At 43.1% G+C, this 69,088-nt stretch overlaps 7 protein-coding genes across 7 annotated transcripts in view; 3 read left to right on the forward strand and 4 right to left on the reverse strand.

The window, feature by feature from the left end:
- The window catches only part of LOC139172301 (ATP synthase subunit f, mitochondrial-like), a 5,744-nt gene extending 1,317 nt beyond the window's left edge, over positions 1–4,427 (forward strand). The window contains exons 2-4 of the mRNA XM_070761265.1: positions 403–510; positions 2,197–2,313; positions 4,273–4,427. Of these exons, the coding sequence (XP_070617366.1) occupies positions 403–510; positions 2,197–2,313; positions 4,273–4,301 (254 nt within the window). The 3' untranslated portion in view covers positions 4,302–4,427. The remainder of the gene's footprint in view (positions 1–402; positions 511–2,196; positions 2,314–4,272) is intronic.
- Positions 4,428–5,997: 1,570 nt separating this feature from the next.
- Positions 5,998–14,893, reverse strand: LOC139172302 (cleavage and polyadenylation specificity factor subunit 4). Its single transcript, XM_070761266.1, has 8 exons — positions 14,603–14,893; positions 13,493–13,543; positions 11,742–11,894; positions 11,106–11,201; positions 10,731–10,824; positions 9,500–9,572; positions 8,115–8,285; positions 5,998–6,438 (listed from the first exon to the last, which is right to left on the reverse strand). Exons 1-8 carry the CDS (start codon positions 14,703–14,705, stop codon positions 6,370–6,372), a joined length of 810 nt encoding a protein of 269 aa, XP_070617367.1. The 5' UTR covers positions 14,706–14,893; the 3' UTR covers positions 5,998–6,369.
- A 283-nt stretch (positions 14,894–15,176) lies between these two features.
- Positions 15,177–25,032, forward strand: LOC139172303 (pentatricopeptide repeat-containing protein 1, mitochondrial-like). Its single transcript, XM_070761267.1, has 9 exons — positions 15,177–15,475; positions 16,448–17,075; positions 17,710–17,850; positions 18,315–18,533; positions 19,312–19,413; positions 20,026–20,769; positions 22,469–22,585; positions 22,771–22,953; positions 24,828–25,032. The coding sequence occupies exons 2-9, from the start codon at positions 16,590–16,592 to the stop codon at positions 25,011–25,013; spliced, it is 2,178 nt and encodes a 725-aa protein (XP_070617368.1). The 5' UTR covers positions 15,177–15,475; positions 16,448–16,589; the 3' UTR covers positions 25,014–25,032.
- A 719-nt stretch (positions 25,033–25,751) lies between these two features.
- LOC139172305 (protein BUD31 homolog) lies at positions 25,752–28,984 on the reverse strand. The gene is made up of 5 exons (XM_070761269.1): positions 28,833–28,984; positions 28,370–28,484; positions 28,131–28,253; positions 26,615–26,781; positions 25,752–26,020 (listed from the first exon to the last, which is right to left on the reverse strand). Exons 2-5 carry the CDS (start codon positions 28,461–28,463, stop codon positions 25,970–25,972), a joined length of 435 nt encoding a protein of 144 aa, XP_070617370.1. The 5' UTR covers positions 28,464–28,484; positions 28,833–28,984; the 3' UTR covers positions 25,752–25,969.
- On the forward strand, positions 28,965–38,024 carry LOC139172304 (28 kDa heat- and acid-stable phosphoprotein). The gene is made up of 6 exons (XM_070761268.1): positions 28,965–29,347; positions 31,964–32,055; positions 32,734–32,847; positions 34,223–34,344; positions 35,944–36,095; positions 37,014–38,024. The coding sequence occupies exons 1-6, from the start codon at positions 29,335–29,337 to the stop codon at positions 37,070–37,072; spliced, it is 552 nt and encodes a 183-aa protein (XP_070617369.1). The 5' UTR covers positions 28,965–29,334; the 3' UTR covers positions 37,073–38,024.
- A 2,212-nt stretch (positions 38,025–40,236) lies between these two features.
- Positions 40,237–59,248, reverse strand: LOC139172317 (actin-related protein 2/3 complex subunit 1B-A-like). The gene is made up of 10 exons (XM_070761294.1): positions 58,990–59,248; positions 53,366–53,440; positions 51,087–51,191; positions 49,527–49,749; positions 48,567–48,674; positions 48,176–48,382; positions 46,912–46,987; positions 45,692–45,888; positions 43,837–43,927; positions 40,237–40,502 (listed from the first exon to the last, which is right to left on the reverse strand). Exons 2-10 carry the CDS (start codon positions 53,427–53,429, stop codon positions 40,464–40,466), a joined length of 1,110 nt encoding a protein of 369 aa, XP_070617395.1. The 5' UTR covers positions 53,430–53,440; positions 58,990–59,248; the 3' UTR covers positions 40,237–40,463.
- A 4,264-nt stretch (positions 59,249–63,512) lies between these two features.
- Positions 63,513–69,088, reverse strand: part of LOC139172307 (actin-related protein 2/3 complex subunit 1A) — a 23,755-nt gene continuing 18,179 nt past the window's right edge. Inside the window, exons 8-10 of the mRNA XM_070761270.1 lie at positions 67,819–68,012; positions 66,479–66,569; positions 63,513–63,980 (exon numbers count right to left, since the gene is read on the reverse strand). Coding sequence (XP_070617371.1) covers positions 63,942–63,980; positions 66,479–66,569; positions 67,819–68,012 — 324 coding nt within the window. The 3' untranslated portion in view covers positions 63,513–63,941. The remainder of the gene's footprint in view (positions 63,981–66,478; positions 66,570–67,818; positions 68,013–69,088) is intronic.

Genomic DNA, 69,088 nt, shown 5'->3' on the forward strand with positions numbered 1-69,088 from the left:
CATGCTCTCAGTGTAAATAAAAGATAGGTTCTTCACGAATCATAAGGTACTATGCTTAATGATAGTCTGTATTTATTAAACATTAATAAATACTTAAATAATACATATTTAAGTAAAGTATGCTACTTTTACATGGTGCAAACAGGACTTGATTAAATTTATTATTATTATTATATGTCTATGCCTCCCATGTCCTCTGCAAGGCTATACATAACAGGCTGATTTTACTGACTTTAATTTCCATCTCCTTATAATGTAACAGAGAGATTAGTTATTAAAAAAGGGAGTGTTTTGATCCGCTGATGAGTGACTTAAATAAGGATAACTTGGATCTTTTGGGGGTGATAATTCTTTAAATGCTGCATTCTTTCCCATCATGTTTTTCTGTCCTTTTTTAAAAAGTACCTATTAAAAATTTGAGGCTCCTGGATGTGAAACTGGGTCAGTTGCCTACTTGGTTGTCATCACTCAATTACACCCCGAGAGCTTTTCTGGAATCGTGCAAAAGAGGTTAGTATTTTAGGGGGGGGGAGGGGGAAGCAATATTCCTTACGGATTTACAAGATGCATATTGGAATTTCCATGATAGCAGCATTTCAGAATTGCATTATTTACATTTGCATCCATAATACTGTGGCTTGAATATATGCAGGTAGTCAAGACTACTAAATTCATGGAAGTATTGTAGCTTGTCAATAAAAACGATAGGGAAAGATGGGAATTGTCTGCAGGTATTGATCAAAATATGGACTCGCTGTTTAAAATTTCAGTTGAAATTCAGGTTGAGCTGCAAGCCTGCTTCAACTTGGGGTGGTTTTTTTTTCATAACTCTGGATTTGAACTTCTCTTCTAAATTGGTATTTGAATGTGGCCTGTACATTCTATCAGTTATTTGTGGCTGAATGGTTGAGAAAGATTTAAGTCATAAAACTTTCTGGTTATTGGTAAAAAATAAATAAATTAAGTTGTCAAGTTACAGCCCCAGACACTTGGCAAAGAATTCCACTTAGCCTGGGTAAAAAATGTTCCCTAATTATGGCTTCAGGCTGGCTTTTTTTGTCCATTACAGACAGTTCTTGACTTACAAATTACAATTGAGCCCAACATTTCTGTTAAGTGAGAGTTTTGCCCCATTTTATTACCTTTTCTTACCACCGTAGCCGAGTGAATCACTGCATTTAAGTTAGTGGCAAGAAGCGGGGTGCACGAAAGGGTAATTGAAGGGCAGACTGCTATTGTTTAATAATTTTTTAAAAATAAATAGGGGTCTATGAATAAAGGGTAAAAATGTATAATTATGAACTCTGATGTACACAATATTGGAAGGTATATACATGTTGAATCTGCATTTGTGAAGGTGGAGAAAAATTAAGCAAAATGTTTAAAAAGTTAGAAACATAGAAGATTGACGGCAGAAAAAGACCTCATGGTCCATCTAGTCTGCCCTTATAATATTTCCTGTATTTTATTTTAGAATGGATATATGTTTATCCCAGGCATGTTTAAATTCAGTTCCTGTGGATTTACCAACCACGTCCGCTGGAAGTTTGTTCCAAGGATCTACTACTATTTCAGTCAAATATTTTCTCACATTGCTTCTGATCTTTCCCCGAACTAACCTCAGATTGTGCCCCCATTGTTCTTGGGCTCACTTTCCTATGAAAAACACTTCCCTCCTGAACCTTATTTAACCCTTTCACATATTGAAACGTTTCGATCCTGTGCCCCCTTATTGAGTTCATGAAGTCTTTCCTGATAGGTTTTATGCTTCAGACCTTCCACCATTTTTGTAGCCCATCTTTGGACCCCTTCAATTTTATCAATCTCTTAGTGGCAAGTTAAATGGACCTGGCTTCCCCATCGGATTTGCTTGCCAGGTCATAAATGGGGATCACATGACCCCAGGAGCATGCAATCGTCATAAATATGAACCGGTTACAAAGCTTCATTTTGATCACACGACCAGATGTTACAATGGTTATGTGAAAAATGGTCGTAAATCACTTTTTCAGTCCTGTTGTAATTCTGAACGGTCACTGAACCAACTGTTGTAAGTCAAGACTGCCTCTATTTTCATTGCCACCAGATGTTTTATCTTCTTCCTCTTCTCTCTCCCCCCCCCCCCCCAAAAGTTTTTATTATGAATGACCTCTGCCCATTACTCTAACTTCTAAGGCGGATTTCCACTTTGATTAGGTCACAACAGGTTCTACGCAAAATACTGGGAACCAAAGAGATGTGGCATCGCCGGTCCTGGCATATTAATAACCGCTTATGTGGTTTTCAGCTACTACTTAGTGTACGATCACCTCAGTAAGTACTTTAAAAAAAAAAAATTACACTACGTTCACACAATGTGCCAAGATTCTGTAACAGGTTGACGTTTTGGGGCTGTGTTCAAGGCCTCCCTGTCACATTTGGTTAGCGCAGAACAAACTTACCCCATGCAAAACCAGCTTTAAGTTCTGGTTCCTGCAAGTGGACGGGGTGAGACGTTCATGGGACACAAAACTCGAGAAACTGCTTCAGATAAAATAGCCCAAACTTGCAGCCCTGCATGGGAGTTAAGCCACATTAAATTGTGTTTTTATTGTTGAATGGATGTGAGGTACTGTGGCAGCCTAAGACATGGTTCTTGTTGAGCATTGCATGAGTTTTTGAGGTTGGTAGACATTGATCCAGAGGAATTTGTTTACCATATTTTGCGGAGTATAAGACGCACCTCAGTTTTGGGGGAGGAAAATAAGAGAAAAAATGATCTGCCTACCAGGGATTCATCTGGCTAGTCTTTAGTCTGGTCAGCTTCAGCACATTAATTTGCTGGTTTTGAGCCTATGTGCTTGCTTTTTATTCCCTGGTTAGGGATAAAAATCAGTTTCTAAAACATTTCTCTCTCTTCAGAGAGAAAAACAATGAGAAAATCGGGCTAAGTGACAACACTTGGTTAGCAAAGCACAGAACTTCATTCATTAGCACTCTATTAGGGCTGGAAAAAAAGTGGAAAATCACTTGCTAGCAAAGCTCGAAGTATAAAACACACCCAACTTTTCAGCCTCTTTTAGGGGGGAAAAGGTGCATCTTTTAATCCAAAAAATATGGTAGTGCTGTCCACTATAAATTAAAACTCATTGGCCAAAATCAGTTTCTAGGACTTGTGCGCTTTGCTTCCCCCGACTTCAGACCAGCCTTGTAAATGTAATAGAAGAGGCTGCACGGAGGGCTTTCTCTGTGGTTGTACAGGTAGTCCTTGACCTATAGCCACAATCCAGGCCAAAAGTTCTGTACTTGACGGAGACATTTGTTAAGGTGAGTTTTGCTCCATTTTACAACTTTTCTCGCCCTTTATTAAATGAATCACTGCGGTTGTTAAATTAGCAACTCGATTGCTATGTCAGTATGGCTTCGCCCCTCGGCTTGTCAGAAGGTCGCAAAAGGGGATCGCATTTCCCTGCAACTATGAGTCAGTGGACAAGCGTCTGAATTTTGATCGCGCGGCCACTGGGATGCTGCAACGGCCATGGGTCACTTTCCAGTGTCACTCTAACTGATTGGTCAATATATAAACCGTTATACGTCAAGGACTACCTGTAGCTATCCCAGCGGCCGATAAGGTCCCACAGAGTTGGCCTTCTCCGGGTCCCGTTGATTAAACAATGTCGTCTGGCGGGCCCCAGGGGAAGAGCCTTCTCTGTGGTGGCCCCGGCCCTCTGGAATCAACTCCCCCCCAGAGATTAGAACTGCCCCCACCCTCCTTGTCCTTTGTAAATTGCTTAAGACCCACCTATATCGCCAGGCTTATAGTTTTTGTACGGTATGCTTGTGTTGCATGTTTTTTAAATGTTTGGTTTTTAATGTGTTTTCTTTTAAACATTAGATTTGTCACATTGTACATTGTTTTATCATTGTTGTGAGCCGCCCCCAGTCTGCGGAGAGTGGCGGCATACAAATCTAATAAATTATTAATTATTATTATTATTATTATCATCATTATTATTAAGTACCTTCTGCCAGGTACTCGGTAAAATCTATTTTCCCAGAAATCTGGTAACTGCAAACAAGAACAGGAATTGGTAATATAAGGTTGTCCTCGGTTTTACTTCCATCTTTTTTCCCCAACTCAGCGGATTAGCAGGAATATTTAGCATTCAGTTATGATATCTTATTCATAAATTTTACTGGCCATGTGTACAAATGTTTTAAATAAAAGCTAGTTTCTGTTTAAGGATTTTAAAGAAAACTGCAATCTAACCAAAACTGGTTCTGATTATTTAGAGGAAGAACGCATGAGAAAATACCACTAAGATTCCACCAACAAGAAATCATGTTTCTCTTGCTGTGACCAGTCAACCACAGGAAACTGACTTCTGCTATTTTTCCTTCAAACTGTCAAATGTACGCTGAGACCAATAATAAAATAATTCAACCTGTGTCTGGTAGAACTTATTTCAAACAAGAAATAAGACAAATGAGATAAAAAAGGCCTTTCTTTAAAATTATATATAGAAATGACCTTTCTTTAAAATTATAAAAAGTACAGTGATACCTCGTCTTACAAATGCCTCGTCATACAAACTTTTTGAGATACAAACCCGGGGTTTAAGATTTTTTTGCCTCTTCTTACAAACTATTTTCACCTTACAAACCCACCGCCGCCGCTGGGATGCCCCACCTCCGGACTTCCGTTGCCAGCGATGTACCCGTTTTTGCACTGCTGGAATTCCAGAGGCTCCCCTCCATGGGAAACCCCACCACCGGACTTCCGTGTTTTTGTGATGCTGCAGGGGAATCCCAGCAGTGCAAAAACGTGCGCTTCGCTGACAACGGAAGTCGGAGGTGGGGCTTCCCAGAGAGGGGAGCCTCAGTGAAATCTCAGCATCACAAAAACACAGAGGTCCGGAGGTGGGGTTTCAAGGACTTCGGTGTTTTTGCAATGCTGCAATTTCACTGATGCTCCCTTCACTGGGAAACCCCACCTCCAGACTTCCCTAGCCAGCGAAGCGCTTGTTTTTGCAATTCCCCTGCTGGGATTCCCCTACAGTATTGCAAAAACACAGAAGTCCAGAGGTGGGATTTCCCATGGAGGGGAACCTCAGGGGCATCCCAGCAGCGCAAAAACGGGCACTTCGGCTGGTAAAAAGGGTGAATTTTGGGCTTGCACGCATTAATCGCTTTTCCATTGATTCCTATGGGAAACATTGTTTCATCTTACAAACTTTTCACCTTAAGAACCTCGTCCCAGAACCAATTAAGTTTGTAAGACAAGATATCACTGTATAGGAAGATACTAATACTAGCTTCACCAAGATCTGAAACGTTAATCACATTTTTTTTTAATGGCGGGTTTTTTTACTCCGTAAAAAAAGCTAAGCTTTGTTTCTGGAATGCCTAGAAAATATACACCAATTCAGATTCTCAGAATAATTCAGTTTTGTGACTGAAATTAGTCTTAAGTCTAGAGCAACTTAACGACATGACAAAATATTCTGCAGTGAGGATCTTTTTTAAAAAACGGGTTTTTGTCAAGAACTGCAGCTTACTTCTAAACAGGATTCTTTTTCCTTGTTTTCTTTTTTAAGCTTTCAGTTGATTTAAAGATTTTGGATGTCAGAATATTATATTCCTAGGGAACCTTGGATCATTTTTAGTATGCTTTTTTTTTTGTGAGCCGCCCTGAGTCTCCGGAGAGGGGCGGCATACAAGTCTAATAAATCATAATCATAAATCATGCTCCGCAAATGAAAGTTGCATTGCAATGGCACGTAATTTAGATCGCTTCCAAAATGAAGGGAAGATTTGATTTTTCTTCCCCATAAACCTGCTTTTCATAATTTGCCTGCATTTGTTCAGCCACCAACTATCTTAAAATACAAACTGTAGATGTAGACAAATACAAGTGCACCCACTCTTCTGAAGATCAAGATGAATTCCCTCTTGAATTAGCCTTCGTCCCAGACTAGACAAGGAACACAAAGATGGAGAACAAAGCAGAACGGGGCAGTCGCTCACACACACATATTTATCATCTTCTGCCAAGGACTGTTGCAAGAACAGGCTAAACATTTTCGAAGGAGAAAGCTTTCACCCTTTTGAACCAAAAATCCCTATCTCAAATGTTCTTCTTTTAGAAGGCTTGTGTAATTACATTTGCTTCTTCGGGCTGTGAACAAGGAGGCACTACGTTGTAGCCTTAAAAATTAAAACAAGGAAATGCCAAAACAAAAAAGAGGAGTTGCGCATCAAGTGATCCTTTCACTCGGCCAATCCTTTGGTGCAGGTATAAAAAAAAGGTGGTTCGGTCATTCAAGATGATGCTAGAGATAATTCGGCTCGTAAAGATATATATATAAAAAGGCTGGAAAGTCCGTTGGTTCATTGTCCACTAAGGAAAGCCAAGTGTCCTTTGGTACATCTGTTGGCGTAATGTCCTTTTTCACCACACTAAGATAATTGCAAAAAAAAAAAAGTACATATATAACAAGAGATTTTAATGAATCGTTTAATCTGAATATTCACAATTGAAAAAAACTTGCTTTTTCTGAAAGTCCGGAGTTAGAAACATGAACACTTAATTTCAAAATAATCTTAAGTGAAAATCAATTGGAATGTTGCTGTTTTATTTCATGTTTCTATTTGGACAGCATACATGCAGTGGGCATGAAAACATCATATCCATGTGGCTAAATTTGACACTGCCGTAATTACTGAAGAAAAAGCTATGGCATACCACACACTTCCACCTAAATATGTTGATGTTTTCAAGCTAACATTTTCCAGCCCATTCTACTATTAACCTTCATTCTCCATTGTCTATTCCCATGATGGCAAACCTCTGGCATGTGTGCCACAGGTGGCATGTGGAGCCATGTTAGAGGATGTGAGGAATTGCCATATGTCAACTCAGCTGATTTTCGGCTTTGGGAAAGGCTGTTTTTGCTCTCTGGAGGCTTTAGGAGGCTTCCCTGAAGCCTCAGGAAGGCAAAACACAGCCCAACGTGCAAACCAGAAGTTCAGAAAAATGGACTTCGGTTTACCTGTCTGCCCATTTTTCGCCCTCCGGAGGCTTTGGGAAAGCTTCCTGAACCCTCCAAAGGGTTAAAAACGGCTCAACTGGCAAATAGAATTCAGTTTTTCTGAATTACAGTGTTCCCTCGATTTTTGCAGGTTGGAACTTCGCAAAAAGTCTATACCACAGTTTTTCAAAAATATTAATTAAAAAATACTTCACGTTTTGCCCCCCATACTACGGTTTTTCGCACCCGATGACGTCATATCTCATCGCCAAACTTTCATCCGCCTTTAATAAATATTTTTTAATAAACTTTCATAAATAAACATGGTGAGTAATAATGTAAATGGTTGCTAAGGGAATGGGAAATTGTAATTTAGGGGTTTAAAGTGTTAAGGGAAGGCTTGTGATACTATCCATAGCCAAAAATAGTGTATTTACTTCCGCATCTCTACTTTCGACTTTCGCGGGTGGTCTCGGAACGCATCCCCCGCGAAAATTGAGGGAACACTGTACTGCTTTTCCCATAGGGCTGTGTTTGACACTTCGGAGGCTTCAAGGAAGCTTGAAGCCTGGGGATGGCGAAAAACAGCCCGATTTTGTAAATTTGTTTCTGAACAAAAACATTTTGCCATTTTTCATCATCTCTAGGCTTCAGTATGCATTGGAGGGGGGGCAGTGTGAGTTGTGTGCATGCATGTGGGGGGGCGGTGCAGGGATTGTGCACTTGCGCGGGGGAGGGAATGGGTGTGGACATGCATGCGGTAGTGCGTGCGTGAACACCCTTTTGGCACATGAGCAAAAAAAAGGATCAACGTCACTAGTCTGTTCCGTTACAATCCTACACATTTCTTAAAAAGATTCATGGGGGTGGGAGGAATCTTATGCTTGTGTCGCTTTTCACAAAGCCGACAAGTGTGTCATTTCTCAAATTCCACATTCCAGAATCAGATGGGAACATCCCATATTCAGAGAGTGATAACTATGCGCAATTATCGTGTCAGCTCCGGAATTCTTGGTTGGCAAGTGGAAGTGCCCCGATCAGCCTCCCCCTCTCCCTGCACAGCTCATTCCCTCATAAAACTCAGCCTAAGGCAGCCTACCTTACCTTATAACAGGTGACTTGTTCCAGGGGGCGAGGGCCTCTGTTCCCTATGCTGTTGTTTTGGGACTGCATGACCCCAATGACCTGTGGGGTCCTCTGTTGGTTGGGGGAAGACTTCTGACTTGTCAGCTGGATAAGAGAGGATGACCTTTGCAATGGCACGTTGTTGTTTTGCTGGAAAGGAAAAGCAGCCCACATAAATATGTATTACACGCCTTAGCAGCAGTTTTCTCTCCTCGGAGAAGAATCACAAGTGTTGCCCGAGACTTGTGCCTAGGTCGCCAAAAGCAATCCACACCCCACAAAGGTGCCTCATTATAAGCTTACAGTGTAAGTGGAAACTGTCACGCTGTGGGTTGACAGCCTCCAAAGACATCCAGAAACATCCAGTAGTTAAATAGTTAACTCTTGTTTGTTAATGTAGCTCCTCCCTTTCTATGATGTATCCCTGCTTTCCTCACTTCCTTTTCTGTACAGGAAGAGAAGGCAGACACTTTCTTTCTATTCTAGTCTTTACAATGTGAAGACATGCTTTTTGCCTGCTCAAGGCATTATAATCATTTTTTACTTTTCTAATAAAAATAACTTCGTTCAGAAGGTCTCCTCGCAGCTCATTTCCATCGACTCTGTGGTTAGTCTCATTTCAGCTCACGCGGGCTGATCCTACATGAGCTCTTTCCACGACAGAAACATTGTGAATCCTCCCTGTAAATGTGTGGTCCTGGGGCTTATCATGTGGTCAGACTGCCCCCCCCCCCAAAAATCCTTTCAATCTCTACCTCAAAAGCTATTAATCAGAATCGAGCTGGAAGGGACCTTAGAAGTCTTCTAATCCAACCCCCTGCTCAACCTCCTGTTGTAGATGTCATACCAAATGGCTAAGCCATGGAGAAATATCGGAAGCTGAGGAAGCAAGTTGTTGCCACATTTATGCTCATTTTTGCTTGACTCTGCGGCAGCGTAATCAGGTTTTGTTTTTTTTTTTACAAGATTTTTTCCCTGACTTTTAAACATTTTAATAGTTTGGGTTTTTCCCCTGATTTATTCCATTTTTTTCACGAATTCTCTACTAATTCCCCGATATTTCCCAAACTGCCGATATCCTTGATAATTCCCTGAATTGGAATCATCTGTGGTTTTGGCCTATGCTTGCAGTGCCCTTAATTAAAAGCATTACTACCACTACTCCTCTCTGAATGTCAATGGCCCATCTCTTCCCCCTCTGCAAATCAAGTGCCACTATAACAGGAGAAGCCTTTCTAGCATCAACAAATGCACACAGTTGAACTATTCAAACAGACCCGGTTCTCTTTAAGTTAAATTCAAAGGAGAGGAATCTTCAAGCTCGAACGGCCCATCAAAGCAGCTGAAAAAACAGGATGGCTTACTTTTTGTTGTGGCTGCGTTGGAGGCGGCAGTGGCGGCTGCTCTGTCGTTCCCATGGGAAGTTCAAACCGAGGACTGTTTTTTTTCAAAAGAAAAAGGACATATGCGTATGGAAAGATAGGAAGACCAAACTGATAAAAAAAGAAATCCACTATTAGAATCTAATTCTCCCAGGAATACTTTTAAGCTTAAGCCTCAGGAATAAAACCATCTTGAAAATGTGACTTTTTTTTTTTCATGTTATGAAGCAAAGTTCTAGTAATGTGATGGGAATGATGATGTTGTATTACTAATTGTGAAAGCCACGGGAAATCATCGAAACCATCAAAAAGCCAAAGAGTACAGTGGTACCCCTACTTAATAATAACAATAGTAATAATTTAATAGATTTGCATGCCGCCCCTCTCTGAGTTCTTAAGCCTCTACTTAAGAACTTTTCTAGATAAGAACCGGGTGTTCAAGATTTTTTTGCCTCTTCTTAAGAACCATTTTCTACTTAAGAACCCGTGCCTGGAAAAATTTCCCAGGAAATGTGAGAGGGGCACAAAGGCCTGGTCAGTTTCCTGCCATTCCCCCTATAATCCTGGCCATTTTGGGCTTTTCTGGGCTGCCAGAGGAGACTTTCGGTGGCGTTTAAGGAGGCTTTGGCAGCCCAGAGTGAAAGAAGCATTTTCCTTTCTCTGGGCGTTGGAAAGGGAATAAACCTCGGCCAGCACCCAGAGAAAAGAAACACTCCCTTCACTGTTGCCAGCGACTCTCCTCCTCTTCTTCCTCCTCCTCCTTCTCCCACCCAAATTCCGAGCTTTTATTTCTTTCCTAATGGGTTTGCACGCATTATTTGCTTTTACATCGATTCCTATGGGAAAAATTGCTTCTACTTACAAACTTTTCTACTTAAGAACCTGGTCACGGAACGAATTAAGTTCTTAAGTAGCGGTACCACTATATTTTGGATGCAACATCCAGCAAAATACGGCACCCCCCTTCACTTAATCCTCCAAAGAAAAATTGAAGGCAAACGAGGTCCAAGCAGAAAAAGAACATTGTGGCTCCAAAATTTAAGGGACCGGCTTGGACAAAACTCAACAGCACATTTTCACGTGGCTGTTGATGAAAATAGAATCACATGAGACTTAAGCTTAACATTTTGGGAAGAGTTTGAAAGGGGCTCACTCCTATGTGGCTCAATAACATCAGGTGAAGAATTTTAAGACAGGTCTGGGAAATACTCACTGCATGAATTTGCACGCAGGGCCTTCTGGACAGAAGCCTACCAGGTAATTCACACAAATAACACGCCTTGTGTGTCTGTGTCTGCAGAGAGGACCTACAACACAAAAGGCAGGGAATGAAGAAGGACTGGGCAAGACACACAAACCTTTCCCCCCTAATATTAACCTCCCCAAAGGCAAACTGAGATTTCCTAAGTTTTCAAAACAGCAAGAGTGGCCCAAATTCAGACAATTCTCTTTAACTACAATTAAATTCTTCTTCAAAAGGGAAGATAAGTTTTCAAGGAGCCAAATGACAATTCAGAGGTTCTTACAAGCTTGGCCCATCTATATCCAAGACAGCACAGCTATCAACCGTCACAAGTTGAATACCTACCGTGTTTACAGAAACCTCGGTCATACCAAGGGCAGTCTTTGATTTTAGATTCTGGGTCGATGTGCAAGAATGGACACTCCTTGTTGCTGCATTCCCCTGCAACAGACAGTCACCAGATTCAGCCCACCAAGCCGTCAATGCAATTTCACAAACAGTTGCAAAGTGTCGTGACCATCACCTACACCTTTCACCATCAACAGCCTTTTGAAATATAACAATTAATGTGCTAAACCTGCACATATACACATTCCAGAACAAGAGTGTAAAGAAACTAGTGATTTAAACATTAAGAATCATAACAAAAAGTGAAGGCAAGCGCACTATCAGTGCACGACTGACTGCGCACCAATTTGCTCTATTAACATTCATAATATCGACTCAAAATGTCACCAAGGGGCACCACAGAATAATAGCTAGTAGACCAACTTGCAAACCAATGCACCTCTGGTCAAACTCTTATTTCTTCCATCAACATCTCAAATCACTGAAACTTGAGATGGTAAAACTCGTCGTAAAGTTTCCCAGAACAATGGATGAAATGGATTCCACTCTGGTACACTACACAATACACACTCACACCAACACTGCAAAAGTCAGGATTAAATAGCAGCCGTTCATCATTACATTTGCTCTTACCATATTTTGAATAGAAGTAACATTCTGGCATCTTGGTCATGTCATACTCATGCAAGAATTCACACTGGTCCCCTTTTTTGCACAGACCTCGTAACCAGTGTTTACAAACCACTGTCTTTTCACCACTGATGTGCCGGAATGGACACATCCCCCCTGCCAGAGGAAAAAAGAAAGAGATATAAAATCTGGCAAGGAATCAATTCAAAATGCCTGTACGCTACGTTGCTTTAATTTGCAGACTTAAAACACAAGCAAATAACTATAGGTATTTTTAAAAATTATAAGATATTCATTTGGTAAATGCAGCCTCTCTACAATAGAGCCCCTTAGGCTAATATAATGACCAAGAGTTACCATGTTTTAAGACTAATTTGTGCTATGACATCTTGACATATGATTTCTATTCTGACAGCTCAATGTGTACACCAAGGTTTTAAAAATGAGGCTTGGAATCATGGACAATTTCTCCTCCCTTCTCATAAAACATGGTTAATGCACATAACTTGAAAAACTGCCTTATATAAGCATATTATTGTGTCAATTTATGTGACAGAGGTCCTTCTTATATGCATCTTGGAAGAGGGGTCTGCCTTTTATCTACTTTATTGATACTGACTAATTGTTTCATTCTTCCCCTCTGTCCCAAAGATGTCCTTTAACAAGACAACTGGACTTTCTTCTCTTTTTCTTTTGAAGACGTTTCGCTTCTCAGCGAAGAAGCTTCAGCTCTGACTTGGATGGTGTGGAATGGTTATTTGCAAGTTATTAAGGTCATTAAGGAGGTTTATCTGTGTCATCAGGTAAACCTCCTATGAGAAACGAAATATCTTCAAAGAAAAAGTTCCGTTGTCTCTTGAAAAAAGCACCTTTAGGATAACAATGACCTGGATGACTGAAAGTCTCCATAGACCTTGAACAAGTTCTGAAGAAGCTTCTTGGACAATAAAGAAAATCTCTTCAAAGACAAACGAGTTATCTCTTGGGAAATAAAAAAACACCTTTGGCAAAATCATGACCTTGGATGACTGAGAATCTTTACATACACTTAGCTAGATGGCCTCAACAGCTCTCTATTTTTTTTAAAAAAAATATTTTTTATTAAATATAAACATTAAAAAACATTAAAATAAAAACAAACAAAGACAAAACAACACATACATAAATATACATTCCACAACTATAACCTTTCTACGATAAATTGTTCAACGTTAAATGTTCATCTATATGTCATTCACATAAACTGTATTTCCTTTACGGTTTTTATTCATCTGTTAATCACTGTATCTATCCTTTACAATCAAACTTATAAACTCCTATTTTCATTCTTTAACTATACATCAATATATACACCATCATTAACTCCAGTCACCTCTTGAAAAAAGCTGAAAAAAAGTCTTGAATGAGAAGTTAAATGTCTTCAAAAGAAGAGGAAAAAAAGCACCTTTGGGACAACCATGACCTGGATGACTGAGAACCTCCATAGACACTTAACTAGGTGGCCTCAGTGACTCTATAAAAAGGATGCAAATGTCCAGCTCTGTCTGGAAGGAGTATCAATCCTTCCATTCCCCACCACCCAGTCAGAGCTGGATGAGAAGTGAAATGTCCTCAAAAGAAAAAAACAGAAAATCCAGTTGCCTCTTGGGAAAAAAAGCACCTTTGGGACAACCAAGATCTTGGATGACTGAGAATCTCCACAGACCTTCCTCCCCTTTCTTTTTCAGTCTTCCAATAGACGTGCAACTGCTTACCTTTCCCACAGGCTGCCTTTAAAAAGAAATCGCAGACGGCGGCACCCGACTCTGTGGAGAAAGAAGCACAAGGAAGGGCTAAATAATATCGCAGTCACAGGTTAATTTTCCAATGTTTATATTTATATTTAATTGGATTTGTATGCCGCCCCTCTCCGAGGACTCGGGGCCATAGTTCCCTCTAAGCTGAGCAGTGAGCAATGGCTCACTTAAAAATCATCATCAACTCAGAGTTTTTCAATCCTGCCCAGAAGCCGAGAGGGAAAGAGTGAGAGGGAAAGAGTGCCGCCCAGTCCCGAAGGGACTGCCGCTCAGACACTATACTTTTCCGCCCACCCCCCAAAAAAATTAGAGGGAACACTGCTCGGGGCGGCTCGCAGCATGTGCAGAAAAACAAGAATAATAGCAATCCAATTAATACATTAAAAAACAGTCTTTAAAATTCTAATTAAAAAGAAAAATTTTAGATTTTTAATGTTTAGATTTTTAATGATTTTTTAGATATTTGACCATTTTTAATGATTTTTAGATTACAAACATAGAAGATTGACAGCAGAAAACAACCTCCTGGTCCATCTAGTCTCCCCTTATACTATTTCTTGTATTTTATCTTAGGATGGATCTATGTTTATTCCAGGCATGTTTCATTTCAGTTCCTAGGGATTTACCAACTAAGTCTATGGGAGGTTTGTTCCAAGCATTTACGACTCTTTCATTCAAATAATATTTTCTCACGTTACTTCTGATCTTTCCCCCAACTAACCTCAGATTGTGTCCCCTTGTTCTTGTGTTCACTTTCCTATTAAAAACACTTCCCTCCTGAACCTTATTTAACCCTTTCACATATTTAAATGTTTCGATCCTGTCCCCCCTTTTCCTACTGTCCTCCAGACTATACAGATTGAGTTCATTAAGTCTTTCCTGATGATATTTAGATTTTTAATGATTTTTAAATGTTTAATGATTTTTAGATTTTTAGTAATTTTTTAAATTTTAATAATTTTTAGATTTTTGATGATTTTTAGATTTTTGATGATTTTTAGATTTTTGATGATTTTAATGGTGGGGAGGTTGTAAGGAAGCCTCTGGACGAGCCCCCTCCTCACGTACTGTCCATGCCCGGGAAGGGCAGCGGCTGGGCGCCCAGCTGTTGCTCCACCGCGATCTCCAAGTCGAACTTGATGTGGTCCACGTTGGCGATCAGCTCCTGCATGGCGGCGGCGGGGCGGTGAAGGGAGGCCGGCCGAAATACAGGAGCGAAAAAGCGGCCTCGACTCCGTTCGCCGACGGGCGCTGAGGAGAATAATTAAATAAAAAAAAAAAAAGCAGCCCGAGCGCGGCGTGGGGGGCGGGGAAGGAGGGAGAAAGGAGGCACGCGCGCGCAGCCCGGCCGGGCGGGCCAATCAGAAGGCGGCCTTTTCGAGCGCAAGGCAGGCTGGGAGTCGCGCCGAGCGTCGCGTTGGGGCCTGGCCAGGGGTAAGCAAAGTTGGCTCTCCTATGACGTATGGACTTCAACTCCCAGAATTCCTGAGCCAATCATTCTAGCTCAGGAATTCTGGGAGTTGAAGTCCATATATCATAGAGCCAACTTTGCTCAACCCTTGCGTTGGGCCAATGGAGGAGCGACCTCCTCCCCTTTAGGCTGCGGACCAATCCAAAAGAGGCCGGTTCTGATTGGCCGAATGGAGGAAAGGGAGGGGAAGCGGGCCTATCCAGGCGCCGGAGGTCCCTTCCTGAGGAGAAGCTCCGCCTTCTTAGTGGGCGGGGAGAGCAGATGGACAGTAGCGCGCGAGGTGGGGGGTGGGGAGGACGGTTGGAGGCCTGAGTGGACCGCTCTGAGGGGATTTTTTTCCAAAATATAATATTCTAATTATCCCCTCTGTCTATTAATCTGATTTCTCTCCCGCTTTTACTTCAGGAGCTCCTTGCCTGAGCGCTTCTCTATCCGTTTTGTGTGCCTCCCCTCAACAACAGCCCTGCAAGGTAGGCTGCTAGGTCAGGGATAAGAGAGAAAGAAAGCCCGAAGGACAGGTCTCCAGATGTTTGTTGGTTTAGTTAGTTAGTTAGTTAGTTAGTTAGTTAGTTAGTTAGTCAGTCAAGTACGTATTGCTATTATACAAAGATATAACAATGTTTATATGCATGATACTTAAGCATAAAACGAGTCCAAAGACAGGCTACAAAAATGGTGGAAGGTCTTAAGCATAAAATTTATCAGGAAAGACCTAAAGGGGGGGACATGATTGAAACATTTAAATATGTTAAAGGGTTCAATAAGGTTCAGGAGGGAGGTATTTTTAATAGGAAAGTGAACACAAGAACAAGGGGGCACAATCTGAGTAGTAGATGCTTGGAACAAACTTCCAGCAGACGTGGTTGGTAAATCCACAGGAACTGAATTGAAACATACCTGGGATAAACATAGATCCATCCTAAAATAAAATGGACTTCTATGTTTCTAAAATACAGGAAATAATATAAGGGCAGACTAGATGGACCATGAGGTCTTTTTCTGCCGTCAATCTTCTGTGTTTTTATGTTGTGGTGCTCCAACATCGGTGGCTTTATAAGAAAGAGAATAGACAGCCATTTTTCTGAAATCTTATAGTAGGGTATCCTTCTTGAACTAGGGGGCTGAACTAGATGACCATCAAGGTCCCTTCCAGCTCTAATCTGTTTGATTGATTGGTTAGTCAGCGGAATGGGTCACCTTCAGAAGTTGTGGATGCTCCCTCAACTCTTAGCTTTTAAAGAAGAGACTGGACAGCTGTTTTTCTGAAATGGTATAGGGTCCCCTCCTTGAGCCTGAGGCTGGACTAGATGACCTTCAAGGTTCCTTCCAGCTCGATTCTGATTCTTTTCCCTCAGGAGTTTAGAAGAAGTGTGATTTTTTTAAAAACCTGATTCAAATGCCTGTAAAGATTTTCATTCCACCATTAATGTTTTTATTTGTAGGATGGCTCCTGCAAAATGTATCCTTGCTACTTCGGATGATTTTCCCAGGGCAAACAGATGATGCTTTTAAGATGCAATCTTAATTCCCTGGATCTGGATTTCAGTCCCCTCGTCTGGAGTTAAGAGAGAGAAAGGCGAAATTATGACGGTTTCTCAGCGGATGTGCCGGGGCTTCTCTGCAATATTTACCCAGAAAGGGTCTGTCTGTCCTTGGATTTGTTCTATTCGCCGTTTCAGAGACATTCCTGGAAGAAAAAAATGGATATGGCCACCAAGCCTACAATCCACAGCTTTTCTGGACCGGAGGCTGATTAGCACCTCGCTGCCAGTCTATAAATTACACAACAGAGATCTGGAGGAGATGGCCCAATCGTCAGAAGCGCTTTCTAAAGATGAGGAAGAAGAGGAGAAATTTGATGCTGATGAAAGCTTTGGGTTGTTAACTCAGAAATATCCTCCCAAGCCCTTTTCTCAGAAGGCTTCGACTGATTCTCACAACTTACGACTCCAAGCCAAAAAAGAGGAGGAAGAAGAGGAGGAGGAGCTAGAAATAAAACCCAGATGGGGTCCAAGAAATACTCCATACTGGTATTTTTTGCAGTGCAAAGCATTGATAAAGGAAAATAAGGTAATTACCGTGGCTATGTTGTGCCTTTTAAAAAAAGATGGGGATGGAGGGTGTAATGGACAAGGAAAGATCTCTTTGTTTATTGATTTATCGCTATGCTTTTAAAATAATGAAGATTTTCTGCATTATTTTAAAAGCAGCTTAAGGTGACAAAGCGTTCCTAATATTCATTCCTCCTATTTTGTGCCCAAAATGTAGTCACGTGACCCCAGATGGTGCGGTGGCCTAGAAGTGGAGCTCCTGCCTCATGATCAGGAGGCTGTGAGTTCAATCCTAGGTAGAGGCAGATATTTCTCTCTGGGCACACTAAGATTATCTGCTGATCAAAACTTCCCATTGGTGACAGAAAGGGCATTGGCTAGTAAAACACTACGCTAGCTACATTCACTTGCTCAGACTCCACCACACAATGGATTATTATAAAATGAAGATGATGTGTGCGGGGAAATGGATTATTAAGTTTTTCAGCTGCTCCTTCATAACTTTTAAGCGGTTGCTAAGCAATCCATTGTTAAGCGAGGATTACCTGTATTTACCCCAAATTTGTGTGGTTTTGGTAGTTCGGACTTCCTGACCTTGTTGAGCTTTGTGGAGTTTTGCAGTTAACCCTCTTCCTTAACCCTCTTCTCTGCAGCTTGCTGAGGCTCTCGAGCTCTTTGAGGTACAGATGCTGAAGGAAGAACGTCTCTGGCCCGAAGAGTTCAACTACACGGTGCTGATTGGTGGATGTGGCAGGGTTGGGTACCTGAAGAAGGCCTTAAAGCTCTACAATGATGTAAATATCCCAGGTTTCTTTCAAAGGGATTTTTAGTCGGGGGGTGGGGGGTGGAGGGGCTTGATTAAAATGAATAAGAAACAAAATGGCTGATTTAAATCCGTGATTGGAGGGATCCAGTTCAATTGGGAACCTTCATTGATGTGTCGTTTCGCACTGAAGCTCCCGCCTATATTTCCTAAACAACACTGCAACACTTTGCAGTGCCAACACTGCATTTCTGTTATTCCTTCAGTTTGACATCCATTTTTTTGTGTTATGCTCTTTTTTCTTATCTGTTGAGGAAGTTTTTACAATATTCCCCCACAGCAACCCTTTCTAAGTTTGTGGACGTAAATGATGCCCAGCTTTACAAATAACTACAAAAAGCCCCCATGCTAAATGATGTGTTGAAGCAAAGATGATGGATTTCCTTAGTTGTTTTTTTGCTGAAACTTTGGTCTTGTTACGTTATGGGGAGACAGATGAAAAAGCGAGACCTGACGCCTACGATTGCCACGTACACGGCCCTCTTCAACGCCTGCGCAGAGACGCCCTGGAAAGACAGTGGTCTGCAGAGCGCCCTTAAGTTACGACAGGAACTGATCCAAAAAGGCATAGAGTTGAATCCACCTGCGTATCGCGCTTTATTGAAATGCTGTGCTTTGTGTTCGGATCTCCACATGTGCTTTGATATATTAAAGGTAAAAAGGGGGGAAAGGGGATTATTGGTATAAATTTATAATTCTTCACAAAATTGTACCTATCAGCTGCCTTAGAAACCTCATACTCAAAATATGACATAAATCATCATAATAATAATTTATATGCTGTTTGACTCTAGATATAAATAAACCATGTAATGTTCCTCAGAAGCTTAACAAGGAGAAATTCTGAGGTTGCAGTTGGAACAATGGTTGTTAAGAAATATATCCTTGGGAATTCATTGTTTCTTCATCAACTTTGGAATAGTCTGTATAAAGTAGAACAGAGACTTTTGGTTGTTGCAAACAATTGGTTGGTGGGTTCCTAGAAATGGGCTGATTTTTTTCCACCTAGTCATCACAAGATTAAAATTATGGCAGGATTTACATGTTGAAGTATAGCCACCTATCAGGTTTATAAAATATCCCTGCTTCACAAAACATACTAAGCTAAAACCAAATACTGTAAATGTGGTAGTTTAGTAGAGTTGGTGGAAACAGTCAAGATGGTATTTTGTTGTCTAAGGCAGTGTTTTCACTGGCTGGGGAATTCTGGGAGTTGAAGTCCAAATATCTTCAAGTTGCCAAGGTTGGGAAACACTGGTCTAAGGCACAACAGTTTCAGATCTACAGGTGACCATAGCCTTAATTTTTATCCTTTAATTATGTATGACAAATTTCTGTTTCCTTGGAATGCTATATTTGCATTACAGAGCAACTGATCTTTTGGTACCTGTTTATATTGAAGACTAATTACAGAATCCTTAACTTTCCTCAGGAAATGGTGGCAAAAGGCCATCAAATCACCATGGATACTTTCAACATCCTGCTCATGGGATGCATAAACGACAAGGAGAACGGGTTCCGCTATGCTTTACAGGTCTGTTCCGCCCTTTCCCGGTGCATGCTGACTGGGGAATTCTGGGAGCTGAAGTCCATCCCTCCTAAACACTAACTCAGATGGATGTGTATAAGTTAATGACCTATAAAGTCCTTCATGGCACCGGACCAGAATATCTCCGGGACCGCCTTCTGCCGCACAAATCCCAGCGACCAGTTAGGTCCCACAGAGTTGGCCTTCTCCGGGTCCCGTCAACTAAACAATGTCGTTTGGCGGGACCCAGGGGAAGAGCCTTCTCTGTGGCGGCCCCGACCCTTTGGAACCAACTCCCCCCAGATATCAGAGTTGCCCCCACCCTCCTCGCCTTTCGTAAGCTCCTTAAAACCCACCTCTGTCGTCAGGCATGGGGGAATTGACATTTTCCCTCCCCCTAGGCTTATAAAATTTATGTATGGTATGCTAGTATGTATGATTGGTTTTTAAATTGGGGTTTTTTAAATTAACTTAAATATTAGATTTGTTTACATTGTGTTATTATTGCTGTGAGCCGCCCCGAGTCTGCGGAGAGGGGCGGCATACAAATCTGATTAATAAATAATAAATAAATAAATAAATAATAATGATCGGTACTGTCGTTGTTTTTTAAAACAGGTTTGGCAGCAGATGGCCAAGCTGAACCTCAAACCTGACCTGTACACTTACAATTTGATGCTGTCAGCTGCCAAATACTGTGGCATCGGTGACCCCGAGTTGGCTTCTAAATTGCTACTAAGACCCTCAGAGAAACGTCCGACTCACCTGAGGCTGAATGCTGGCAGGGAGCAAGGCACAAAAGGTCAGAGAAAGAAAAGAGCCATCGTTCTGGCTTCCATGTTATCGGATGTCGAAGCCCTGGAACAAAACATGTTCCTAGGAGACGGTCCTAAAACGGAGAAGCCTGATAGAAACCGAGCAGATGCCAAGCCGGAGTCAAGCGATCACTCCGATTTATCAGACTGCGATAGAGACAGGAGTTTGGTGATCTCTTATCAGAACCAGCTGGTTCCGGAACCAAGAGCAGGAAACTCCTCCTCGGAGCCTGCCATCCCCTCCCCTAACTTGCTGGATTTGCAGAGCCTGGCCCCACACGTGGTTTCCTTGGGGACGGTGGCTACGCCTTCCGACCGACTGGCTCTGATGGGGAACATGGAAGGCTTCTTAAAAAAAATGAAGGACGACAAGGTGGCCGTGAACATCCGGACGTTCGTATTGCTGGCCGAAAACGTGGAAGTCAACAGCCCATCAGAATCGTCCTTGCTGGCCGTCATGAAGGAGAACGACGTGAAACCAGACGTGGCTTTTTTTAATACGTTGATCAGGAAAAAGAGCAAGAAAGCCAATCTGGAGGCGGCAAAGGTGAGATCGCCCCTTTCTGGGTGTGGATCACTATTACGGGAGCATTTGCATCAGCCAAATTCAGCTTTTTGGAGCTTTTAAAATGAATTAATTTGATTTTTTTTTAAAAAAAATCTCACATGTATTACTTTGTAAATAACTAAAAGCGACCAGATTATCTCAGGGACCGCCTTCTGCCGCACGAATCCCAGCGGCCAGTTAGGTCCCACAGAGTGGGTCTTCTCCGGGTCCCGTCAACTAAACAATGCCGCTTGGCGGGACCCAGGGGAAGAGCCTTCTCTGTGGCCGCCCCGGCCCTCTGGAACCAACTCCCCCCAAAGATTAGAATTGCCCCCACCCTCCTTGCCTTTCGTAAGCTACTTAAAACCCACCTCTGCCACCAGGCATGTGGGAATTAAGACTTCTTTTCCCCCTAGGCCGTTACAACTATATACATGGTATGTTGGTATGTATGTTTGGTTTTTATATGTTAAGGGGTTTTAATTTGCTTTTAGTATTGGATTTTATTGTATATTGTTCATGATTGTTGTTAGCCGCCCCGAGTTTTCGGAGAGGGGCAGCATATAAATCCAATAAAACTTGAAACTTGAAACTTGAAAAATGCGCAATATTCCATTGGCCTCTTATTTTCTCCACGAGAACAATCCTGTGGAGGTGGCTGGGCTCAAAGAAAAGTGGCCGGCCACCCAGCTTGAAAGCCTAATGCAGGATTAGAACTCACAGCTTTTCCTGGTTTCTGATGCCCTGATGCTTTAACCACTAGGTCAAACTGCCTATCTTTCTAAGACTTTCATCCCTGATTTCTTTTTAGGCCAACGCTACAACGATATGTTAGAAAGGTCAGCTTCACCTGGAGTTCTCACATATTTTTGAGAACGTATCACATTTTTCGGAATTATTATTTTTATTATTTATTAGATTTGTATGCCGCCCCTCTCCGTAGACTCGGGGCGGCTCACAGCAATAATAAAGACGATTTAGTGTTGAAAAAACACTAAAAACCCCATTATTAAGAGCAAACATACACACAAACATACCATGTATAAACTGTATAGGCCCGGGGGAGATGTCTCAATTCCCCCATGCCTGACGGCAGAGGTGGGTTTTAAGGAGTTTGCGAAAGGCAAGGAGGGTGGGGGCAATTCTAATCTCCGTGGGGAGCTGGTTCCAGAGGGTTGGGGCCACCACAGAGAAGGCTCTTCCCCTGGGTCCCGCCAGACGACATTGTTTAGTCGAAGGGACCCGGAGAAGGCCAACTCTGTGGGACCTAACCGGTCGCTGGGATTCGTGCGGCAGAAGGTGGTCCCGGAGGTATTCTGGTCCGATGCACCGGAGTATAAGACATATCTTAGTTTTGGGGAGGAAAATAGGGGGGGGGGAATCTACCTACCAGGTATTCACCTGGCTAGCATCCTTAATCTGGTCACCTTCAGCACATTATTTTATCCCCTGGTTAGGGCTGAAAAAAATCTTCAGAGGGAGTAGAATGAATACAAGCCTGTAAAAACTTGCGGTTGGAAAAAAACGTTGGAGAGTAGCAATGAAAAAATCCTGCAAGCCAGGAAGATTGTTAGCACTTTGTTAGGCTGGGGAAAAAAGGTTTTTAAAACTTTCCACCCTCTCGTGGGGGGAAGCTGCGTCTTATACTCCAAGGAATATGGTATATACAGCCCTGCTTAACATCTTTTTTAATTTACAGACCTTGCTGCCTTTAATGCTGCAAAACGGACTTTCGCCAGACCTGTACACATTTTGTAACTTAGCCATTGCCTGCCGCAAATATAAAGAAGGGATGCAGCTCCTGTCAGACATGAAGGTACAAAACAATCCACCTCTGAGTAAGTTAAATTCAAAATTTTGAGGCGCTAATATTTTCTGCCTTGAAATATTTGCTGTAGCTTCAATCTTTGTCTAGATTCGAACCAAGACAGAGAGATGTTCTTTTTTTCACAACTGCCTTGGTTTCAAATGTTTTGAAGTCTTTTTCTGCATCCGTTTCAGCTGTCTGGAATAAAACCCAACGTGCAAATCTACGGCGCATTGATAAACGCAGCGGTGAGGCGACTGAATTACACTTACCTCGTAGAGATCCTTAAAGACATGAGCAGGAATCAGGTGGCTCCAAATGAATTTATTGTTAACATGCTGGAGTTTGCAGCCCAGTATCCTCCTAATTATGATAAGGTAAGATTATCCTCTGCCTTTTGTGTTGGTGTAAATTTGAGCTTCAGTGGATTTAAGTCACTAAAACGTTAGAAACTTAAAACTTCTTAGATAAAATGTTTGGAAGGTGTTACATTGCTATGGGTGTTAAAACTGAGTTAGGCATATTTGATTGAAAAGTTAAATGCTCACTTTAAGCTTCCCTTCCAAAGAAAACCCCACTCATAGAAACATAGAAGACTGACGGCAGAAAAAGACCTCATGGTCCATCTAGTCTGCCCTTATACTATTTCCTGTATTTTATCTTAGCATGGATATATGTTTATCCCAGGCATGTTTAAATTCAGTTACTGTGGATTTACCAACCACGTCTGCTGGAAGTTTGTTCCAAGAATCTACTACTCTTTTAGTAAAATAATATTTTCTCATGTTGCTTTTGATCTTTCCCCCAACTAACTTCAGATTGTGTCCCCTTGTTCTTGTGTTCACTTTCCTATTAAAAACACTTCCCTCCTGAACCTTATTTAACCCTTTAACATATTTAAATGTTTCAATCATGTCCCCCCTTTTCCTTCTGTCCTCCAGACTATACAGATTGAGTTCATGAAGTCTTTCCTGATACGTTTTATGCTTAAGACCTTCCACCCTTTTTGTAGCCCGTCTTTGGACCCGTTCAATTTTGTCAATATCTTTTTGTAGGTGAGGTCTCCAGAACTGGACATAGTATTCCAAATGTGGTCTCACCAGCGCTCTATATAAGGGAATCACAATCTCTCTCTTCCTGCTTGTTATACCTCTAGCTATGCAGCCAAGCATCCTACTTGCTTTTCCTACCGCCCGACCACACTGCTCACCCATTTGGAGACTGTCAGAAATCATGACCCGTAAATCCTTCTCAAGTTTTTGCTAACACAGAACTACCAATTCAATACTCAGATTGAGGATTCCTTTTCCTCAAGTGCATTATTTTACATTTGGAAACATTAAACTGTAGTTTCCATTGCTTTGACCATTTATCTAGTAAAGCTCAATCATTTACCATATTACAGACCCCTCCAGGAATATCAACCCTACTGCACACTTTAGAGTCATCGGCAAATAGGCAAACCTTCCCTACCAAACCTTCATGCTTTTATTCATATAATTAACTGATGCGGACGATGGCTTATCCTTGTGAGTTCTAATACAGTTAGTCCTCAACTTACAACCACAACTGAACTCAAATGTGATGTTAGGTGAGACTTTTTAGTGAGTTTTGACTTGACAATGAAACGTAATCTGAAGGACCGCTTGCAGTCATGTTCAGAGAGTCCTCGACTTGTGAAAATCAGAGAAGCCCAAATTTCTGTTGTTAAGTTCTGTCCCGTTTTAGGATCTTTCCTGCCAGTTGTTAAGAGAATCACCGCAGTTGTTAGTCACGCAGTTGTTACATGAATCTGGTTTCCCCATTGACTTTGCTTGTCAGGTCACAAAAGGGGATCCCACAGGACCTCAGGGCTCTACAGCCGTCATAACTATGACCCAATTGCCAAACATACGAATTTGGATCAAATGACCATGAATGGATACTGCAAAGGTCGTCAAGTGTGGAAGACCCATCATAAGTCACTTTTTCAGGGATGGTTTTAAACTTGGAACGGTCACTGAATCCATTATTTTGAGTCAAGGACTACCTGGACAGGGTATTGTCCATGAAACTGCTAGGAGCAATACTTGAATCCAAGGAGACCTCTTTCCAGTTGGGAGGACATTAACAACAAAAACTGGCTCATAAGTTTCAAATTTGTCTGCCTATCATTGGATGTAAGAGAGCCTCATGCCATCCTGCCTGCCAAGACTCCATTTCCGATGCAAGGAGTGCTTTTAATAAGTTGCATTTGTTTTACTTCTTGCAGTACCAGAAAAAGGATCATTATCTAGAGAAAATTGATGGCTTCCGAGATTTCTATTTCCGTTGGCTCAAGTGGATGCCCGGGCAAGAAACACCACACCCTTGGACAAGATACCAATATAAGAATTTGGCACAAAGCAAAGGTGGCACCAAGCTGGAACAGGATCCAGACAGCCAGGAGCTAAAATAAAGCAAATATTGGCCATTCATTATGACTTGCTGTCTTGTTTTTAAAATTTCTTTTAATTCTATACGTATCTGTTCACATGAAGCTTAAATTAACCCCTATATGTGTATACAATTGCAACCCAGATTTATCTGGAACAGTAATATATACTGTTGAATAAATAACATTTAATATTATAGGTGATTGTCCTATTGTCCTGTTCACACTCTAAAGGAAAGTTTAGTCTTGTTTTGTGATTGTGTTGTTCTGTCTCTTTCTAAGCCAATTTGTTAGCTAGCATGGGGAATTCTGGAAGTTGAAGTCCATACATCTTCAAGTCACCAAGATTGAGACAAAATGGTTATAACTCTTCAAAGGAAAATTAGAAACCTAAAATCGCTAAGGAAAATTGTAATGCTGAGCAACATTTGCTGCAAAAATTGGACTTCAGTAAAGATTCCCAAAGCAAGGAATATTTTCTACCCTTTCACTATCCTGGAATATCCATACAGCTGTCCACGTAATTGAAAAGGGACAATTAGTTTTTTAATATGGCATATAGCATTTTGTTTTAGCTCCCTGGTTTCTTTGCTTGAAACAGGAGTTGTTCATTTCTAAGAATACTACATTTACTGATGATCAGTGTGTATCAGTGATCCGCCATATTTTCAAATCGTTCAAAAATAAAGTAGTGCTTAGTCTTTTTATTTTTTTGCTAGAACACATAAATAATTTTTAAAAATCAAAGAATTATGCTTAGCATTTTGGGAGAAGTAGGTAAGACTTTATTTTATAATACAATGACAATACAGGGACATGAAAACACATTACTGCATTCACACATTTATTCTATTGCGGGATACAAAGGGAGTCTATCTCGACAGCAAGTTGTGGAAATAAAATAGTTCTTATGAGCACTCCTTGATGGTAACAGTCACTTAAAACTTCCAAAAGTTTGAGGTTTCTTTTGAAGAACCTTTTCATCCAGAGCAGCCCCGACACCCGCAGTGGGTACACTCAATTATTCTTCCCTGTAGAACGAAAACAACAGATGAGTTGTTTGCAGTTATGCAAAATGTAAAAGGGGGGGGGGGGTTCAGTGGTTGAAAAAACTTATTTTTTTACAGGATGGGAATTTCATAAATTAATTAATTTATTTATTTATTAATCAGATTTGTATGCCGCCCCTCTCCGCAGACTCGGGGCGGCTCACAGCAACAATAATACAATGTAAACAAATCTAATATTTAAGTTAATTTAAAACCCCAATTTAGAAACCAATCATACTAGCATACCATGCATAAATTTTATAAGCCTAGGGGGAGGGAAAGTATCAATTCCCCCATGCCTGACGACAGAGGTGGGTTTTTAGGAGCTTACGAAAGGCTAGGAGGGTGGGGGCAACTCTGATATCTGGGGGGAGTTGGTTCCAAAGGGTCGGGGCCGCCACAGAGAAGGCTCTTCCCCTGGGTCCCGCCAAACGACATTGTTTAGTTGACGGGACCCTGAGAGGGCCAACTCTATGGGACCTAACTGGTCGCTGGGATTTATGCATACAAGGGGAGAAGACGGTGGATACTAAAAGCATGGCTGCAAATGACTTATGAAAAATCAACATTCCTTACCACTTCCAGTTTACTCTTGGGCACTCTACAAATGCAGTTAGTTCCAAAATTGGTGTCGCGGGTCTGGATGCAGCGTAAACAGCAGAGATTTTCGTATCCTTGTTTCTTCCATTTGGCAATCAAGTTTTTGTCTGCGTAACCTTCTTTGATGCAATATTCGTATAATTCTACACGGCAAATATAAATGAAAGGGTGAATATATTCATTCCTCTGGTTAAATGAGCTAGAATTTGGAAATAGACAGGTGAACATTGGTAAAGATATATGGAAATGGCCTTGAAGAAGGAATTTGGTAAATAATAGCTAATTCAGTAAATACTGTACTATCTCAGCCGTAAACATGTTAAGTTGCAGTTAAGTTGATTTAGTGTTCATACCTATACGTAAGGATCTACTCAGCTAACATTATATTGGCGCAAGACAAGAATTAGTAGAATTCAACAGGAGGTGAAGAAATATCACTTGTGGGAATGTAAGGATTCTAGGTTTATTCCTTGCTTGATTCCACTCCCCAGGCTTTCTGTCCTAAATAAGCAGAAGTAAGAAACTCAACATTATCCCGCCTTTTTTTTTTTTTTGCTTTTTATGATGGAATGCAGACAAAATGTGCCAGGCTTTCAAAAATCTGCTATACCCTACAAGGAGTGTCAAACTGGCTGCCCGCCGGCCAGAAACATCACACACAGGCTGTTCTGTCTGGACAGGACAACAATCAGAAATAAAGAGCCTCACACACTGTTCAAAATTTGATCATAGACAAAATCTATTGGTAAAAACAGGTCATGCAATCCACTGGGTTAATAAGGAATTTCATGCTGGCAGTGTTTCTCTCTAATGAGCTGGAGATAAGAAAGCCCGGGCTGCGAGCCAGAAAGCTATAAATCTTAGCCCTTGAAGTGTTTCTGGCAGCTTGCATAAAACTTTGCAAAACACAGGCATGAAGGGAAAGAATTTGAACTCAGAAAGTCCTCCCAGCTTTGATTCTCCAGCAGCCATGATGTCCCTTATATACTGGCAAGGCATAGCCAAATGTCCCATAGATCTACTAACACCAAGAACCCCTCCTTTTCAGATATTCATGCCTAGACCACATTCTCCTGACCCTTCCATCTAACAGGGAGTCCTCCTCCTCTAATTCCCCATCGTCTTCTGACTCATTCCCATAACTGGGGGTTCTACAATCTCTGGTTGACTCTCAGTCCATTCCTCGCAAGAACACTGGTCTGCGATGCCAGTACTCATCCGTCTCTTTATCCTCAAAATCCGTGACAAGCTGAGCCAGACATGGACTGCTCACAACGCAGGCCACACCCACCCCAGCTCCATGAAGGGAAAAACATCACGTGATTGACGCGGGTTTGACACCCCTGCCCTATAATAAGACTCCCAGTAGTCCCTGAAGTCTGTCTCCTGATTTGGCCTACCTCAAAGGGTTGACTAATTTGCCCTCCCCACAAGACCAAAAAGACAAGGTTTATATATTTTCAAGGAAAGACCAAAGAGATCACTGCCTTACCTCTGCTAATGGCTTTCCTTTTGTAGAAGAGATCAAAAATATAGCGGGTTTTCTGATGATGTATTCTGAAGATGGGCCAGAGAGATTCCACTTTTCTTTTCCCTTCATGTGGCTCGGTCTCAGCTGAGAGAGAAAAACCGCACAGATCATATATTACTTTTTCATTCTTGCATATTTTCACTTTTCTGTAATGCGTACAGCCAAGCAAGCTCCCCCCACCTCTCACTATACGCACATACCTTCTCTCATTTTTTGATCCAGCTCATCTAAGGTTGGTTCAATCAATTCCCAGCCATCTGGAGGCGGCTTTCTGCTCCTTTTCACCTTGGGCATCTCTTCAGAAAGGAAGACAACCTGCGGAAGAAACTTATTTGAGATCTATGTGTTGTGAGTGGTCCACAACCAGCTCAGTTAGTGACAGATTCTGAGGAGGATGAACTGGGTCCGTTTTGGTTACCCCTAGGCCAGTGTTCTTGACAACTGACTCAGAGAGTGAGAGTGAGGGAGAATGGGAACCTGAGAAACCTGGGGAACTACCAGAGACTGTAGAAACCCCAATGATAATGATAAGTCTGAGTCAGAGGAAGAGAGAGACATAGGGGATCAGGAGCCACGCAGAGAGGCGTTAATCATGCCCCAGACAGGGTGATGGGGCTCCGGGTCCCCCTTCTGGTCCGACGCGGGACTGGGGGGGCGACTTACGATTTGGGGGGTTGCTGCTGTTTTCCTCCGCGACGCTCTTCCGCTTCTCCAGAGTTCCCGTCGCCCCGCTGTGACGTCACCAGCAACAGGCCCTCCTTCGCCCCGCCGTCGCTTGCCAGGGGGGGCTTTTCCTTTTCCCGTTCGTCCGTCTACGAAAGTTGCCTGTTTGGCGAACTGCCTTCACGAAGAAATCCTCGAACGGATCGGCCGACTTCTTCGGAGCGGGACAAGTCTGCCGGACATCCCACTTTTGACCCTTTCCGGCGCTAAAGTGCCCTCCGTTTTCCGTCAGGCGGCAGGCTAGACAGCCCTCAGAGCCGGCCCTCACGAAAAAGAAGGCGGCCGGGGACCTAAACGGAGAAGACGTCGACGCCGGCCCCACTTCCGTTTCCGGGTCGCTCCCAGCTCGGGGCCAAACGAGGCGTGTGAGGGGGGGGAGGCGGGTTGAGAAAGCAGGAGGAGCCGCTCACCGTCGGAGCCGCCATCGTTGCCGGACCTCGCTATGCCCAAAGGAGGTGAGCGCCCAGCCGAGGCTTCTCTCCCTGGGGAGGCCCGGCTTCCGAAGCAGCTGGACTACACCCCCCCATCGTTCCCGGCCGCGCCCCATGGGCATTAGGACCCCAGTCCCCCCTCTGCCCGGGAGGCGCTTCAGGCCTTTCCCCTGCTTAAAATTATATATATATTTATATATATTACATTAATTAATTAATATACATTGTATTAATATTAATTATATTATTATAATTATATATATAGGGATATTAATATTAATTATAATATATATATATGGAGAGGCTTGGTCATCATTCCAGGGCAGACCCCCAGATTCTCGGGCAGGTCCTTTAAAGGGGGGGGCTCCATTAATGCCATAATTGGGCTGGGGGTGAGGGGCGTCCATGGGAGCCCCATTTTAGGGGCGGGGGAGTTTAATGGGGGTCAAATGAGAGGCTGGGGGGGTCTCAAAAAGAGCCCGATGAGGGGGGTGGGTCTTAAGGAGTGTCAAATCAGGGGTGGATGGGGAGGATCTCAAATGACAAATCAGTGTGGGGGGGGGGGGGTCTTAAGGAGAGGCCAAACCAGGGGATGGAGCTGAATTGGTGGCAAAATAAAGGATGGGGGAGGGGGAGGCTTAAGGAGAATGAAATCGGGGGAGAGGGCTTAATTAGTGCCAAATCGGGAGATGGGGGCCTTCCTTAGCCCAAGTAGGGGGACAGAGGAGGGATCTTTCCTTGCTGACCCCCACCACCATCCAGAGTCCAGGCAGCCTCCTCATCCTCATCCTCTCTCATCTTCCTCCCTCCTCCTCTTTTCTCCTCCCTTCTCTTCCTCCTTCCTCCTCTTTTCTCCTCCTTTCTCTTCCTCCTTCCTCCTCCGGAATGGCAAAGCCAGCTGGGTGGATTGCATCAGGCTGCAGGGATCTTCCAGAAGGGCTTCCCTCGAGTTGGCTGTCAATCAGAACAAAGCTGGAGTTGGGGATTGTCAGCTTCCCTTTGCATGTGGGAAGCGGGGTGGTGGGGAGGTTGAGTAGGGGGGTTCTGGACTCAGTTTATACCCCACAGCCGAGGAGCTTCCTTCAAATGCCCACCACCACCCCTTCCTGGAAAGCAGAAGGCACCTTCAGAAGAACTGCCTGCTTTGAGATGCCTTTCAACTTTCTTCTTTCTCTTTAACTAAAAAGAATCTTTTCATGTTTTTTCATGAAGACCTTACTTGATTTGGGTAAAAAAAGGTCTGTGGGAAAACAACACAGCTCAGAGAGCACCAAGGACCGCCCCCCCCCTCCCCTGTTCTCCTCTTCCTCCTCTTGACCCCTTTCCTCTTCCTCTCCACAAATCTTACTTCCTTCTAGGAATGACAATGTTACCTTGTTTGGATAATGTGAGGAACCTACCAAGCTCAGAGAGCACCAAGGGCCTCTTCAGTCTCTTTTCCACATCTCCCCCTCCTCAATTTTGCAAACCCTACTCCTAGTCCTGATGATGTCATCATCTTATCCATAATCTCAAACTGAATAGGATCCACCATGTACCGATACCAATTTTGTATTGTCCATTTTGTCACATCCTTCCAGCCTAGGACTGTTACCCGCCTCGGCACTGTCTATTGCTGCTTCTTTTATTTCTCTAAATTCTTCCATCTCATTCCTTTTGACTAATACTGCCATTTCCTTTGTAATTGTCTTTCGTATATTTAAAATCCTATTAGTGTCCTCTTGCACTTCTTTCCAAAATTTCTGCACTACCAGGCATTCCCAAAACATATTTTATTGATTGATTGGTTGATTGATTGGATTTGTATGCCGTCCCTCTCCGAGGATAGCTCACAATGTGTGGAAAAACAATATACAGTATAATAATAATAATAATTTATTAGATTTGTATGCCACCCTTTTCCGTAGACTCGGTGTGGCTCACAACAAAATAGTGACAGTGTAACAAATCTAATATTAAAAACATTCTAAAACATTTTAGTATACATAACTAAAAAATCCAATTAATATAACTAAAACTTTTAAAAACACTAACAGAGTTAAAATCATCTATTACCATTCACACATCGAAACATACTACATTTGTCGGCCAGGGGGCTGAGACCTAATGGCCCCAAGCCTAGTGGTATAAATAGGTCTTTAAGTTTTTACAGAAGGCGAGGAGGGAGGGGGCAGTGCGAATCTCGGGAAGGAGCTGATTCCACAGGGCCAGGGCCCCTACAGAGAAGGTTCTTCCCCTAGGTCCCACCAAACGACATTGTCTAGTTGTCAGGACCTGGAGAAGGCCGACTGTGGGACCTGACCGATCGCTGGGACTCATGCGGCAGGAGACAGTCCCACAAATAATCTGATCCTATGCCATGTAAGGCTTTATAAGTCATAACCAACACTTTGAATTGAGTCCAGAAACTAATCGGCAGCCAATGCAGAATGTCGGAGTGATGGAGATATATGGGTCTGCCTTGGAAGGCCCATAACTGCTTGCGTGGTTTACTGCATGTGATGGGAAAAGACTCTTAGCCTGGAAACTCGCTGCTTCCATTGATGGGAGTCCAGGCCTTGTCTGACAATGGAATCTGAACACCCTATAAAGGAGAAAGAGGCGAGGGAAAGTAATCTTTAAACCCACTTTTATTTGCAGGTAAAAAGGGGGGCCATAAAGGCCGAGCGCGGCAGTACACAAGCCCTGAAGAGATCGATGCCCAGCTACAGGCTGAGAAACAGAAGGCCAGGGTAAGGAGCTGACAAGCCCAACATTGGTGTTTCTAAATGAGACATTTGTTTGAGTGAGTTTTGCCTCGTTTTCCGACACGTCTTGGCTGCAGCGGTTCAGTGAATCACCTACAAAAAGATAGTGATAAAATTGAACGGGTCCAAAGACGGGCTACAAGAATGGTGGAAGGTTTTAAGCATAAAACGTATCAGGAAAGACTTCATGAACTCTATCTGTAGAGTCTGGAGGACAGAAGGAAAAGGGGGGACATGATCGAAACATTTAAATATATTAAAGGGTGAAATAAGGTTCAAGAGGGAAGTGAACCCAAGAACAAGGGAGGCACAATCTGAGGTTAGTTGGGGGAAAGATCAGAAGCAACGTGAGAAAATATTATTTCACTGAAAGAGTAGTAGATCCTTGGAACAAACTTCCAGCAGACGTGGTTGGTCAATCCACAGTAACTAACTTTAAACATGCCTGGGATAAACATACATCCACCCTAAGATAAAATACAGGAGATATTATAAGAGCAGACTAGATGGACCAGGAGGTCTTTTTCCGCTGTCAATCTTCTATGTCTCTATGAAAGCCATAACCCCCTCCCCTCCCTTGGGTGAAGCTAAATGGGGGGTTCTGACCCCCACCCAATCTTCCTCGCAGCTGTTCTGATTGGCTGGTGCTTCTCCTTTCCACAGGAAGAGGAAGAGGAGCAAGAGGAAGGCGGCTCCGGGGCCTCTGGAGAACTCAAGAAGAAGGAAAAATCGCTAGATTCGGATGAGAGCGAGGAAGAAGAGGGCGACGACTATCAGGTAGAGTGGGGAGGGGGAGGTCGGGGCTGCAGAAGAATTTTTTCCCAATTGAGGACCAAGAAGATGCTGCTGGCACACACACACATTATGTTGTCTTGCATTTTCTCACCACACGCCAGGATCTGGTTCCTCCGTTGCCTTAAAGTCAGGCTTGCTAGGTGAACCAGACTGGAAATGGCCCAGGTGGGATTGTAAGGCTACGTTAAGAGACTCTTGTAAATGTAGATTTTCCATGTCTCTTTTTATGGCCTAACTAAGTTGGGGAGGATTGTTTCTGTCTGCCTTGCCTTTCCTCTCCTCTCCTTCCGTTCCTCCTTCTTCCCCTTCCCTTCTCTTCTTCCCCTCATCCTCTATTTCCTACCTTCCTCTACTTCCCTTCTTTCTTCCTTCCCGTTTTCCTTTCCTTCCCTTCCCTCCCTTTCTTCCTTTCTCCCCTTCACTTCCTCCACCTTTTTCTTCTTTCTCCCCCTTTTCTCCTTTCTTTCTCCCCTCCCCTTCTTCCACTGCTTCCTCACTTCCTCTCCTTCCCTTTCTTCTTCCATCCTACCTTTTTTCTCCTTCTCTTCTATCTTCCCCTTCCTCCGCTTCTTCCTCCCTTTCTTCCTTTCTCCCCTTCCTACATTCTTCCTTCCTTCCACCCCTTCTTCTCCTTCCCTTCCTCTGCTCCTTTCTTTCTTTTTCCCCTTCCCTTCTTTCACTTTTTCCTCCCTTCCTCTCCTTCTCTTCCCATCCTTCTTCCTTCCTCCCCTTTTTCTCCTTCTCTTCTATCTTCCCCTTCCTCCGCTTCTTCCTCCCTTTCTTCCTTTTTCCCCTTCCTCCCTTCTTTCTTACTTCCACCCCTTCTTCTCCTTCCCTTCCTCTGCTCCTTTCTTCCTTTCTCCCCTTCCCTTCTTTCACTTTTTCCTCCCTTCCTCTCCTTCTCTTCCCATCCTTCTTCCTTCCTCCCCTTTTTCTCCTTCTCTTCTATCTTCCCCTTCCTCCGCTTCTTCCTCCCTTTCTTCCCTTCTCCCCTTCCTCCCTTCTTCCTTCCTTCCACCCTTTCTTCTCCTTCCCTTCCTCTGCTCCTTTCTTCCTTTCTCCCCTTCCCTTCTTTCACTTTTTCCTCCCTTTCTCTCCTCTTCCTTCTTCCTCCCCTTTTTCTCCTTTCCATCCCACCCCTACCTTCCTCTCCTCTCCTTCCCATCCTTCTGTTCTTCCTTTCACTCTCCACTGTGCAGCCGCTCACTACAACCTCTCTCTTGATCCGTCCATTCCCTGGGTGGCATCTCTTTCCTCCGGCTCGCAAGGCCACCCCCTCCGCACAACCGCCACACAATCCCCTTCCAGAAAGCTCTTCCAACCCGCCTCTCTTCTGTTGTTGCCTTTCCAATCCCAGCCGAAGCACAAAGGCGTGGAAGGCATGATCGACATAGAGAATCCCAACCGGGCGGCACAAACCGCTAAAAAAGTGACGCAGCTCGATTTAGAGAGCCCGAGGGAATTGTCGCGGAGAGAACGGTAAGTCCTCCCCTCCCAGATAGACAGGAGCGGGCAGTCCTGGCCTCTTTTAATCCCCTCGATTCTCGGGGAATTAGCCAAAGGTTTGGGAAGGAGGTTTAAATGAATTTTTTTAAAACCTTTGGAAAATAGCGAATATTGGGAGAACAAAAATACACTTTGGGTTCATTATCCCTGTTTTTCAACATTGGCCACAGCAGAGCCGGCTGGGGAATTCTGGGAGTTGAAGTCCACTCCTTTTAAAGGGGCAGGGCTTTAAAAAAAAAAGAAGAGAAACCCACCACATTGACTTGAAAATGAAACGTAACCTTCCTTCCTCCCTTGCAATCGTGTTCAGGTAGTCCTCGATTTACAACAACCGGAGAACCCAACATTTATGTTGCTAAGTGGGTTCTGTCCCATTGTATGACCTTTCTTGCTACCATCTTCGGAGAGGGGCGGCATACAAATCTAATAAATAATAATAATAATAATAATAATAATAATAATAATAATAATAATCGCCGCAGTGGATAAATTAGTAACCCGGTTGCTAAGTGAATCCGTCTTCCCCGTTGTCTTTATTTATTTATTTATTTATTTGATTTATATGCCGCCCCTCTCCAAGAACTTGGGGCAGTTTACAGCATATAAAAATAAAACAATACAATACAATGTCCCAATCCAATTAATCTCAATTAATTAAACTAATCTAAAATCCCAGTTATATTAAAAATCAGGCATTGCCACTCCGATCACAAACATACATAACATTCATCGACTACTTTGCTTCTCAGGATGCTGAAATGGTCGTTAAGTCATCTTTTTTTTTTTAGTGCTGTTGTAACTTCGGTCAATCACTAAAAGAAACTGTTGTAAATTGAGGACTACTTGTATTGCCTTTTATAATTCATTATACAGTGTTCCCTCGCTTTTCGCGGGGGATGCGTTCCGAGGCCGCCCACGAAAGTCCAATTTCCGCGAAGTAGAGATGCGGAAGTAAATACACTATTTTTTGCTATGAACAGTATCACAAGCCTTCCCATAACACTTTAAACCCCTAAACTGCAATTTTCCATTCCCTTAGCAACCATTCAGATTATTACTCACCATGTTTATTTATTAAAGTTTATTTTTTTTAAAAAAATTATTAAAGGCAGACGAAAGTTTGGCGATGACATATGACGTCATCGGGTGGGAAAAACCGTGGTATAGGGGGGGAAACCCCGCAAAGTATTTTTTTAATTCATATTTTTGAAAAAAACCGTGGTGTAGACTTTCCGCGAAGTTCGAACCCGCAAAAATCGAGGGAACACTGTAATTTAAAAATGTTATAGATAGATAGATAGATTTTTTATTGGCCAAGTGTGATTGGACACACAAGGAATTTGTCTTGGTGCATATGCTCTCAGCGTACATAAAATAAATTATGTAGCCAGGCAGCAGTGATATGGAAGGCTGGTTTGGCTCCCTCTGGTGAAACTCACCTGTCGTGTTCCGAACCATCCAGGCAAAAATCCACAAGTCTTTTTTTTTTTTTTGGGGGGGGGGGGGGGGGCGCAGACCTCCAAAGACCCCCGTTTATTTAGATCTTTTCCTCCCCCGCTCTCACCTTTGCAGAGAAGAGATTGAAAAGCAGAAAGCAAAAGAAAGGTACATGAAGATGCATCTGGCAGGGAAAACAGAACAGGCGAAGGCCGACTTGGCCCGGCTAGCCATTATCCGGAAACAGAGGGAGGAAGCAGCCAAAAAGAAGGAGGAGGAGAGACGAGGTAAGGGGGCTAAAGTAGGGTTGAGGCTTCTGCCAGGTTTTTTCCTTAGTAAAGTATGTAGTATGGGATGGGTGGTTTTAAGTATTTAAGTTGCCTATGTGGGAGGGAAGTGAGTAGAGAAGGAGGGAGGGAGGAAAAAGAGAGAGGAAGAAAAAGGAAGGAGTTGGAAATGAAACGAGGGGGAGGAAGGAAGGAATGAAAAAGGAAGGAAGGAGATGGAAATGAAAAGAGTCGGAGGAAGGAAGGAAAGAAAAAAGGAAGGAGTTGGAAATTAAAAGAGGTGGAGGAAGGAAGGAAGGAAAAAAAGGGAAGGAGATGGAAATTAAAAGAGGTGGAGGAAGGAAGGAAAGAAAAAAGGAAGGAGTTGGAAATGATTAGAAAAAGAGGGAGGAAGAAGAGAGAAAGAAGAAAGAGAATGAAAGAAAGAAAAAGAAAGAAAGAGGGACAGAGAGGGAAAGAAGGAAAGAGAAAGAAAGAAACAAAGGGAGAAGAGAGAGAAGAAAGGAAGGATGGAAGGAAGGAAAGAGCCATCAACCCTTTGTAAAGATGTCTGATTTGGAGCTATACCCCTTCCTGTAGGAATTCTTATGCACTCTAGAAAGGTAGATTGACTGGGAAGCAAGGAAGGAAGGAACAAAGAAGAGAAAGAAGAAAGAAATAGGAAGAAGATGGAAATGATTAGAGAAGGAGGGAGAAAGAAGAAAGAAAAGGAAGGAGATGTAAATAAAAAGAGGAGGAGAAAGGGGGAAAAGGAAGGAACGGAGATGTAAATGATTAGAAAGGGAGGGGGAAGAAGAGAGAGAAAGAAGAAAGAAAAAAGGAAGAAGATGAAAAGGGAGAGGAAGGAAGGAAGGATTCATCCCTTCATGGATTCAGCTCTTCTTCTTTCTCCACTTGACCCCCCCGTCCCCTCCACAGCTAAAGACGACGCAGCCCTGGCAGGCAAGCGGATGCAGTCGCTGTCCCTCAACAAGTAAAGGCAGCCCCCTCCCCGCCCCCCCCGCCCCCACTTGAGAGGAGGGACACTCCCGGGACGGTGCTGGGACCTGGCACCCTTCGGACTCGCTGCGGCGTCAATTTTCCCAGAGAGGCTGCAAAGGAGGGCGGGCAGCGATGGCGGGCTCAACCGTCCCCTCTGAAGAGCAACTGACCGCTCCGTGTTTGTCTTCACTGGGCAAAAGAATTCCACGGGGTTGCTCTTTTTTCTTTTGGGTGGGTGGGTGGGGAGGGTAGGCACGCAGGCAAGGAAGGGGAGGGGAAAGCGACAGGGGAGGGCAGGAGGCCCATGCAATCTTCACCTTTGGTGCAAATTCGTGGCAACTTCACCAGCGGTTGCATTAATTTTCGGGATGGGGGGGGATAAAACCGCCGCCAGCTGCAACGGTTTGACGTGGTTTTTGTTTTGTTTTTTTCATTTTTGAGCGGGAGGCCAAACGGGGGCGGAGGATTTGCCGGGGAGGGGGTCGATTGCTTCAGCTAGCTTTCAGGGACTGGGCCGGGAGGCGGGGTGGGGGGGTGTTGAGTAGCTTGGACCCCTGTAGATGCATTTCCCCAAAAAAAAAAAAAATGGGGAGGGGTGTGGAATGCAGTGTGCTTTGGCACACTGTCCAGGGAAATAAAAGAATTACTGGACAGAGGTGGAATCTCCCGACCCGCTGGCTATTTTAATTTTGTCTTTTCCACCCTGTTGTTGTTATTTTTTTTAAAGCCGTCCCTTTTCCTCCTCCCACCCCCTCCTCTGGAAATCAATAATGACTTTTTTAAAAAAATTATTAAACCCTGGGGCATAAAAAAACGAAAACGAGAAAGGCATCTTCAGGACTGTGTATCTTTCCAGGCTTAGAGGCAGGTGAGAGAGAGAGAGAAGGAAAAAAGAGAGAGAGAAAAAACCTGTATATTTGGCTGAATAAAGTTTAAATTATCGTAAAACGGTCTGGTGGCCTCTTAACACCTTCGGAGCCGCGCTTGAACATTACCCGGGAAATGATTTTAACTTCCTTTTTTCCCTTGAGATGGACCGCCTCAATTTAGGGGTCTCCCAAGCCTCGCAGGTCAGAGTGAAATGGTCCCGGTCCGCTCGGGCCTGTCAGTCGTCGGAGAGCCGGTCGCGAAGGGAGCGTGAGGCTCCACCCAGCTACCTGGACGCCACCATTTGGGTTCTTTTACCCTCTACGCCAGTGTTTCCCAACCTTGGGCACTTGAAGATATTTGGACTTCAACTCCCAGAATTCCCCAGCCAGCGAATGCTGGCTGGGGAATTCTGGGAGTTGAAGTCCAGATATCTCTTAAGTTGCCACGGTTGGGAAACACTTGCGTAGAGGGTAAAACAACCCAAATGGCGGCAGCCTCACAGACTTCATTTTCCAGGGTCCCCCTGGAGAATTCCAAAATTTGAGACCCCGCCAATGAGGATCAAAGGAGAGGCCATCCTCAACTTATAGCCGTTCATTTAGTGACTGCTCAAAGTTACGACGGCGACTGAAACGAGCGACTTAGGATGGTTTTTCCATCCTTCTGACCGTTTCAGCCTCCCGTGGTTCCACAATCCAAATTCTGACCACTTGCGCTGTCCCATAGCCACGTGATCCAAAGCAAATCCAATGGGGGAAGCCAGATTTCACTCAACCAACCGGGTTACTGGCTTAACAACCGTAGTGATTCACCTAACAGCCGTGGCAAGAAAGGTGTACAATGTGTTCTAGCCACAACTACTGATCCCACAAATTCTCCAAAGGCTCAATCTTCAAACAAGTACGACACGCGGAATATAATCTGGTAGCAAGCAAGCAGCAGGATTGGAATTTCTCTATCGGCAGGGAGTTAATTACTTTCTGATGCAATTAACATACCATTCTGAATAGCTGGGAGATAACAGGCTATAAATCTCTACTTAAGCAAAAATCTTACCGGCACAAAACACGGTTTACTGTGAAACTGCTTCTGGCTCATTGGAGCAGTCTCTCATGATTATCTAGGGTTTTCTTTTCGAGAAGCTAATGATACACGCGCCATACTTTGTCAATCAGTTGTCAGAACACAGCTGCCTTTTCCAATTTCTCCTAAAGTGACGTATGCAGTGCACAGAACTACTAAACTGCAGATTAATACCTCTTACCTTGGACTTCTCTTTTGATTTTTCTTCTATATTTTGGATCTAACCACTTGCTGTGTGATAACTCATCAGGCCCTTCTAAATCACTGTCCACTTCACTCCTTTCTCCCCTACCATCTGATAACCTCCCTAGCTAGGATAAACTAAGGCACTTGGCTCTTTGTCTTCAGAATCAAACATTTCCTGAGGCTGACAAGGATGGCAACACAATGGATCAAAGCTCACTTGACAGATACAGTGGTATCTCATGATACGAACCCCTCGTCTTACGAACAACCCGAGATACGAACCCGGGGTTCAGGAAAATTTTTGCCTCTTCTTAGGGACTTTTTCCTTCTTACGAACCTGCCGCCTCCGCCGAGAAGCCCCGCCGCCCGGCTGACGCTTTTTGAAACAGCCAGGGGGCTTCCCAGCGTCCTCCTGAACCCGAACGCCAAACCCAAACTTCCGGGTTCGGCCTTCGGGAGGCCGCCAAGAAGCCTCCCGGCTGTTTTAAAGGGTGACAGCCAGGCGGCGGGGCTTCTCAGCGGCCTCCCAAACGCAGAACCCGAAAGTTCGGGTTCGGGAGGCGGCTGAAAAGCCCCACCGCCCGGCTGTCACCTTTTAAAACAGCCAGGGTGCTTCTCAGCAGTCTCCTGAACGCCGAACCCGGAAGTTCGGGTTTGGCATTCGGGTTCAGGAGGACGCTGGGAAGCCCCCCGACCCCCAGCTGTTTTAAAAGGTGACAGCCGGGCGGCGGCATTTTTTTTGCGGGTTTTTTTTCATTGCACGGATTAATTGACTTTACATTGTTTCCTATGGGAAACAATGTTTCGTCTTACGAGCTTTTCGTCTTACAAACCTCCCCCTGGAACCAATTAGGTTCGTAAGACGAGGTATTACTGTATTTCACTGGAAATGTTGGGCTCCATTGCCGTCGTAACGCGCGGACTGCCTGCAAGCATATAAAAATTGGCAGAGATTCATCTTTTAAATTCTGAGAAATGCAATCGACTGTAGGAAGGAGGAAGAGACCAATGACAAGACACCGACTTTAAACTTGTTTTTAATAACTGCATGCGTTTTAATTTTAAGCCCCTCCTGGGTTCCTGCCCAGGAGGCCTGATTTTTTTTAAAAAGCTGAGCTCGTAGTATCTGGGATTGTCATTTCTTGAAGGTTCTGGAAAGCAGGAATCGAAGAAGCTTTAATTGATTTCCTGGGCAGGTGGGAATCGCTGTCTCCGCTGGTGGATTTTATGCAGGGAGGGGCCGTTGGCTTATTTCACCCGAAGGCCTTTCATTGCAGCCTCCAAGGTCTGAAAGACAAAAGGAAAGAGAATTTACAATCCCGGCTCTATTTGATCAAGATCAGAAATTGGATCCATTGGAATCCGGAGTGATTTTACCCCGGATTCTCAATATTATAAATCTCTCTAACCTCTTGATTATTTTTTTTCCCTCCCCTTTTCTTTGGCTCAAGCAGAAACTAAAAGCATGGAATGAAAAAAAATCTATTTCCCCCTGAAAGGACTCAAACCCCTGCCTTGATTTTCTTCCAAATTTCCACCGAAGTTTTTTGAGGGGGGTGGAATTTGTTTATTTATTTTTATTTTATTTTTATTTTATTTTTTTATTAAATTTGTATGCCGCCCCTCTCCGCAGACTCGGGGCGGTTCACAACAGCAACAGAAAAAAATATATAATACAAATTCAATAATTAGAAAGCTAAAAACCCATAATTTTAAAAAAGCATGCACACAACATACCACACGTAAACAGCATAGGCCTGGGGAAGATATTTCAGTTCCCCCATGCCTGACGGCAGAGGTGGGTTTTAAGGAGTTTGCAGAAGGCAAGGAGGGTGGGGGCAGTTCTAATCTCAGGGGGAAGCTGGTTTCAGAAGGTCGGGGCCGCCACAGAGAAGGCTCTTCCCCTGGGACCCGCCAAACGACATTCTTGCAACATGAAAGGGTGAAAACCAGACAAGGCTCCTTCCCGTTGAAATAATGATCATAAATAAAATATAATAATAATAATAATAATAATAATAATAATAAATAAAGTGAATTATGAAAGTGGTCATGCTGGAGAAAAACCTGCATTTGTAGCTAACCAGGGTTTTTATTTTATTTTTTTGAAGAATGCTTCTGGGACCTGTTAGAAAGATATATAATGCTGCAACCATAGTTCCCTCTAAGCTGAGCAGTGAGCAATCGCTCACTTAAAAATCATCATCAACTCAGAGTTTTCCAAACCTGCCCAGAAGCCGAGAGGGAAAGAATGAGAGGGAAGGAGAGAGAGAGGAAGAGAGAGGAACAGATAGAAAAAAGAGAGGAAGGAAAAGAGAAAGAAAAAGAATGGGAGTAAGGAAGAGAGAAAGAAAATCAAAATCTAGTTTGAAACTATCTCAACTATTTAAGGGGCATTTTGATATTGATAGAGTTGCCCTATTATGAGCTCACTGTTATAGACACACAGTACAGTATTTTATTTTGAAATTCTCTCAGGCAAAACAGGGTGGGTTTTTTATTTGCTTGCTTGCTTGCTTGCTTGCTTGCTTGCTTGCTTGCTTGCTTGCTTGCTTGCTTGCTTGCTTGCTTGCTTGCTTGCTTGCTTGCTTGCTTGCTTGCTTGCTTGCTTGCTTGCTTGCTTGCTTGCTTGCTTGCTTGCTTGCTTGCTTATTTATTTATTTATTTATTATTTCTGTGCCGCCCAGTCCCGAAGGGACTGCCGCTCAGACACTATACTTTTCCGCCCACCCCAAAAAAAAATTAGAGGGAACACTGGCTGCAACCAGATGCTATGGGTTGGGTTGCAGTAGCAAGCTGCTACCGGTATTTTTTTAATTTTATTTATTTATTTATTTATTGTTTATTTATTTATTTATTAGATTTGTATGCCGCCCCTTTCCGTAGACTCGGGGCGGCTCACAACACAATAAAACAGTTCATGACAAATCTAATAATTTACAATTTAAAATTTAAAATAGTTAAAAACCCCATTTTTAAGCAGACATACCTACAAACATACCATACATAAATTATATAGGCCCGGGGGAAATATTTCAGTTCCCCCATGCCTGATGACAAAGGTGGGTTTTGAGGAGTTTACGAAAGGCAAGGAAGGTAGGGGCAGTTCTAATCTCTGGGGGGAGCTGGTTCCAGAGAGTCGGGGCCGCCACAGAGAAGGCTCTTATTTATTTATTTATTTATTAACATAAAAGAAAAACACAATACAATTATCCTAGATCCAATTACTTTAGCCTAATCTAATCTAATTTAAAATCCCGTTACATTAAAAGTCAGCCATCCCCACTGATTGGTATGGTTGAGGATGGCGCACCGGTAGTGAAAGTTGCACTACACGCGCAGCTTCTGTGCGCCCCAGCATGGTTTTGCTTCTGCGCATGCACCGGGAGCAAAATCTTGTGGAAGAGCGCATGCAAGAGAGATTTGGGTGCTTTGTTTGCTTTTGCGCATGCACGTAACCCAAAAAAACCCTCATTGAAATCTCACGCATGCGCATCCCTTTGCGAGATTTTGCTTCCTGTTGAGTTGGGTTTGGAAGCTGACTAACTTCACCTTAGTGGGGGCGCAGTGGCTCAGTGGCTATGACGCTGAGCTTGCCGATCAGAAGTTTGCTGGTTCGAATCCCTAGTGCTGCGTAATGGAGTGAGCTCCCATTACTTCTCTGCCAGCCCAACAGTTGAAAAGCGTTAAAAATGCAAGCAGAAAAAGGAGAAAAACATTTTGACACAAGCTAAAATTTCCCCAGGCCTTCAGGCCTATCCAGAACTCCGGGTTTGCAACGCCAAAGGTTCAAAACTTATTCTAACTCATGCTAACTTATTTCTATGCCACCCCGGGGCCTCGATAAGAACATAATTATCTCTGGGACCGCCTTCTGCTGCACGAATCCCAGCGACCAGTTAGGTCCCACAGAGTGGGTCTTCTCCGGGTCCCGTCAACTAAACAATGCCGCTTGGCGGGACCCAGGGGAAGAGCCTTTTATGTGGCGGTCCCGGCCCTCTGGAACCAACTCATCCCAGAGATTAGAATTGCCCCCACCCTCCTTGCCTTTGGTAAGCTCCTTAAAACCCACCTCTGCCGCCAGGCATGGGGGAATTGAGATACTCTTTCCCCCTAGGGAACATTTTATGCATGGTATGTCTGTATGTATGTTTGGTTTTATAACAAGGGTTTTTAGCTGTTTTAGTATTGGATTATTAGTATATGCTGTTTTATTGCTGTTGTTAGCCGCCCCGAGTCTGCAGAGAGGGGCGGCATACAAATCCAATAAATAAATAAATAAATAAATAAATAATGTGAACAGAGCATCGAGATGCGGCTATGGATCCCATCTGGGCTTGCCTAACCACCGACACCTACACAAGGAATACTACATTGAGTCATTTCAACCACATGACCATAAAGACATCTTTGGACAGTGCCAGCTCTTCGGCTTAAAAATAGAGATGAGCTCCACTGCCCCCTGGAATTGAGAGCAACTAGCACGTATGTGCGAGGGGAACTTTTGCCCTGGACCTTTCAAACTTCATGTTTTAAGCCTTAAAACATCTAGACATTGTTCTTCTCTTAAGAATTCCACCTGGATGGCCCCGGGCAGCCCTCTTTCGCCCTCCCTACTCACCTTCACGTCCCATATGCTCATGCCGCCATCCATCCCGGTGGTGCAGAATTTGGAGCAGTTGCCCTTCCCGCCGGCAACCACAGAGATTTGGCTGGAAGAGAACAGAAGGATCCCTGGGTTGAGTCATAGAAACGTAGAAGACTGACGGCAGAAAAAGACCTCATGGTCCATCTAGTCTGACCTTATACTATTTCCTGTATTTTATCTTAGGATGGATCTATGGTTATCCCAGGCGGGTTTAAATTCAGTTCCTGTGGATTTACCAACCAGGTCTGCTGGAAGTTTGTTCCAAGCATCTACTACTATTTCAGTCAAATCATATTGTCCCACGTTGCTTCTGATCTTTCCCCCAACTAAGCTCAGATTGTGCCTCCTTGTCCTTGTGTTCACTTTTCTATTAAAAACACTTCCTTCCTGGACCTTATTTAACCCTTTGAGATATTTAAATGTTTTGATCATGTCCCCCCTTTCCCTTCTGTCCTCTGGACTAGACAGATTGAGTTCATTGAGTCTTTTCTGATAGGTTTTAAGGTTAAGTGTTCTCAACTTGGAATGGAAAAGACTACAAATCCATTAGTGATGGACAATGATAATCTGCGGGCAGTGATGGGCTCCTATGGTGTACGGTGAGGTATGCAGAACCAGTAGAAAAATTTTGGATTTTTTTTTCCCCTTCTGAGCTCTTGGTATCTTTTTCCTATCGCAGTAAATGTGGTCGAATTTGTATAATTTTAGAAACATAGAAGACTGACGGCAGAAAAAGACCTCATGGTCCATCTAGTCTGCCCTTATACTATTTTCTGTATTTTATCTTACAATGGATATATGTTTATCCCAGGCATGTTTAAATTCAGTTACTGTGGATTTACCAACCACGTCTGCTGGAAGTTTGTTCCAAGGATCTACTACTCTTTCAGTAAAATAATATTTTCTAATGTTGCCTTTGATCTTTCCCCCAACTAACTTCAGATTGTGCCCCCTTGTTCTTGTGTTCACTTTCCTATTAAAAACACTTCCCTCCTGAACCCTATTTAACCCTTTAACATATTTAAATGTTTCGATCATGTTCCCTCTTTTCCTTCTGTCCTCCAGACTCTACAGATTGAGTTCATGAAGTCTTTCCTGATACGTTTTATGCTTAAGACCTTCCACCATTCTTGTAGCCCGTCTTTGGACCCGTTCAATTTTGTCAATATATTTTTGTAGGTGAGGTCTCCAGAACTGAACACAGTATTCCAAATGTGGTCTCACCAGCGCTCTATATAAGGGGATCACAGTCTCCCTCTTCCTGCTTGTTATACCTCTAGCTATGCAGCCAAGCATCCTACTTGCTTTCCCTACCGTCCGACCACACTGCTCACCCATTTTGAGACTGTCAGAAATCACCACCCCTAAGAGCTGTATGTGCGCGTGTGTACATACACATACAGTTTATATAGTAGATAATGCATATTTTTGTGTGCCGGTGTGTAATATGTATGCATATGGTATATATACATAGAATTAAATAGAATATTTTGGATGTTCAATAATAGTAAATAGATAGGGAAATTGTATCTCTTTGAGGCAAGAAGAGGCCAAGCACCCTAACCCTAACCCTTGACGTGAGTGACGTCAAGTTGGCCACCTTTAAGCCAGTCACATGAGCTTTAAGCCACCCCGGGGTCACATGACCCTCAAACCACTCCCTCCTGGTCACATGGCCAGCAAGCCACACCCATAAAATAAACCACGCCCACAGTGTAGTAGTAAACATTTTTGCAGCCCTTCACTGGTCTCAATGGCACTGTTATTGCTAACTTGCCAAATACGGAGAGCCTTTGTTATAAAGGGGGAAAAAGTTTTGCAGACTTGCCTGATGCTGTTCTTGTGGACCGTGTCCAGAGAAGCATTGTTGGTATCGGAGCTGGCCTTCTTGTCCAGGTTCTGGAAACGCTCCCGAGCTGTCAGTCCACGCTGGGAACTCTGCTTGGGGATGTCCATTTTCCCACCATAGCTCAAGGCGCCCTGCTGTTCATTGTACACGAACAACATGGGGTAGCAGTCATGTCCCTGGGGGGGAAAAATAGAGAAGACAAGAGCGATGAAGTTCACGTTCTACCCAACTTACAGTTGGGTAGAGCTACCACAAATAAGTGTCTTTCTGACAAGGCTGTCCACAACTCCTAAACTTGTTATTCCTGGGGATAGAGAACGTGCAATACAGCTGAGAAAGGATTATACAGTGGCACCTTACGAACTTAATTCATTCCGTGACCAGGTTCTTAATTTAAAAAGTTTGTAAGAAGAAGCAATTTTCCCCATAGGAATCAATGTAAAAGCAAATAAGGCATGCGATTGGGGAAACCACAGGGAGGCTGGAGGTCCTGTTTCCTCCCAGGAGATTCCTAGAGAGACTCCACAGAGGCTTCTCCCTGCCTTTTCCGGCCCTGTTTCCTCCCAGGAGATTCCTAGAGAGACTCCACAGAGGCTTCTCCCTGCCTTTTCCGGCCCTGTTTCCTCCCAGGAGATTCCTAGAGAGGCCCCACGGAGGCTTCTCCCTGCCTTTTACAGTTACAGTTGTGGAGGCTCGGGTTTGTAAGTGGAAAATGGTTCTTGAGAAGAGGCAAAAAAATCTTGAACACCCGGTTCCTATCTAGAAAAGTTCGTAAGTAGAGGCGTTTATAGGTAGAGGTGCCACTGTATTGTGTTCTAATGTTTCGTAGAGAATTTTATTTATTTATTTTGTCAAGTATGAATTGGTAGCATACAATGATATAAAAATGTTTATATACATGATATTAGTAAGAGAGAAACATTAGGACAGGGGACGGAAGGCACGCTGGTGCACTTATGCACGCCCCTTACTGACCTCTTAGGAATCGGGAGAGGTCAACAGTGGACAGTGTAAGGGTAAAGTTTTGGGGGTTAGGTGATGATACTACAGAGTCTGGTAGTGAGTTCCAGGCATCAACTACTCGGTTGCTAAAGTTGTATTTCCTACAGTTGAGTTTGGAGTGGTTTACTTTTGAGTTTGTATCTGTTTCCCTATTTGTGGGGAAAATCACCCCGAAAGAGAGAAAGCGTATGACTTACCGCAGCCACAAGACTGTTCTCGGTGATGAAGGTCACAGCCAGGAGGGGCAGAGTTTCCGTAAAAAGGCAAGCAACACTGAAGAGTAAAGCAAAACTTCAGCCCGATCCTTAATATTTGTTTCAATTACGAATGTGAAAACTCCAGTTGTGGATTATATCAAATAAAGCACCGCTCATCAAACGTTCAAAACTCTACATCCACCAGGTGACTTTTTTGGGGTCCACCTATGTCAATTCTCCAAGACTGGTTTATCTTGGAGAAATGACATAACGTGTTTTCACCAAAATAAGACCCTGTCATATATATATATATTTAACCTTGTTTCCATGCATTCAAAAGCCCAATTAGGCTTATTATCAGGGGATGTCTTATTTTGGAGGAAACAGGGTAGGTGGACCCCCAAAAAAAGTCATAGACTATAGACCAAAAACTTTTAATATTTGTTTGTTTGTTTATTATTTATTTATTTATTTATTTATTTATTTATTTATTTAAAGCTGCTCAAAAAATAAACACGTAAACAACACAATATAACTCTCCAGCTTTCTTTTCCATTAATATTGTCCTAATTTAATAATAATTAATAATAATAATTTATTGGGTTTGTATGCCGCCCCTCTCCGTAGACTCGGGGCCGCTAACAACAATGATAAAACAACATGTAACATTCCAATAATAATTAAAAAAAACCTAAAAACCCTTATTATAAAACCAAACATACACACAAACATACCATGCATAACTTGTAATGGCCTAGGGGGAAGGAATATCTCAAGTCACCCATGCTTGGTGGTGTAAGTGAGTCTTGAATAGTTTACGAAAGACGGGGAGGGTGGGGGCAGTTCTAATCTCCGGGGGGAGTTGGTTCCAGAGGGCCGGGGCCGCCACAGAAAAGGCTCTTCCCCAGGGCCCACCAAACGACATTGTTTAGTCGACAGGACCCGGAGAAGGCCAACTCTGTGGGACCTTATCGTTCGCTGGGATTCGTGCGGTAGCAGGCGGTTCCGGAGGTTCTTCCTCCTTCTTAGCATTAGCATTCAGACTTATATACCTCTTCATAGTGCTCTAAGCGGACTAGAGTCAACATATACTGCCCCCAACAATCTGGCTCCTCATTTTACCAACATCGGAAGGATGGAAGTAAACCTTAAGCCGACTGAGATTCGATCTGCCAAACTGCTGGTGACCAGCAGACGTAGCTTGCAGTGTTGCACTCTAACCACTGCACCACCAAGGCTCTCTTCCTCACACCATCCTACTTACGCCATTTTCTTGTTGGCATCTGCCAAACAGATGGTGCTGTCGTGGCCCACCCAGGCCAGATGGTTGCCACTCTCCGAAAAGCAGATGCTGTGGACCCAGCTGTAGCTGCTCTTCGACTCAAACATCAGCTCCCCGAACGTCATCTTGGATCCCCAAGGAGTAGGGGCTGGGCGCTCTTCCACCTCTTTAATGTAGGCCGAGAAGATCCTGAAAGGTCGATGGAAAGGAGGAAAACAAAGCAGGTGACTCCACAACACTCATCCGAGAAGGAGCTATTTCAGCTAGATCCCCGATCGCACCAATTACTGTGCAACGGGTGGAGAAGAAGACTTCATAACAGATTTACATTACAACTTCCATCATGACTGTATAGTCGATCCAGAAGGCCCACCTGCACTTGAAGTCACAGGATCCTGCCGCCAGGAGGACGTTGTTTGGGTGCCAATCCAGGCAGAGGATGGTCGATCGAATCGGCTTCTTGATGTGCTTACAGACCCACCTGGGAGAAATTGGAGAGAGAAGCTGAAATGCCCAGCTTTTAAACTCTACTCCACTCCACTCCACTCTACTCTACTCTACTCTAATATATATTTTCTTTTATGTACAATGAGAGCATCTGCACCAAAGACAAATTCCTTGTGCATCCAATCACACATCATAATAATAATAATAATAATAATAATAATAATAATAATAATAATAATAATAAATTAGATTTGTGCACCAGGCGAACCTGGGCAAACGTCCCCCTCGCCACAGCTGAAAGATGGTTCTCTAATGTGAGCTGTGGATCGAGGAGGACGCCCAAGTTGCGAACCCTCTCTGAGGGGGTAAATGATTCTCCCCCCAGGGTAATGGACGGACAGATGGAATTGTCCTTGGGAGGCAAAACCCACAGCCACTCCGTCTTGTCTGGGTTGAGTTTGAGCTTGTTGACACCCATCCAGACCCCAACAGCCTCCAGGCACCGGCACATCACTTCCACTGCTTCGCTGACTGGACATGGGATGGAGATGTATAACTGGGTATCATCGGCATACTGATGATACTTCACCCTATGCCCTTGGATGATCTCACCCAGCGGTTTCATGTAGATATTAAATAGCAGGGGGGAGAGGACCGACCCCTGAGGCACCCCATAAGGGAGAGACCTAGGGCCCAGCTTTGATTCATGGAATGATCTTCAACAGTTTTGTTCATCTTTGGTTGCATTTTGAAGATTTAAGCAGCCATCCACTTTAAGGCTATCCAACTTCTAAGACCTTTGGACTTCAACTCCCAGAATTCTCCAGCCATGCCCACGAATCTGCCACGCCCCACCCATCCCTCATTTATTTGCTAAGCGACGCACCAATCATTCTCTTGCTCAAAGTAGCAGATGGAGATCCTCCGGGAGCCGCTGCCCACGGCAAACTTGTTCTCCTTCGGGGACCACTTCACACAACAGGCCGCGCGATTGATCCGGAGGATGACCAGGGTGGGCTTCCAAACATCGTTCTTCAGGGTCCAGACGTAGGCGTTGCGGTCTGTCCCGCAGCTCACAATCCGGTTGCTGTCGGGCGCCCAATCAATGCCTGTCAAAGGAGATCAAGTAGAAGGATTCTGGGAGTCCAAAGTTGGATACCTGCGTTTGTTTGTTTTTTAAACTCAAAATGTCGTAATGCAGTGGTTCTCCACCAATTTATTCTAGTCTAGTCTAGTCTGCTCTACTCTATTCTATTCTAATATATATTTTGTTTTATGTACAATGAGAGCATCTGCACCAAAGACAAATTCCTTGTGCACATTTGGCCAATAAAGAATTCTATTCTATTCTATTCTAATATATATTTTCTTTTATATACAATGAGAGCATCCGCACCTAAGACAAATTCCTTGTGCACATTTGGCCAATATAGAATTCTATTCTATTCTATTCTAATATATATTTTCTTTTATATACAATGAGAGCATCCGCACCTAAGACAAATTCCTTGTGCACATTTGGCCAATATAGAATTCTATTCTATTCTATTCTAATATATATTTTTTTTTATATACAATGAGAGCATCTGCACCAAAGACAAATTCCTTGTGCATCCAATCACACTTTGCCAATAAAGAATTCTATTCTATTCTATTCTACTCTACTTTACTCTACTCTGATTCTTTTTTTTATAAACTTTATAAATTTTCCATAAAAATTGACAAACATACAAACAAACACTTGCAATTTCCCCTCTTGTCATAGAAGTCAAATTTCCTTACAGAAAAAAGAATACATCATTAATACCTTAAATTAATGTATTAATTTAAATGAAAAGAAGAAATTTTATTCAACCTTGTATTAAAAAAGAAAACTTCATATATAAAAAAAGATTAAAGATTAAAGATAAATCATTGCAATATGTCTACAATTCTCACATACATTTAACATTTAATTTTTCTTCTTATTCAACCATATATACACCTTATTCCAGATCACATAAAATTCCGATTCCTCTTGGTTATTTAACCGTTTTGTCATCATATCCATCTCTGCACAGCCTAATATTTTCTTAATAACCTCTTCCTCTTTGGGAATATCTTCCACCTTCCAATTTTGCGCATATACTATCCTGGCCGCAGTCAAAATATGAATAACTAAATAGAGAATATCTTTCTTATATTTCTGTTTAGTTATACCCAGTAGGTAAAATTCCGGGAGGGGGGTGTTCTATCTCTTGCAATGCTATTTCTTTTATTATTCTTTCTATCATTTTCCAATATAACTTAACTTTACTACAAACCCACTACTCTGATTCTTGACAACCGTATCTTTTCTTTTACGCATCCACACCAAAGACAAATTCCTTGTGTGTCCAATCACACTTGACCAATAAAGTAATTCTATAATTAATTAAATTAAATAGTGGGACTTCGTTGTCCTCACCTGTCACTTGCCCATTGTGTTCCTTCAGCTCGTGGATTTTGTCCCACTTGGACCCGTTTTTCTTGTAGATGTGGACTTCGTGATTGTTGGGGGAGATGGCAAGTTCTGCAGGAAAGAAGAGGGACCCAAATTTTGCAAAACCAGCTCGCGTCAGCATCAAGAGACAGGTTGGACCTATTTTGTCAAACCACCCAAACAAACAAACCAAGAAGAAACAGACCAAAACCAGGGGAGCCATAAAAACTTGGCTTTGTCCTAAAGTTATTTTTTCTTTCGGGTATAAAATTTTGATTTTTTTTCCCCCCACCATAAAATAAAACAATATATAGTTACAAACACAACAACAATGCTTAAAATCAAAACGTTTCTTTTCTTATTACTCACTCAGTGGAGGCTCTTAGCTCTACTCATCTAAAAATTTCCATTAATTTTATGCAACATTGTCAATTCTTAAAAGTCTAAATAAAAAATCTTTTTCTCCATCTTTTATTTATTTATTTTATTTATTTATTTGTTTGTTTGTTTGTTTGTTTGTTTTGTCAAGCACATATTGGTAGTATGCAGAGATATAGTAATATTTATATACATGATACTAGTCAGAGAGAAACATTAGGACAGGGGACAGAAGGCACACTGGTGCACTTATACACCCCCCTTTACTGACCTCTTAGGAATCGGGAGAGGTCAATAGTGGTAAAGTTTTGGGGGTTAGGTGATGATACTACAGAGTCAGGTAGGGAGTTCCATGCATCAACTACTAAAGTCGTATTTCCTGCAGTCGAGTTTGGAGCAGTTTACTTTAAGTTTGTGTCTGTCGTGTGCTCGTGTGTTGTTGTGGTTGAAGCTGAAGTAGTCGTTGACAGGAAGGACGTTGTAGCCGATGATTTTATGGGCTATGCTTAGGTCGTGTTTAAGGCGACGTAGTTCTAAGCTTTCTAAACCTAGGATTGTAAGTCTAGTTGCGTAGGGGATTCTGTTGCGAGTGGAGGAGTGGAGGGCTCTTCTAGCAAAGTATCTCTGGACATTTTCAAGAGTGTTTCTGTCCGAAATGCGATGTAGGTTCCAGACCACATCTTAATATAAAAAGTTAGATAATGTCAATGCAAACATTAATAATAAGTTAATTTTTTTGTAGTGGTGTTTTTTTTAACAGCACACACACACACACAAAGAAAAATTCCAAAAAACTAAAAAATAGCATTTGCAGATAAATGGCTCTTTCAGATGGCTGGGAATATCCCTGATTCAGCAATGCAGAAGAGAAAGAGGTCTTGTTCTCCTGCTCTGGGAGGGAGGGATTGGATGTGGAATGAATGGGTTGGAAATTCCAGAGGAAGAGGAAGTGGGAGGAGAGGACAGGAGAGGCTTTCTCATAGCTGTGGGGCAGAGAAGGCAGCTCCTTGGGAGGGATTCTATGCCTGCCGATCTTACATAGATCTAGAGATGGATGGATGGGCTAGAGGACTTCTAGAAACCCCCAAGGATCCAGGGGGATAGGCTAGAGGAGGGGTCTTCTTCAGTCTTGGCAACGTTACAAAAGACATGTGGACTTCCACTCCCAGAATTCCTCAGCCAGCGCAGAAATAGAAAAAGAAATGGATGGGATGGGATGGGGATTTGGAATAGGATGGGATGGGATGGAATAGGAATAGGAATAAGAATAAAATAGAATAGAATAGGAATTAGAACAGATTAGAATAGAATATTAGAACAGAATAGAATAGAAGAGTAGAATAAATTATAATATTAGAATAGAATAGAATATTAGAGTAGAATAGAATAGAATATTAGAACAGAATATTAGAATAGAATAGAAATAAGAATAGACTAGGAATAGGAATATTTATTTATTTATTTATTTATTTATTTATTTATTTATTTATTTATTATTAATCAGATTTGTATGCCGCCCCTCTCTGCAGACTCGGGGCGGCTCACAGCAATAATAATACAATGTAAACAAATCTAATATTTAAGTTAATTTAAAAACCCCAATTTAGAGACCAATCATACTAGCATACCATGCATAAATTTTATAAGCCTACGGGGAGGGAAAGTGTCAATTCCCCCATGCCTGACGACAGAGGTGGGTTTTAAGGAGCTTACAAAAGGCTAGGAGGGTGGGGGCAACTCTGATATCTGGGGGGAGTTGGTTCCAAAGGGTCGGGGCCGCCACAGAGAAGGCAATAGGAATAGAATAATTGCTAATTGGCACAATTGTTGAGTTCAGGAGTTGAATCTCTGGGGATCCAGCAGCTCTTTGAAAAAGGGAGACTTACGAGTCCGGTCCTTGTTCCAGGCATGACAGGTGATGGGTTCCAGCAGGAAGCTTTGATAAGCCATGGTTTTTTAACCTGTTCGAAAAGAAAAACAGTTCAGTTTTAGGAATTACACAGACTATTCATAGCTGGGGTTGAAGATCTAGGCAGAGGTTTCTCCTTTGAACTTGCTGCATGGCTCCCGGACGTTTTGTTACCAAACTTGGTTACAAATTAGGATTTGGGGTGAAATATCTTGATATTGCACCCAAAACCACACTGATGATGTTACCTAGTTTGGTAGCGAAATGTCCAGGAGCCAAGCAGTCAGCTCGGAGGAGAAACCTCTGCCTCAACAGTTTATATATTTTATATTATTTTATAATGTTTTATATTATTTTATATTTTATTATTTCATTTCATTTTACCCCTGAGACAATTTGCAACCGCCTTGCGTAGCAATGGAAATTCTAGTTTCAATGATGGTCTTAAGTCAAGGACTACCTCTTGAATAAATCCAATTTAGAAATCTGAAGACGTCGAAGGAGAAAACGGCACAATGGTTCCTAGCTGGAATAACCTTGTCGCTGATTTGCAGAGTTTAAAAGCAGCGCTGTTCCTGACTTATGTCTGTCCACCAACTACAGTAGCTATGCTCTCTTGGTTGCCTGAAAGATCCGAATCCTTGGTAAATAAAAATAAAAATAAAAACAAGGAGACCAAACACATTGATCAGTCTTTTATTTCTGTTTTAGAGAACTCCACAGTTGGGTACGTCTTCCGTCAATGCTTATTAGTTCTGCAAAATGTGTTGATCCAGCTAATTGGTTGCTTTAGAATTGAATAGAATAGAATTTTATTGGCCAAGTGTGATTGGACACACAAGGAATTTGTCTTGGTGCATATGCTCTCAGCGTACATAAAATAAAATATACATTTGTCAAGAATCATGTGGTACAACACTTAATGATTGTCATAGGGGTCAAATAAGCAATGAAGAAGCAATATTAATAAAAATCTTAGGATACAAGCAACAAGTTACAGTCATACAGTCAACATGGGAGGAAATGGGTGAAAGGAATGATGAGAAAAACTAGTAGAATAGAAGTGCAGATTTAGTAGAAAGTCTGACAGTGTTGAGGGAATTATTTGTTTAGTAGAGTGATGGTGTTTGGAAAAAAACTATTCTTGTGTCTAGTTGTCTTGGTGTGCAGTGCTCTGTAGCGACGTTTTGAGGGTAGGAGTTGAAACAAATTGTGTCCAGGATGTGAGGGGTCAGTAAATATTTTCCCCTATAACCAAATCATGATTCTTAACAAATGTCTCTTTTCCTTTATGTCCACTGAGAGCATCTGCACCAAAGACAAATTCCTTGTGTGTCCAATCACGCTTGGCCAATAAAGAATTCTATTCTATTCTATTATAAAAAGCAGAACAAAGACCATCAGGCTGAGCCTCATGAGGAAATCCAACCTTGAGAACTGCTGTCTGCTCTTCCTCTCTGAAATCTCTCTGCTTTTGGCCTTATATGGTATTACCTAATTGCTCTTGGTTAAGAAATAGTTCCGTTTTCCTGTGCTAATTTTTTTTTGCCCCCAAGCTATTTACTTCCTTGCCTTTCAAGCCAATTCAATAAAAGTAATTCAAAAGAGCCAGAAAGTAAGCCAATCTTTCGCTGGTTGAGAGTTCACATTTGGCAGCAAAGACGGGTTGTTGTTGTTTTAATAACAGAGTGTAGAGTTTTATGGATTCCTCTGGTTTTGGTCCGCATTGTTCTGGTTTGTCTGTTTTCATTAAGCCCTATTGACAAATCCTGCCTATTTTCCACGCCTCGACATGATAGTGTGAAGGTGGATTAGGGTTGATTGCATTGGGGATGACTTAGAGAGGGCAAACGAGGGGGGATTAACAGAGGGATAGAATCAAGATCCCGTGAAGTGTTAATAGTTAATAGTTGGTAGAAACATAGAAGACTGACGGCAGAAAAAGACCTCATGGTCCATCTAGTCTGCCCTTATACTATTTCCTGTATTTTATCTTAGGATGGATATATGTTTATCCCAGGCATGTTTAAATTCGGTTACTGTGGATTTACCAACCACGTCTGCTGGAAGTTTGTTCCAAGGATCTACTACTCTTTCAGTCAAATAATATTTTCTCACGTTTCTTTTGATCTTTCCCCCAACTAACTTCAGATTGTGTCCCCTTGTTCTTGTGTTCACTTTCCTATTAAAAACACTTCCCTCCTGAACCTTATTTAACCCTTTAACATATTTAAATGTTTCGATCATGTCCCCCCTTTTCCTTCTGTCCTCCAGACTATACAGATTGAGTTCATGAAGTCTTTCCTGATACGTTTTATGCTTAAGACCTTCCACCATTCTTGTAGCCCGTCTTTGGACCCGTTCAATTTTGTCAATATCTTTTTGTAGGTGAGGTCTCCAGAACTGAACACAGTATGGCCACACTTGGAATACTGCATTCCATTTTGGTTACCGCGATGCAAAAAAGGATGTTGAGACTCTAGAAAAAGTGCCGAGAAGAGCAACGAAGAGGATGAGGGGACTGGAGGTTAAAACATATGAAGACCAGTTGCAGGAACTGGGCATGGCTGGACCAGGGGAGAAATGATAGCAACTTTCCAGTATCTCAAGGGTGGTCACAAAAAAGAGGGAGTCAACCTATTCTCCAAAGCACTTGAGGGTAGAACAAGAAGCAACGGGTGGAAATTAAATCATGGAGAGAAGCAACTTAGAACTAAGGAGAAATTTCCTGACAGTTAGAACAATTAATCCATGGAACAATTTGCCTCCAGAAGTTGTGAATGCTCCAACACTGGGAGTTTTGAAGAAGACATTGAATAGCCATTTGTCTGAAGTGGTGTAGGGTTTCCTGCCTAAGCAGGGGGTTGGACTGGAAGACCTCCAAGGTCCCTTCCAACTCTGTTGTTGTTATTATTATCATTGTGGATTAGTCATCCCCTTGAGGTTATTCACTGCTTCTAACTACACTTCTTATCTGCATGGAAAGATAACCCAGGAGCCTCATATTATCAATTAGCTCAAGAGGGATTTGTTCAGATTTAAGGTTGCATTCAGCTTTGCTCTCCACACTGCAAAAAAAGACCTTGAAACACTAGAGAAGAAGAGAGCAACCAGAATGACAAGGGGATTGGAAACTAAAACATACGAAGGAACTTTGCAGGAGCTGGGCATAGATAGTCTAGCGAAGAAGAAGTCCAGGGTGGACGTGATAGCAGCCTACAAATATTTGAGGGGTTGCCACAGAGAGAAGGCGGTCAAGCTATTTTCAAAAGCACCTGAAGGCCAGACAAGGAATAATTGAAAAGTGTTCGGAAACTTCAGATTGTGCAGAACGCAGCCGCGAGAGCCATCGTGGGGCTTCCAAGATTCGCCCATGTTTCTTCAACACTCCATGGCCTGCATTGGCTGCCGATCAGTTTCCAGTCACAATTCAAAGTGTTGGTCATGACCTTTAAAGCCCTACATGGCTTTGGACCAGATTACCTCCGGAACCGCTTGCTACCGCACGAATCCCAGCGACCGATAAGCTCCCACAGAGTTGGCCTTCTCCGGGTCCCATCGACTAAACAATGTCGTTTGGCGGGCCCCAGGGGAAGAGCCTTCTCTGTGGCGGCCCCAGCCCTCTGGAACCAACTCCCCCCGGAGATTAGAATTGCCCCCACCCTCCCTGTCTTTCATAAACTACTCAAGACTCATTTATACCGCCAGGCATGGGGGAGTTGAGATATTCCTTCCCCCTAAGCCATTACAAGTTATGCATGGTATGTCTGTGTGTATGTTTGGTTTTATAATAAGGGTTTTTAGTTGTTTTATTATTGGATTGTCACATGCTGTTTTTATCATTGTTGTTAGCCGTCCCGAGTCTACGGAGAGGGGCGGCATACAAATCCAATAAATTATCATTATTAATTATTAATAATGAATAGAAGCTGACCAAAGAGAGATTCAACCTAGAAATAAGGAGGAACTTTCTGACAGTAAGAGCGATAAACCAGTGGAACAGCTTGCCTGTGAAGGTTATGAATGCACCAACACTAGAGACATTCAAGAAGAGATTGGGTTGCTATTTGTCTAGAGTGGCATAGGCCCACTGCACCAGTAGGGGGTTGGACTAGATGACCTACAAGGTCCCTTCCAACTCTAATAAAAATAAACAAACAAATAAATTACATACATACATACATACTGTACATACAGGGAGTGGACAAAAACATGGAAACACCTTGAAAAACCATCCAAATATCTTTCAGTAATGGAGAAAATCATTTGATCTGAATCTTAGCTTTAGCCAATTACATATTGTACCATGTATGCAGGATACCCATTATTATTATTATTATTATTATTATTATTATTATTATTATTATTATTATTATTTATTGGATTTGTATGCCGCCCCTCTTTGCAGACTCGGGGCGGCTAACAACAACGATAAAAACAGCATGTACAATCCAATTAATAAAACAACTAAAAACCCTTATTATAAAAACCAAACATACACACAAACAAACATACCATGCATAATTATGGCTCTTTTTTCATCAGCTCAGAATAGTTAAGTCTTGCGGGATCTTTATTTATTTTTATTTTATTTATTAGAATTGTATGCCGCCCCTCTCCGTAGACACGGGCCGGCTCACAACAACAATAAAACAATTCATGACAAATCTAATAATTTAAAAACATTAAAAGAAAAACCCCGTTATTAAAGCAGACATACACACAAACAAACATACCATGCATAAATTGTATAGGCCCGGGGGAGATGTCTCAATTCCCCCATGCCTGACGGCAGAGGTGGGTTTTAAGGAGTTTACGAAAGGCAAGGAGGGTGGGGGCAGTTCTAATCTCCGGGGGGAGCTGGTTCCAGAGGGTCAGGGCCACCACAGAGAAGGCTCTTCCCCTCATCTTGTAAGGAGGGGCAGGAATCTAAAAATAACAGTCCGCTTCCTTGGATAATTTCTTTTTTTCGGGGGGGGGGGGAAGGCTTGCAAGCAAACTCCAAATCCAAAAACCTCTGCCCAACCCACCAGCCTTTTTTAAAAAAATAACCCCAAAAACTTACTCTGCTTGTTTTGAAGAAACAAGCACCAAAAAACCTCTCTTGCTGCCCACTTCAGAGAAGCAATGTCACTTGGGTTAATCTGCAGAGGATTGTTCAGAAGAACCACAATTTTTGTGTGTGTGACTGTGTTTGGAGAGGGAGAAACTTTTGAGGCGTTGTTTCGGTAGAAAACTCAAGAAGGGAAGCCAACCGCTCTCCGGAGAGAAACTTCAGTGGGTGGAAAGGAAAAAAAAGACACACACAAAAAACCCCCCAAAACTTCCTGAAAGTATTGCCAGAAGGGAATGGAAAGGAAATAACACCCAAATGGAAAGGAGGAGGAGGATGGGGCAGGAGGAGGGCTGGTGGGGGTGGTGAGGAGGGAGAAAATTCGTCAAACCAGTTTTTTCACTCCAGATTTTGGACCCCTGCCATCCCTTCGGAGAGAACCGCCTCCGCGAGAAAGTTAGCCAAGAGAGAAGAAGACGACAACTGAAAGAGAACCTCTTTGGGGTTTTGTCTTTTTGTTTTTTTGAAGGAGCATCTCAGAGACTGACCTTGGATTGGGAAGATGAAGCTCTTGAGATCTTGATCTGTTGAGAAGAGGAGCAGAACGGTTTGTCCACGGACTCTGGGCAGTCGACGTGAACAGCTCTCCGCTGAGCCAGCTCAGGAGGAAATGAAGAAAGAAGTTGAGAGGCAAGGCTAAACTGTCAGACTTCCCTCTCGGCGGCAAGAAACTTAACCACTTCCTTGCTTGGGGGTTGGAAATTTCTTTGTGTGTGTGTAGGAGATGCCTTTTGTGTAGTGAAGGAGGAGTAAGCTTGCAGCCTCCAACAATAGAAACATAGAAACATAGAAGTCTGACGGCAGAAAAAGACCTCATGGTCCATCTAGTCTGCCCTTATACTATTTCCTGTATTTTATCTTAGGATGGATCTATGTTTATCCCAGGCATGTTTAAATTCAGTTACTGTGGATTTATCTACCACGTCTGCTGGAAGTTTGTTCCAAGGATCTACGACTCTTTCAGTAAAATAATATGTTCTCATGTTGCTTTTGATCTTTCCCCCAACTAACTTCAGATTGTGTCCCCTTGTTCTTGTGTTCACTTTCCTATTAAAAACACTGCCCTCCAAAATGCTGATTTTGCAAGGCAGTCAGGGCTGGAAAAATCATTTAAACCAGCAATCACCAACTGGTGGGTCTTTGGACCACTGGTGGTCCGTGAGAAAATTTTGGTGGTCCGCAGAAAAATTATTTGCATTTTTTATACTGCACTAAATCAGAATGGAATAGAATTCTTTATGGGCGAAGCGTGATTGGACACACAAGGAATTTGTCTTTGGTGCTTATGCTCTCAGTGTACATAAAAGAATATATATATACTGCGCAAAAAATAAAGGGAACATTTAAACTAGGTCCCACAGTTGGCCTTCTCCAGGTCCCGTCAACTAACAATGCCGTTTGGCGGGACCCAGGGGAAGAGCCTTCTCTGTGGCGGCCCCAACCCTCTGGAACCAGCTCCCCCCAAAGATTAGAACTTCCCCCACCCTCCTCGCCTTTCGTAAACTCCTTAAAACCCACCTTTGCTGTCAGTCATGGGGGAACTGAAACATCTCCCCTGGGCCTTTACAATTTATGCAGGGTATGCTTGTATGTATGTTTGCTTTTAATAATGGGGTTTTTTTAGTGTTTCTTTTAAATTATTAGATTTGTTATATATTGTTTATTATTGCTGTGAGCCGCCCCAAGTCTACGGAGATGGGCGGCATACAAATCTAATAAATAAATAAATAAGCAACACAATATAACTCCAAGTAAATCAAACTTCTGTGAAATCAAACTGTCCACTTAGGAAGCAACACTGATTGACAATCAATTTCTTTTGCTGTTGTGCACTTTCAACTTTGTACAGAATATTTCATTCATTCATATCTAGGAAGTGTTCTTTGAGTGTTCCCTTCGGGTTTTTTGAGCAGAGTACATTTGTCAAGAATCATGAGGTACAACACTTAATGATTGGCGTAGGGGTCAAATAAGCAATGAGAAAACAATATTAATAAAAATCTTGAGGATTCAAGCAACACGTTACAGTCATACAATCATAAGTGATGATTGGAATGATGAGAAAAAACTACTGTAGTAGTAAAAGTAGTGAAGCCTTAGTAAATAGTTTGACAGTGCCGAGGGAATTATTTATTTAGCAGAGTGATGGCGTTCGGGAAAAAACTGTCCTTGTGTCTAGTTGTCTTGGTGTGCAGTGCTCTGTAGCGACATTTTGAGGGTAGGAGTTGAAGCAGTTTGTGTCCAGGATGCGAGGGGTCAGTCAATATTTTCCCTCCCCTCTTTTTGACTCGTGCAGTCTACAGGTCCTCAATGGAAAGTAGGTTGGCAGCCATTGTTTTTTCTGCAGTTCTGATTCTCCTCTGAAGTCTGTGTCGGTCTTGTTGGGTTGCAGAACCTCAAACTAAGTTCCATGGTACAAATGCGTGCAATGAACGTTTGTAAAACGTTTGCCTTTCGTAAACTCCTTAAAACCCACCTTTGTCATCAGGCATGGGGGAACTGAGATATCTCCCCTGGGTCTATACAATTTATGTATGGTATGCTTGTATGTATGTCTGCTTAATAATGGGGTTTTTAAAATATTTTAAATTGTAAATTATTAGATTTGTCATGAACTGTTTTTATTGTGTTGTGAGCCGCCCCGAGTCTACGGAAAGAGGCGGCATACAAATCTAATTAATAATAATAATAAATAATAATAATAATGTTGCTGCAGAGTGTCTCTCCCTTTGGGGTCTTTTTGTGGGGGTCGGAGGGGGGCAGAAATTCCGACTCGGGGTCTGCTTCAGCTTCTGGGGGGAGGGGGCTTTGGGGCGAAGGCTGGAGGGAAGCACCGCTGATGGTGAAGAGCCGGAGGACTTTTTATCACGGCTTGGAACTGGCTGACCACCTCAGCCCACTGAGCCTCCAGGCGCCAGTACTTGGCCTTGCACTTTTCCCTCTGCTTGGAAAGCCTATGCTCCTAGTCCTCAGTGAGGTGCTTCTGCTGAGCTCCCTTCTCGGTCAGATCCAATTTGAACTAAACCAGTTGTTTGGCCAACTCTTTCTCATGGCGGTAGCTTAACTCCAACAACTGTTTCCTGTGGTAGCCCTAAGGCGAGGAGGGGCGAGTAGAGGCCGGTGGGGTGCTCATCAACATGAGTGACATTGAGTGGACGACTCCTGCCCAGTAGTTACATGACCACCTAACGCACACACCCCCAGCAGGTAATTAGGTAGAGCATATTAGTGGTCCGCGGGATTTAAGATTATGAATTTAGTGGTCCCTGAATGCTGAAAGGTTGGGGAGCCCCCGATCTAAACAATGAAATGTTTTAGATGAGGTGGTTATTAAAGACTTGATGGTGACGGTTAATACTATGAGTATAACTAGTTGGGTGCTACAATATGTAATTGACCAACAATGTATGTTTGATAATGTTTCTTTAAGAGTAATGATTCCATTGGCCTCAAGAGGGAGCCAGCAGCATTTCCTTTCGGGGGAGAATTATTGTAGAATCGCTGGGTAGAGAACTGTGTGTTCTGATCTCGGGTTTGTATTTGCGTATGATTGATTGATGTCACTGTGAATGACTTGGATTGTTACCGACTATTCTATTGGATATACTGTATGTAAATATTTATTTTATTTATTTATTTATTCGATTTTTATGCCGCCCTTCTCCTTAGACTCAGGGAGACTTACATGTTAGCAATAGCACTTTTAAACAGAGTCAGCATATTGACACCACAATCTGGGTCCTCATTTGACCCACAAGAATGGAAGGCTGAGTCGGTGATGAGATTTGAACCGCTGACCTACTGATCTACAGTCAGCTTCAGTGGCCTGCAGTACAGCACTCTACCTGCTGCGCCACCCTGGCTCTTCTCAAAAACTAAGGTGCGTCTTACACTCCGAAAAATACGGTAGTCCTCAATTTACAACATTCAGTTAGCGACCATTCAGAGTTACAACAGTAATGCAAAACGTAGCATCCTTGTGGTTGCGAGATCAAAATCCAGATGCTGACAAGCGAAGTCAATGGGGAAGCCAGATTCATTTAATGACAGTGTTACTAACTTACCAGTGTCTCGCTTAACAACAGGTAACAAGAAAGGTCATAAAGTGGGATAAAACTCACTCAGCAAATGTCTCACTTAAAGACAGAAATTTGGAGGCTCAATTGTGGCCGTTAAATCAAGAACTAGCTGCACAGTGGTACCTCTACTTATGAACTTAATTCGTTCGGTGACCAGGTTCTTAAGTAGAAAAGTTTGTAAGAAGCAATTTTTCCCATAGGACTCAATGTAAAAGCAAATAATGTGTACGATTGGGGAAACCACAGGGAGGGTGGAGGCCCTGTTTCCTCCCAGGAGATTCCTAGAGAGGCCCGACAGAGGCTTCTCCCCACCTTTTCCGGCCCTGTTTCCTCCCAGGAGATTCCTAGAGAGGCCCCACGGAGGCTTCTCCCTGCCTTTTCCGGCCCTGTTTCCTCCCAGGAGATTCCTAGAGAGGCCCCACGGAGGCTTCTCCCTGCCTTTTCCGGCCCTGTTTCCCCCCTGGAGATTCCTAGAGAGGCCCCACGGAGGCTTCTGCCTTTTCCGGCCCTGTTTCCTCCAAGGAGATTCCTAGAGAGGCCCCACGGAGGCTTCTCCCTGCCTTTTCTGGCCCTGTTTCCTCCAAGGAGATTCCTAGAGAGGCCCCACAGAGGCTTCTCCATGCCTTTTCCAGTTACCGTTTCGGAGGCTCGGGTTTGTAAGTGGAAAATGGTTCATGAGAAGAGGCAAAAAAAATCTTGAACACCTAGTTCTTATCTAGAAAAGTTCCTAAGTAGAGGTGTTCTTAGGTAGAGGTACCACTGTACCTCTTTTGAGTTTTTCTGCAGTGTGGCTGGGGTCAGCTTTGATGGCCTCCGGCCATTTTTGATGGCCTGTTTTCCTTTTTACTAGCAACTCTTCCAAACTTAATTCTTTCTCCAATGAATTCTCCCGCCCGAGACGGCCAAAATAACAGAGACTATTAAGACAAGCCTTCTTTTGATTTTAATTTTAATTTTCTAGCAGACAAGCTGAACATAGACCTCCTCCTTTTAAGCTTAGTGTTTCATACTTCCTGCAATAAAACTATTTTAAAAGGAGCAGCTTTGGTTAAGGAGGGAATGAAAAACAACAACAACAACCGAGGACAATTAAAACAACAACAAACCCACAAAACCCAAATAGATACCACGATCACAGCTGATTGGCAGATCAATATACTGTATATATCACCAAAGTGGAGGGGGGGGAGGGAGAGAATAGGGAAACGGGGGGAGGGAAAAATATTTCACCAGGTTGTAGGGTGTTTTTTGTTTTCAGTGCTTTAAAAAAGAAAAAAGAAGTGATCCATCTTCACCCTGTCTTTTCAAGTCTATGCAGGCTTCAGAAGTAGGCCGTCTTGCTAGGGAACGAAAGACTCGTTCTACATTATCCGTAGCCCCTGGATGGAGGACTCCAAGGTCTAGACAACAACACAGGGAGGGGGGGGGAGAAAAAGAAAGAAGGAAGCAAGTTATTCACCGATGACAACCACACACCTCTGCGGAAATCTAGGATGCCATACAGACCGCTCCACGACTTACAACTGCAATTGAGCGCCCAAAATTTGTGTTGCCCGGCGGAGAGTTTATTGAATATAACCACATTTAAATTTTATTTATTAATTTATTTATTAGATTTGTATGCCGCCCCTCTCCATAGACTCAGGGCGGCTAACAACAGTAAAAAGACAATATGAACAAATCTAATATTAAAAATAATGTAAAAAAGCCCAATTTGAGAAACCAATCATACATACAGACATACCACGCATAAATTTTATAAGCCTAGGGGGAAGGGAATATCTCAGTTCCCCCATGCCTGACGGCAGAGGTGGGTTTTAAGGAGCTTACGAAAGGCAAGGAGGGTGGGGGCAATTCTGATCTCCGGGGGAAGCTGGTTCCAGAGAGTCGGGGCCGCCACAGAGAAGGCTCTTCCCCTGGGTCCCGCCAAACGACATTGTTTAGTCGACGGGACCCAGAGAAGGCCAACTCTGTGGGACCTAACTGGTCGCTGGGATTCATGCGGCAGAAGATGGTCCCGGAGATATTAGCGGAAATTGTTAAAATGAATGACGAGGTTGTTGAGTGAATCTGGGCTTCCCCAATGGTTTGACTTGTCAGAGAGGTCGCGAAATGGCATTGCACATCACCTGCTCCATAGCAATAGCATTTCGACTTCTCTACCGCTTCCTGGTGCTTTGACAGCCCTCTCTAAGCGGTTTATAGAATGGGCATATTGCCCCAAACATTCTGGGTCCTCTTAAGAGTTATTTCTCGTTCTGTATCAGCAGATGTAAGGAGGAGGTAGGTGAAACCCCTGGTCCTCATGATGAACGTGCGGGGTTGTCGGGATGAACCTTAACCTGGGTGGGGTACTGGAAAGGAAATTAGTTTCGGGATGGCAATGGCGTGACCAACATGGCTCTGATAATAAATCGAACCTTGGATGAGAGAATTGGAGGGGAATCTGGCCAGACTATTTACAGGACCGCCTCCTCTACCTCGCTGCGGCCACTAAGGGCCCAGAGTTGGCCTTCTCCAGGTCCCGTCCGCCAAACAGTGTTGGCTGGTGGGATCTCGGGAAAGAGCCTTCTCGGTGGTGGCGCCGACCCTTTGGAACCAACTGCCTCCAGGGATCCGCATTATCTCCACCCTACCAGTCTTCCGGAAAGCTGTTAAGACCTGGCTTTTCCGGCAGGCCTGGAATTAGGCTGATTGCAAGTATGTATGTTTTTTATATTATTGTTATTATTGATTTTTATTATTAGATTTTAACTGGTTTGATTGTTGTTGTATTTATTCCGATTGTTAGCCGCTCAGAGTCCTTTTGGAGTGAGCGGCATATAAATACAATAAATACATAAATACGATAAATAAATTTATTTCGCAGATGCAAGTTGGGGCACTGACAAGTCAACCAACATTTGGCACTAAATTGGAGCTAGGTGAAGAGTTAATGGAGTTCAAAAGGGATTGGATTGAGCTCATTTGTGAGGACGTTCAGATTCTAGGCTGATTCCTCCCTTGATTCACCCTGTTTCTACATCTACTTCTACAATTACAGTGTTTCCTCGATTTTTGTGGGGATGAGTTCCGAGACCGCCCGCGAAAGTCGAATTTCCACGAAGTAGAGATGCGGAAGTAAATACACTATTTTTGGCTATAAACAGTATCCGAAGCCTTCCCTTAACACTTTAAACCCCTAAATTACAATTTCCCATTCCCTTAGCAACCATTTAGATTATTACTCACCATGTTTATTTATTAAAGTTTATTTAAAAAATGTTTTTTAAAGACAGACAAAAGTTTGGCAATGACTTATGACGTCATCGGGCGGGGAAAAACGTGGTACAGTGTTCCCTCGATTTTCACAGGTTCGAACTTCGCGGAAAGTCTATACCACGGTTTTTCAAAAATATTAATTAAAAAATACTTTGCGGGTTTTTTCCCTATACCACGATTTTTCCCACCCGATGACGTCATATGTCATCGCCAAACTTTCGTCTGCCTTTAATAAATTTTTTTTAATAAACTTTAATAAATAAACATGGTGAGTAATAGTCTGAATGGTTGCTAAGGGAACGGAAAATTGCAATTTAGGGGTTTAAAGTGTTAAGGGAAGGCTTGAGATACTATTCATAGCCAAAAATAGTGTACTTACTTCCACATCTCTACTTCGTGGAAATTCGACTTTTGCGGGCGATCTCGGAACACATCCCCCGCGAAAAGCGAGGGAACACTGTATAGAGGGGAAAAACAGCAAAGTATTTTTAAATTAATATTTTTGAAAAACCGTGGTATAGACGTTCTGCGAAGTTCGAACCCGCGGAAATCGAGGGGACACTGTACACAGTTAACAGAGGAGCTGGCAAACATTACGTCAACCATAGGATTGGCTGGCATAATCCATCAAACCTACCTTGAAGTCCCAGATGGTCATTGCTCCGTCAATACCAGTGGTGCAAAATTTGCGACAATCTTGCTTGTCCACTTCATAAATAGACACTTGACTGCAAGAAGAGGAAGAGGAGGACAATGGGACCGGCATTAGACCCAGAAGTAATTGTACACCCGCTTTTAATTTTGTTTTCAACTTTGCTTTTACAGTGATACCTCGTCGTACGAACCCCTCGTCATACGAACTTTTCGAGATACGAACCCAGAGCTTAAGATTTTTTTGCCCCTTCTTATGAACTATTTTCACCTTACGAATCCGCCGCCGCCGCTAGGAATGCCCCACCTCCGGACTTCCATTGCCAGCCAAAGCGCCCGTTTTCGTGCTGGTGGGATTCCCCTGCTGGGATTCCCCTGCAGCATCACAAAATCTGGAGGTGGGGTTTCCCATGGAGGGGAGCCTCGGGGGAAGCCCACCAGTGCAAAAACGGGTGCTTCGGCTGGCAACGGAGGTGGGGCATTCCTAGCGGCGGCGGATTCGTAAGGTGAAAATAGTTCATAAGAAGGGGCAAAAAAAAAAACCGGGCGCTTCGGCTGGCAAAAGGGGTGAATTTTGGGCTTGCACGCATTAATTGCTTTTCCATTGATTCCTATGGGAAACACTGTTTCGTCTTAGGGACTTTTCCCCTTACGAATCTCATCCTGGAACCAATTAAGTTCGTAAGACGAGGTATCACTGTATATTGTTTTGTTATTTATTTATTTATTTTATTTCTATGCTGCCCTTATAGAGGTGACTCAGGGTGGCGTACAACATTGAATACAACAATAGGTAAGAAATCTAAATAACTATAATAAAAGATTATGGAAATTTAGTAAAAAAAAAATTTAAAGACCCCATATACAATCACACACATTCATCCAATTCAATCGTATCTAGTATTGGCTGGAGGCAGCCTCGTCACTCACGGCCCCCCATGCCCGCCGACAGAGGTGGGTTTTTAGAGTTTTACGAAAGACCAGGAGGGAGGGGGGCGGTACGTATCTCTGGAGGGAGTTCGTTCCAGAGGGCCGGGGCCACCACAGAGAAGGCTCTTCACCTAGACCCTGCCAGCCGACATTGTCTGGCCATGGGGACCTGGAGAAGGCCGACTCTGTGGGACCTGACTGGCCGCTGGGATACATGAGGCGTCTTGCAGTGCAAAGCATGGCTCTTCTTATGTTCACATGTGCAAAGCACTCGCGCTCTCCTCTTTCTGAACTGGAAACCCACTACTGGTATTGACTGGTAGATGCCCAAGTGCTATTGCTATAGATAGATAGATAGATAGGAGCAGTCGGCAAAACTACCCTGCGGTCACTCACGTGATGCTGTTCTGATGCAGCGTGTCCAGTGTAGCATGGCGGTCTTCCGTAGTGGCTCTCTTGTCCATGTTGCGGAAACGTTCCATGGCCGAAACGTTGCGCTGAATGCTCTGCTTAGGAATGTCAAGCTTCGAGACGAAGTTGAGGGCTCCGCGGTCGTCACAGTTGAAAAGCATCGGGCAGCAATCATGGCCCTGGAAGGAAAGAGGGCGCGTCCGTGCTTTGGACCGGCCTTTCTCAAGGCCTGACCCCTTGAAGAGGCAATTCCCAGAATTCCCCAGCCCTTCCCAAATGTTGTGGTTAGCTCTTGCCCAGCTCCTGTCCCAAGGAATGTGCAGGTGGATGTGGGGGGAGACATCCACATGCCGCACGCCTGTTTTGCTCCCAATGCCGATGAAGCCTCCTCTGACCAAGGAAGCGTGAGTGACAGGGAAGAGGGGAGTTTGGCAGACAGCCCAGGAGGAGATCAATCATCTGTATCATCCCTGGATTCTGAACAAGAATTAATGACCCATCCACGCATGCGTAGAGTGATGCATAGGAGACAACAACTGAAGGATTATTACAAGAGAAAATGAGGCCACCTGTGGTTGGGTGGGGCTGCTGTATTAGGGCTGCTGCTATAAATAGCAGCGTGTGGGTTTGGCCGTTGTGAAAGAGTATCTGATCACAGTTCTTCAGGAATCGTGTGTTGCTGCTTTCTGGACTTTGTTTGTTGATTTTTCATGCCTTTGAAACCAAAGCAGAGCAACGTGTGTGTGTGTGTGTGTCTCACTTCGTTGGAAGAAGAAGGAGTGTGAAGTTTCTTCACAGCTGCTAGCTAAATACTTAATGACTGCTTAAGGGAAATTGTACAGACTACCAGGTTGTTTTGGGACGAGTGCTCTTTGCAATAGAAAAAGAGTGCTTTGTTTATTTTGAATTTTGGGATAAAGAACATTGTTTTGAATTTTCAAACGTGTGTGTGTCTAAAATTTGTACCCTTGTGTTCTGTCGGGCTCTCTGGTAGAATCCTCCCAAAAATTCACAGGTACAAATTTCAGACACACACACGTTTGAAAATTCAAACCAATGTTCTTTATAATGAAAATTCCCTTAACTTAAGCCCTCTTTTGGTATAGCCAAGAGCACTCGTCTCCAAACAAACTGGTCATTTGTACAAGTCCCTTATCAGTTCTGAGATACTTAGCTTGCAGCTGTGAGGCAATTCACAGTCCTTCTTCTTTCACAAAGTGAAACACACTTTGCTCTGGTTTAGTTTCAAAGTGGG

This window comes from Erythrolamprus reginae, chromosome 9 (genome assembly GCF_031021105.1).
Source record: "Erythrolamprus reginae isolate rEryReg1 chromosome 9, rEryReg1.hap1, whole genome shotgun sequence".
Classification (NCBI taxonomy): domain Eukaryota; kingdom Metazoa; phylum Chordata; class Lepidosauria; order Squamata; family Dipsadidae; genus Erythrolamprus; species Erythrolamprus reginae.

Coding starts and splice junctions, on each gene's coding strand:
- LOC139172305 (XM_070761269.1), bottom strand. CDS start 28,463: ATGCCCAAGGTGAAAAGGAGCAGAAAGCCGCCTCCAGATGGCTGGGAA. Junction 26,782..28,130: donor AAGGAAAGCCATTAGCAGAG/GTAAGGCAGTGA, acceptor TTTGCCGTGTAG/AATTATACGAATATTGCATC. Junction 26,021..26,614: donor CCAAGAGTAAACTGGAAGTG/GTAAGGAATGTT, acceptor TTCGTTCTACAG/GGAAGAATAATTGAGTGTAC.
- LOC139172304 (XM_070761268.1), top strand. Junction 32,056..32,733: donor CTGAGAAACAGAAGGCCAGG/GTAAGGAGCTGA, acceptor TCCTTTCCACAG/GAAGAGGAAGAGGAGCAAGA. Junction 36,096..37,013: donor GAAGGAGGAGGAGAGACGAG/GTAAGGGGGCTA, acceptor TCCCCTCCACAG/CTAAAGACGACGCAGCCCTG.
- LOC139172317 (XM_070761294.1), bottom strand. CDS start 53,429: ATGGCTTATCAAAGCTTCCTGCTGGAACCCATCACCTGTCATGCCTGG. Junction 48,675..49,526: donor TTTGAGCAAGAGAATGATTG/GTGCGTCGCTTA, acceptor AATTTCTCCCAG/GTGGGTCTGTAAGCACATCA. Junction 46,988..48,175: donor GATGCCAACAAGAAAATGGC/GTAAGTAGGATG, acceptor TTTACTCTTCAG/TGTTGCTTGCCTTTTTACGG.
- LOC139172303 (XM_070761267.1), top strand. CDS start 16,590: ATGACGGTTTCTCAGCGGATGTGCCGGGGCTTCTCTGCAATATTTACC. Junction 17,076..17,709: donor CATTGATAAAGGAAAATAAG/GTAATTACCGTG, acceptor TCTTCTCTGCAG/CTTGCTGAGGCTCTCGAGCT. Junction 22,586..22,770: donor AGCTCCTGTCAGACATGAAG/GTACAAAACAAT, acceptor CATCCGTTTCAG/CTGTCTGGAATAAAACCCAA.
- LOC139172302 (XM_070761266.1), bottom strand. CDS start 14,705: ATGCAGGAGCTGATCGCCAACGTGGACCACATCAAGTTCGACTTGGAG. Junction 13,544..14,602: donor GCCCTTCCCGGGCATGGACA/GTACGTGAGGAG, acceptor CTTTCTCCACAG/AGTCGGGTGCCGCCGTCTGC. Junction 11,202..11,741: donor TTACTTCTATTCAAAATATG/GTAAGAGCAAAT, acceptor TGTCTGTTGCAG/GGGAATGCAGCAACAAGGAG.